Source organism: Tursiops truncatus, chromosome Y (assembly GCF_011762595.2).
Source record: "Tursiops truncatus isolate mTurTru1 chromosome Y, mTurTru1.mat.Y, whole genome shotgun sequence".
NCBI classification, from domain to species: domain Eukaryota; kingdom Metazoa; phylum Chordata; class Mammalia; order Artiodactyla; family Delphinidae; genus Tursiops; species Tursiops truncatus.
Genome location: NC_133428.1, coordinates 5,178,069 through 5,249,559, shown reverse-complemented (window position 1 = coordinate 5,249,559; position 71,491 = coordinate 5,178,069). Strand labels below are relative to the sequence as shown.

The following is a 71,491-nucleotide window of genomic DNA, read 5'->3' as shown; positions in this document are numbered from 1 at the left end:
GGACAGAGGAACGTGTGAGATTTGCAGCTGGGAATGACCCTGAGTTGTTCAGAACACAGGGAGAGCTGCAGTGTGCTCGGGGCAGTGGGCAGACAGGAGGCAGCTGGGAGGACGAGAAGAGATGAGCTGGGGGCCAGGGCGTGCCAGCCCCAGGGGTGAGCGCTGGGAACTTATCCTTAGTCAGCAGGGGGCCACCCAAGATGTGACGGTTGTGTTATTGTTACAAAATCGGGAGACATGTCAGCGGGGAATGGCTGTGAAGATCACGATCACGGTGGGGCTTCAGAGCCGTTCATCTGTGTATGAAAGGGTGTGTGCATATACATACATGTAAGAATATACATGAGCCTATATCATCAGCATATACATATGAGGACATGTATAAGAATGTATGAGGAAATATATACGAGAATATATGCAAGAATATATGAGAAAATACATATGAGAATATGTATAAGAATGTATGAGGAAATATATGAGGATATGTATAAGAATGTATGAGGAAATATATACGAGAATATATGCAAGAATATATGAGAAAATACATATGAGAATATGTATAAGAATGTATGAGGAAATATATGAGGATATGTATAAGAATGTATGAGGAAATATATACGAGAATATATGCAAGAATATATGAGAAAATACATATGAGAATATGTATAAGAATATATGAGGAAATATATATGAGAATATATGCTCTGAATTAGTGCATACTGAACCATGGCTTCTGGGGAAATACAGAGTTAGGGTCTTGTGAGTCTCCAGTTACAATATTTTCATCAGCCGATCCGTAACACACCCTGGTTTTATGTGTTTTTCTTTTTAAAGACACTGTGTAGAGTACATATTTTCATTCATTCATATTGAACTCACAGCCAACAGCACTGAAACTTATGCCTGAAGGAAGCTTTTCTAACACAAGCATTTTTTTCCCTAAGACACATCACGACCTTCTCATGCTTCATGACCACGGGGCAGGTATTTAGTGCTATGCTTGGGGCCCACTTTAAACAGCAAAACTCACCCAAAAAAAAGCACCAAAACATGGGAAAAACAATGCACTCCATAGGCTGCAACAGGGACACTTGTTTTCGGTAAGAGAGATGACACAAGAAGACAGTGTCACCATTTAACCTCAGCTTTGGCCACACAAGCTTTTCACTACGCAGCATGTGGCCACAAACAGCTGTGCAATCAATAGTATTGATCTGGGCATTACAAACGGATTTTAGAGAATAAGTGAACGCACAAATATTGATTTCTTTTTTACTGTAGAGCACAGAGAACAATATTCAATAGCTTGTAATAACCTATAATGGAAAATAATCTGAAAAAAATATATATATCCGAATCACTTTACTATACACTGGGAACTAACACAACCTTGTAAATCAACTATACTTCAATGAAAACAAAAGAAGGATAGCTAGGTCTAAATAGTCAATCAGGGAAATAACTGTATATTCTTTTAAATATAAACTTTTATATTTCTCTTCTTAAAATTTGCAAATGTTCCTGTGAACCTCTGTGGGAATAAATAAGGTAAGTATGTTTATTTCTTAAAAAAAAAAAGAGTCTACCCCAGGAATTCCCTGGCAGTCCAGTGGTTAGGATTCTGCACTCTCACTGCGGTAGACCTGGGTTCAATCCCTGGTTGGGGAAGTAAGATCCCACAAGCTGCATGGTGTGACCAAAAAAAAATAAGTCTCCCCCCTACAAAAAAAAAAAACAAATATGGAATCCATGAATAATGAGGATGGACTGTGTGTGTGTGTGTGTGTGTGCGTGTATGTGTGTGAGTTTTGGAGAGAACTAATAGTGAGTTTCAACTTGGACTCTCCCTCCCAAGGACTGTCTTGCCTAGTTTGGGAGTTTCCAGAAGATGATGCAGAAGAGACAGGTAAAAGTGAGGGAAGAAGGATTGAGAACCTACTTGAATTACCTACTGATCTGTCAAGACCAAATTTAAATAGTCCTCCCAGTGTCCTGTGTTTCCCAAGAAGACTCACGTATAGACTGTTCTCTACACGGTGAAAAGAATCTTGACGTTGGCAGGTGTATTCATGGGACTGGTGAAGGGATTTCTGTGTCTGACTACAGCCCCAGAGTCCTGCAAAGGGCAGGAAGACCAGTTCTACGGGAACAAAGAACTGTCCTCACTCAAAATATCAGATTAAAAGTTGAGCTTCAGGCGAGGTTGGGAGGGTTTGGACTCATAGCTCCCCCTTTTCTGTTTGTCCAAGAGGGTGGGGTTCGGGCGTCTTCTGGGGAATAGTGGTCTTTGCAACAGAGCACTTTTCAGGATGGAAATTCCTCCTTGGAGCTCATAGCCTCCTTCATCCAGGTGACCGAACCCATAGAAGAAGCATTGTCAGGATACCATATAATATAGTTAGGCTTAGGGTTGGGGTATCGTATGGTATCCCCACTCACTAAACTGAGTCTTTTGCCCGAAAGTGAATGGATTGATTGAATAATCAATTAAGGTGCCTTATTTCTAGCATACTAAATATCTGGATAAGGTAAAAACTTAAGATTTTGTTGTTATAATGTTACCGAAAGTCGGGTCTGGCTGGTTGCCACTCCAAAGCCAATAAAAGGCCAGGTTGGGGGAAAGGAAAGGTTGCTTTATTTTGGAGGCCGGCGATCGGGGCGGGGGGGGCAGCGTGGACGCCAGTCCAGAGGCCGATTCCCCCTCTCCTCCCCGACAATCAGGGGGCAAGGGCTTTTATAGGCGGACGGAGGGGGCCCCAGGCAGAAACAGCGCAGTCAGCTCTGACCGTCGTCTTGAAATCGGCCCTGCGGTGGTCTGACCTGCGTCATCTTGACTGTTTTAAGCACAGTTAATCTTCAGTTCCAGGGTTGGTTTGTTTCCACTTCTTGGAGGCCAGTTCTCGGAATTGTGGCAGGTTATATCATGGCTACAGCCTGGTCATCATACAGTTCACTCCTTCCACGTGGTGGGTGTTTCGGTGTCTACAAGACAGCTCACAGGACGTGGCTCAGAAGATGATCTATAGCCCTTGAGGAGGAACTAAAGGTCCTTGACTGACTAAACTGTTACTATTTTGTCCTGTTGGACTGTTTTCCTTTGTCCCTGCATTTTCTCGCTTCTCTGATTAAACCTTTTCTTTGGCTAAAATTTTTTCCACAGACAGAAGGCAGGCCAAGGACATGGGGGGCAAGGACCACAGGGTCCTGCTCTGTTTCAATAAGTATGACAGTTGTACCATCTTATTAGTAAAGAAAGTACACATAAGCTGTCCCTTTCCAAACCGATCTCAGTCTGTGCAGTGTCAATACCATACAGCTGCAACTACCTCATTCTTTTTTATGTGCTTAACATATTTTATTGGTCTTCGCCTTCTTTTTTAACATCTTTATTGGAGTATAACTGCTTTACAATGGTGTGTTAGTTTCTTTTTTTTTTAACATCTTTATTGGAGTATAATTGCTTTACAGTGGTGTGTTAGTTTCTTTTTTTTTAACATCTTTATTGGAGTATAATTGCTTTACAATGGTGTGTTAGTTTCTTTTTTTTTAACATCTTTATTGGAGGATAATTGCTTTACAATGGTGTGTTAGTATCAGCTATACATATACATATGTTCCCATATCCCCTCCCTCTTGCGTCTCCCTCCCACCCTCCCTATCCCACCCCTCCAGGGTGTCACAGAGCACCAAGCTGATCTCCCTGTGCTATTGGCTTTTGTTTTTGTTTTGATACACGCCCTGTCCATTGTCTGTCTCCCCAAGTGGGTGTTGCTGTTCCCAGTTGAGTTTGAATGGGGTGACACCCTACCTTCTTGTATCAGGTCTCCTACTGAAAACAAGTGTCCTATTTGCAGCCTTTTTTGTGCCATGTTTTTCCCAGCGTGCGAACCCGGTGTCATCCTGTTTGTAATTAGAACTTTCCTGTTGAAACTAGACCGTTCGTAAGTTGGACGCTGTCACTTAGAACCTGCTCGAGTAACACAGTCAAACCCCGAGATGAATTATAGGTCCAGTCACAAGCCTGGTGTTCGTGCCCCGCCCTAGTGGGTGAAGATGGGAAGCTGACATTGTCAGCATCTTCCTACAGGCATCCCTGGACAGGTTTGCTTCTTTTTTTAATTAGTTTTTTTTATTGGCGTATCGTTGATTTACAATGTTGTGTTAGTTTCTGCTGTACAACAAAGTGAATCAGTTATATATACACATATATCTATTCTTTTTTTAGTTTCCGTTCCCATATAGGTCATTACAGAGTATTGAGTAGAGCTGCCTGTGCTATTCAGCAGGTCCTTCTTAGTGATCTATTTCATATATAGTAGTGTGTATATGTCAGTCCCCATCTCCCAGTTTATCCCTCCCCCACCCCCTTTCCCCTTTGGTAACGGTAAGTTTGTTTTCTCCATCTGCGACTCTATTTCTGTCTTGCAAATACGTTCATTTGTACCCTTTTTTTAGATCCCACGTAGAAGTGATATCCTATGATATTTGCCTTTGTCTGTCAGACTTACTTCACTCAGTGTGACCATCTCTAGGTCCATCCTTGTTGCTGCAAATGGCATTATTCCATTCTTTTTTATGGCTGAGTAATACTCCATTGTGTACATGTACCACGTCTTTCTCCATTCCTCTGTCGATGGATGCTGACGTTGCTTCCATGTCCTGGTTATTGTGAGTAGTGTTGCTGTGAACACCGGGGTGCACGCATCCTTTTGAATTATGGTTTTCTCCAGATACATGCTTCTTCTTGAGGCTTTCCCCAACATCTCTGGCAATATCTTTAATTCACTGTCCCTTTGGTTTGCTAGAGAAGCCCCGACTTCTGCCCGTTAGCTGGTGTTAGAGCCATGCAAGAAGGATGCTTAACTGAATGTTGACACAGCCCTTCCCAGTGTGCCCTCATCCAGATAATCCCTGAAGGAACGTTCATTCTAAGGTGACCTTCTGTCTTCCCGTGGTGTCTCTTCAGCGGCCCTGAATCACCGCACAATCAAACGTCCCCGCGGTAAAATCAGCCCCTGAACCGACAGCGCCCTGCATGTTGAAGCTTGTCATCCCTGCCATCTGGCTGAAGGGGTTTATATCTCGAGCAGAAGAAGAGGTTACGTGGGATGCAGCAAATAAAGACCACAGAGCAGCTGTGCCTGTGGGGATTTGTGTAGTCGGGGATTCATGGGAGCTCTCCTGGCTACTCAGTGAAAAGGCAACCCCGGGGAAGGTGAGCTGAAGCTGGACAGTTTATAAGAAATGCCTGTGTGGTTCTCTGGACAGCTGGTACATAGGTCAGTTCTACGTACATTTTCCATAGCGAATGACCGTATGTGCAGGCAAGAAGTGGAGCTGCAGTGAGAAGTTGGAATAATATTGTAGGACTGTAAATCCTTCCTAAAAATATACAGAGGGAGAGAAGGAGGGAGAGAGAGGGAAAGAGAGAGAGGGAATTAAGGAAAATTGCAGAATGTGGCCATTCTGTTTCATCGGCAAGGGTTAGAAGCCTTCTCTATGCTTTAAGTCTTGGGAAACCCGGTAGGCATTGATGGTAGATGGCACTAAAATGCAGAGGTATGTACAGACCTTAACTCTCCCGTTTCCATTTCAGACCCTCTGCAGGGACATCACGGTACAGTGGACAGAGCAGAGTGTCTGCACTTGGTGTGACCTCATTTCTGATTCAAGATCTGCAGCTCACGGCTGTGCACGTTGCTCGACAATGGACCATGTCGCCGACGTGGGGAGTGGCAGAGCTTAGGTGTCCCAGCTCTGACTCCAGAGGTCCAGGTTTGACCGTTATGAGTATCACCTGGCCTCCGAAAGCCCCAGTCCCCACCTGGCAAACAGGGAAATAATATCTCTTGTACCAGGCATTCCTGAGAATCTAGAAAAAGGGTGAGCCTGGGGTTGAGCCAGCCTGGGCCCCTCCGGACACCTGAGTTACCTTCCACTGTCTTAATCTGACGACCCTGTTTTCCTGTGAAGTATTGTAGTCGTTTTTTTTTTTTTTTTTTTTTTTTGGCGGTACTAATTTTTTTTTTTTTTTTTTTGTAGTCGTTTTTTTAATGACCTCTGACCAAAAGCACTACATGGTGCGGCACGATCTTTTGTTGTCAATGCCCCTTATAAATTATACAATTTACAAATGAAGAAAAGCTTCACCCCTTTGTTGTCCGAAGAATATATTGATGATTTGTGGTAAAACGTTACAGCATTCACCTAGGTTTCAAACATTTCGTTAATGTCAGCCATGTCCACGGCCATTCAAGCCTCTCATTCGTCAGCTATGCACACGGCAATCTTAGCTTCATGAAGGTAACGATTTGCAGTATTTACAGGTATGATTCTGACGAAGGTTTTTGTCTGAATAATGCCGGTCTATCCCCTAAACACAGCGTTCCCTTCTGTTGCTCGGAACGCACGTCTCCTTTCTCCTGGGTTACTGACGTCTCCCCGTGCTCTGTTGCACGACTTCTGTTTACTTGTTTCTGTATCCCTGGTGTCTGTGGCTTCTGACATTATGCATCGTTTTACTCTTGTAGTAAGATAAGAAAATTATAATGGAGGGTTTTCCAAAACGTATGGCAGTATTCGTTGTTCCGCCTGACCCTTCCTTTGTGATCCCATGGGGACAGTCCCCGAAAAATAAAATAAATCTGCCAGGCCCGCCACTGCCCACGCATGTAAGTCATCCTGTTTCCTGGTCTGTGGCGCGTTTACTGCAGGTTTGGCTTCAGCCTGATTCATCCTGTAGGCATGCGGACCGAGCTTTAATGAGCTCTTGGTAGAAGCCCAAGCTTTCCTAGGTACCACCCTTAGGACGAAAGCCATTCACCAAACCTGGACGGGCCCAGCCTGCTTTATTTATCCTGGCAAATTGGCTGGCAGTTGGCTATTTAGCTGGCACGGAGACCATATCAGGTCACTTCGGCGTTTAGCCTAATGAGAATTCCATTCATTGACCATGGATGGAATTCATGGTCCTTTGTGATTCTTAAACCTGTACCTACTGGGTCTTCTCGCTTTTGCTCGTGTCCCTGGCTGAGCAAAGGAAACTTGTGAGCCGCCCCCCTCCCCGCGTGTTTTCTCGTGCTGGCTTCTGTGGCTGGGGGCAGTGGCGGCAGCAGTCAGCACATGGCTGCCATGTGCTGAGAGGGAAGTCCGAGCTCCAGAGCTGTCTTTGTGCGTCTGCGATTCCTTCTTGCCGACAGGAAAAGAAAGCATGGGGAGGGGGTCTGCGTCTGGGCCTCCTGGTGGAGAGCCGGTCCCACCCGCCAGCCCCATATGCAACCAATCACCCTGGGTCCTCTACGTCCAGGCACACAGCCCTGCAGGCCAGCTGGGACTGTGCTCTGAGTGGATTTTACTGGGCTTTGCAGCAACTTTGCATAGGTTTTCTGGGTTGGGTCTTTATTGCCCCCACTTGGGCCAAGTAACAGAGGCTTTATAGGAGGCTAAGAAACCTTTCACCAATCTCCGACCGGCACGCACTTGGGGGTATGACGCTGCAGCTTTAAATCAAAATGAAAATCTCCAGTTTACCCCCTTGTATGCCTCGGGCCGACGCTCCGCATTCCTACCGTGCCAGCTAGGGTTGGATTTTTGCCCCAATACCTCTATGTTCCTTCTTTTGGTATATATATATTTTTAATTGAATTATACTTGATTTACAATGCTATGTTAACTACCGCTGTACAGCAAAGTGACTCACTTTTGCATATATATATATATATATATATATATATATATATACATACACACACACACACACATTCTTTTTTTTTATATTATTTTCCATTATGGTTTATCATAGGATACTGAATATAGTTCTCTGTGCTGTGCAGTAGGTCCTGTTGTTTATCCATTCTTCTTTTGGTATCTTTAGCTCGGATCCTATCAATGAGCGTCTAACAGTCAAAAACGTTAAACTTCGAAATAATGGGATACATTTTAAAAAATGTAATTATTTCTGAATCTGGTGATATTGAATAGAGTCTAGTTAATTTCTAATTATTGGCCAGATAACTTCAATTCACCATCTGGAAAAAGGCAGCTTCGCCTTTGGACTTACCCCTTCTTGCTGAAGGAGATACATTCCTCTTAGTCACTCATCCAACTATTTTTAGGCGGGGATATTTCCTCTTTGACATGCAAGCAATCACCACATCTTAGAGAATCTTCCTGTCGTATTTCACAACCACCTTTTCTCCTTTGTCTTTTTGGTCGACCCCCTTCAATCAAGCCTTCATTAATTCTTGTCTGTCATGACAATCACCTCCCAACGAATCTTACCAGGAGCCCCATTAATTTTTCCCAATGGGAATCATGCCAATTTACCATGTCCCCATTAACTTTCTTGACGTTTCTTAGTCAAAGAATCTATGGTATGTCGTCAAAAAACAAACAAAACCCCTAGAACTGTTCCATATCGACTGTGCCATTCATCTTATCACGGACAATTCGTCATAACACAGCACAACGGGCATCCTCAGCTTCCTCTTATACCCCACACTCCGTGAACCGCAGCCCTAAGCTAAACCGAGCCATTCACTGTTTCTCAGAGACCCAGGAATCCACATCCTTGTGTCTTCCTCAAGGTCATTTTCTTCCAAGGATGTTTGTCTGCCATCTGTGCTTGATCAAATCGTAACCCTCCTTGACTGAAGCTTCTTCTAAGACCCTTTTCTCATCCAATTGTATACCCTCTTTAAAACTCTTTCAACTACCCCTGTTAATGAGCGTTTAGTTGGTGGTCCATTCTGTCCTTGGGGTCATTGGGTTATCTCACTCATGTTTCTCCACCGAATTGTGAATCGATGATCAATAGTAGGTCTTCACTAAATATGAGAAGACGTAAAGCAATGTCACGGATACATACGTAAGGACATGGAATTATCATCTCTCTCAGAAGTCCATGTGAATCTGACTGCCCGTGGACCTCTACAGCTAAGAATAAAGGTTGGATCTCAAAAGGAAACTCAATTCGTAAACAAGTTGGCACACCGTTTTATCAGCTATTTTAATAGCAAACACAATACAAATGACACTTCTGTCACATAAAGCTAACGTAAACAACACTCGATAGGGCGAAACCTATTGCCACCTTGTACTGCTTATAAACCCAAGACACAGAGTCAGGGGGGAAAGAAACGTTTCCAAGTTCCTAAACACAGACACATGCAGAATTTGGGCAGTAAGTGAGAGAATATGAAGTATTCCAAGTTATGCTTTTATTATTTTGCTTCTTTTCAAACCATGTGGAACTCATTAGATTTCTTTTCCATGCAGCACTCTGCTACACAGAGACAATAATGTAACTGGGAACCAAAAGGACCAAAATTGGTGGTAGGTTGATGTGTGAGAATTAGACCTGGGAAGCTTTGACCTGGAGAATCTTTCAGGAAACATGGTGGGTTCTGAGGGTCTCCTGTAGAGTCCACTATAAATGCTCTGTCCCGTCCTTTGATCTCAGATCTCTCCCATATGAGTGAATCTTTATTATTCAATTCTGAGGCTTGGATTGCATACTGAGGCGGGTTCTGTTTATTGTGGTAAGCTGTTTTTTAAAAAAGTTGTCTCTCTGCGTTTGATGTAGGGAATTCCAGTCAGAAAAGAACTGTTTATATATTTATAAGGTCCAGAGTCCTGGTGAGTAACTCGGTCAAAGCCGAGGCGTCATGTCCTCGGGGAACACTTGGGAGCTCAGTTTTGGCGAGATACCTGCTTTCCAAACTCTGATCGCGTCCTGTTCTTCTTTATGAGATGTATCACGACTGTGTTTATCCATGGATTACTGTGTAGTTATTCATTAAATTTTCGCCTCCCTTTTTGACGTTTTTATTATGCTCTTTTCACCTTGTTTGGCACATAGGATATGCTCAAAAGTATGCAGTTAATGAATGCATGAAGGAGATAAGCTATATAATAAGTGGTGTGTGACGTGGACTGTCTTTCAAACACATGCACTCAGATTTGTAGAGCTTGACAATTTCCATGGTGTAAATACTCCACTAGAGTTGAGGCCAAGCTATCCATGGTTGACCAGATGGCTCTCAGAATTCCTGGCTGTTTGACTTGGCTTCTTAGAGCCAAGGTGAGCCACTGCATACGCAGTTCATCCACCGGGTGTGAGAAAGGTCTTTGGTGCATGGAAACACCCCTTCTCAACAAAAGAACGTGGTTAGTAACTTAGGATCAGAAGGATTCTTCTCGATTTAATTTTTTTATTGAAGTATAGTAGATTTACAATGTTGTGTTAATTTCTGCTGTAGAGCAAGGTGATTCAGGTATACATATTTAAGCATTCTTTTTAAAAATATTCTTTTCCATGATGGTTTATCACAGGATATTGAATATAGTTCCCTGTGCTCCACAGTAGGACCTTGCTGTTTATCCATCCTATAGATACTTTGCATCTGCTAACCCCAAACTCCCAATCCATCCCTCCCTTCCCCCTCCCCCTTGGCAACCACAAGTCTGTTCTCTATGTCTTTGAGTCCGTTTCTCTTTCGTAGATCAGTTCCTTTGTGTCATATTTTAGATTCCACGTACAAGTTATATCATATAATATTTATCTTTCTCTTTCTGACTTACTTCACTCAATACGATAATCTCTAGTTGCATCATGTTGCTGCAAATGACATGATTTCATTCATTTTTATGACTGAGTAATATTCCATTATATATATATATCTCTCACATGTTCTTTATCCATTTATCTGTGGATGGACATTTAGGTGGCTTCCATGTCTTGGCTATTGTAAATAATGCTGCTATGAAAATAGGGGTGCATTTATCTTTTTGAATTAGTGTTTTGTCTGGATATATGCCCAGGAGTGGGAGTGCTGGATTATATGGTAGTTATATTTTTAGTTTTTTGAGGACCCTTTATACTGTTCTCCACCAACTTACATGCCCACCAACAGTGCAGGAGGTTCCATTTTATCCACACCATCTCCGGCATTTGTTATCTGTAGACTTTTTAAGGATGGCCATTCTGACCGGTGTGAGGTGACACCTCATTGTGGTTTTGACTTGCATTTCTCTAATAATTAGTGATGTTGAGCATCTTTTCATGTGCCTATTGGCCATTTGTATCTCTAGAAAGATTCTTCTTAAATAAATACTTGCTTTGTGTTGCCTGATGCAGATTTTCTCAAGTAGAAAAGCCCTTGTTTCTTTTTTAGAGCATCTGTCAGAACCAGAGTTTTGAGCTCTACCTAAGAAATGCTGCTCCAGACACATTGTCCTTCTGTTAACAATCAGAAATGTTGTCAACCGGTGGCTTTAGGACGTAGAGTCAATAGAACAGCACAAGAAACATAAATACGAGATCTAACAATTGGGGAAGAGAATAAGCTATATTTTTTCACAGACAATGCGATCAATTAAGTAGCTCTGCTGAAAATGATGTATGTAAAAAAGACCTCCATGAGAAGATTTAGCAAAAGGATTCAAGACTTCCATGAAAAAAAGATCACAGCGTTTCTGGCAGATATAAAATCAGCTTATTAATAGGAACAATTCATGTCCTTGTGTGGGAAGACTCAATCGCATAAAATACAAATATTGCAAAACTACTTCATATTTTCTAAAAATTCCAACTGAAATATTGATGACTTTTTGTTATGAAATCTTGGAAAATAAAATTTATCTCAAGGCAAAATTGAGCCAGAATGCAGATGGCAATAAGGGAAATACTGGGCTTCCCAGGTGGCGCAGTGGTTGAGAGTCCGCCTGCCGATGCAGGGGACACGGGTTCGTGCCCCGGTCCGGGAAGATCCCACATGCCGCGGAGCGGCTGGGCCCGTGAGCCATGGCCGCTGAGCCTGCGCGTCCGGAGCCTGTGCTCCGCAACGGGAGAGGCCACAACAGTGAGAGGCCCACGTACCGAAAAAAAAAAAAAAAAATATGGGAAATACTAAGAAACTTGTCCTGTCATGTTAAAATATGATATAAAATACCCTCCAATAAGCGAGAGAACCAAAACCCGCAGGGGTATTTAATGTGAGGGAAACTTCTTATTACTGGGAAAATAACACATCAATACATGGCGTTAGAAAAACTGGCTTAATGAGTCAAAAAAGTTAGTTTTTTTCATCTCATACCGTAGAGCCAAGTGAGTTACAAATGTTTTGAGTTTTGATATTTAAAAATGAGAAATATTTTTAAAGTATGTAGGAGAATACCTAATCTCAGAATGAAAGAGGACTTTCTAAACATACAAAAGGATTAAAAAAAATAGAGGGAAAAAAAGAGAGATACAGCTACAAACAATTTCAAAAGGTCTGTACTTCCAATGATTGCAGTTCTCCAAACAACTGAAAAAAAAATGATGAGTGGAAAAAAAAAACATGTGCTATATTTAGAACAAGTATTGATGCCTTGTGTATTTGCTGCACTTAGGGTGCGTTAAGGCCTTGTTATGTAAATTATTCCATTGCTCAAGCAAGAAGGCATAAACAGCTCAAAAACTAATAACTAATTCCTCCATGAAATGGCCAACTTATGTATTTTGACCATTAATTCAAAAGTATGAAAGAAGGAAAACACAGAGCCACCTTTGAGTATAAAATTAGGAATTGTTAAAGCGAGAGCAGTTCTGAGGCATAAAGGGTGGAAAGGTAGCATCCTTACATGCCAGTTCGGTGGCCGTGGGAAGGGGAAAGCCTTTTAAGGTTTTCGACAGCACTTCCAAAACGGTTTGCAAGAGTCTTAAAAATGTTCACACCCTTCACTGTTGCAATGATATGTCTCAGAATTCAGAGATTTATGGGACAGTCTTTGCAGAGACAGCCCAAAATGGAAAACAATGTAGATCTCCACCAAGATAGGATGAGATACTTAACGGCACATCCGCTGAATGGGGTATTAGCCTGACTAATGACATGGGGAGATGCAAATCATATTGTTACGTGGAAAATAAATGGACTTAAAACCATATAGTTAAGCTTATAAATATATATATATATGTATATATTTTCACAAAATCTGAACATGTTCAGAGAGTTTATCCTTGGGTAATGGGATTGTGAATTTTTGTGTATGAATATTTTCCATTTGTTCCTATATTTCTTTTTTTTTTTTTTTTCTTTTTGCAGTACGCGGGCCTCTCACTGTTGTGGCCTCTCCCGTTGTGGAGCACAGGCTCCGGACGCGCAGGCTCAGCGGCCATGGCTCACGGGCCCAGCCGCTGCGCGGCATGTGGGATCTTCCCGGACCGGGGCACGCACCCGCGTCCCCTGCATCGGCAGGCGGACTCGCAACCACTGCGCCACCAGGGAAGCCCTGTTCCTATATTTCTATATTATTTTTAGTTATTTATAAAATGTATACTGTCAAATAAGGGTTTAAATCTCAGTGGAGTACAAGCTTGCTATGTGACAACATTAGAAACTTGGTCTTTTCCTCCCCAAAGGCCCCCAACTCCCAGATCCACCTTCCTTCCGGCCAATTCCTTCTGTCCCTTGAGCAACCTGGCCTCATGGTGGGTGGTCTTGTGTGCACTTTTCTGGTTTCTGCTGGAAAGATGTCAAGAAAGATGATTTTCCTCCATTTTGAAATGTACTCAATGTGGTATTTTCTGCAGGAAAAATCTCAGTGGTTATTTTTTTTTAATTATTAGCTTAAATCCCAGCTTTGACAAAATGTCTCACTTTCCAGAATCAACAATAAGAAAATGAAAAGGCAGTGGATACTAATCCAGTTCTCTGAAAACTGTGTTTTTAGTCTCTTCCTTTAACTATTGATTTAAAATAGACCTCCAGCTCCTGCCATCGTTCAGAAAGAAAATAGAAAGAGAGCTTTTATTCGAATCTATTTTTATAATTATTCAGAGCCAAGGAAGTCCATAAATTCCAATTCTTCACCCAGACCCAGAAAATGTATCACTGAATTGTTTTGACATATTTCATAGATGCTATACAACACAAAATAGTAAAAAGAGACTGCAGGAACCTCCATGGTACACATGAGTTCTCTTAGATGTGCTTGTTGGTGTTTTTTTTGTCATTGTTTTTCAATGCACGTCGCCAGACATTAATGGAAAATAGCCTTGTTTTTTCCTTCCAAAAGCAGCACGTCCACACTTTTTTTTTAATAACAAAACGCTGAATTGGGTTTTTCACTAACAATGCATCATGACTCCCAATCTTTCTAGGACTTTGTAAGAATTAAAATATACTTTACTCGTTCTGTCTCTTAAATGATAAAGGGGTCCTCAGAGTCCAGATGTCTTCACTGCAACATTGTACAAAATTTTAACGTATGCCACGTTTAATAATACAACTGAAATGTTGAGCTGGACTTCAGACAGTCTTTCTCTGCCGCTCGCAGACGGCAAGAATTGGGGCTGGCCACGGAATCCCATGAACTAGAATAAAGACATAATAGTGGAAGTTCCGTTGCTGAAGTCACAGTGTATATGAAAGATTTTGAAAATTGCCACTCTTGTGCCAATTTGAGTTCCACTATCAATCCATCAAGATGATAATAACAATAATACTAACGACTTTTTAAAAAACAATTTCCATGGCACGCCCTTGAGAAATGTTATCTTATTTAAATATCACAGCGTTTTTATGGCTTAATGTGTCACGTGGGACGATGGTACGGCTGAGATAAACCCCAGGCTTGCAGACGCGTAACACAATAAGCACGGTTTTCCACTTTCAAGAGCAAGGATGGTCCTCGAGAGCCATGGTGGCCGTAGGAGGAAAGGTGATGGAGACCAGAGCCCAACAGAACCCACAGGGCAGCCCATGCCAGGTGTTTGTGCCCATGGTGATTCAGGAACTCAGGTCCTTCCTATCTTGTGGTTCCTCCATTCCCTGGTCCCTTGTAACCCCTTTACTCAGTTGGGGGATGGGAAAAGAGCCAGAAGGGCATCTCTGCATCTTCACCTTCTCAGCCTGGAAGGGACACACGTCATTGGTGAGAATTAGTCACGTGACCCCACCTCCGAGCAAGGGATCCTGGGAAATATAGACTCTGCCTGAGATGCTGTACTCCCACCAACATTCTGCCATCCGGCAGCTGGTGCTTGAGGCTTGGGGGACGGGTAACCAAGCACCTCTGCCTCAGGGAACTTGCATTGCTCTTAACATTTTAGCAGTGAAGGAATTGAGATATCTAGGAGCCAGATTTAGATCCAGGCTACAATGTGGTAGGATTGCTTCTGAAAAATATGTCTTCTGGGCACTAAAATGTGAGTGGCATACCAAAAAAATTGGACCAAGATTTTTAAAATTCATTTTTGGGGGTTGAAAATGTCCCCTAAGTTATGTGTTCCCTCCTCTGTGTGACTTTTTGGGTTATCCGACTCTACAGCTGGAATCCCATCTGTTTACTTCTCCATGTGTCACTACAGACACTCCAAAGACAAAGAGAAAAGACATTTAAACTAAGAAATAACTTTTAAGGTGATGTTAGGACGTGAGAAAGGACCTGGATACCATGAAGGATTGTGACATTCTCTTCTATGGATGGAAGAGTTTTTGTGAACAGATGAGAAGCTGTAACTGGGACAAATGGATCCTGTATGATATTTTTATGGTGTGTGGACCAGGCCCAGGCGGGCAGTGGTGAGCAGAGTGTGAGATTTATGTAAATATTTTGTGTAGTAAACAATTCGGCCAGTCATTTAAAATTGATTGTATAGCATGCTTACATGTGAGTCCTTGAACTCCAATACATATTCACATATACAATTTTATATTAATTTGTATACATTTATATATTATATACTATACCTGTCTATCTATATCTATCTATCTGTCACCTATCTATCAATGTATCTATCTGTGTCTATGTATGTACGTACGTATCTGTGTAACTATCTCTATCTATGTATCTATCGTCTATTATCTATCTATCAATGTAACTATCATCTATCTATTTATCGTCTATCTATCTCTATCTATTCTGATTTCCCGTTTGTGTCCTCACTACTTTGCCCTCTATCTCAACTTCCTTCTGACACTTCAGCCATGGGAAACTTTTTACATAATCTAAAAGTGTCCTAGCGAGTTTTCTAAAACAAAAACATATCTTTCCGATGATTTACGCTACCCTACTTGGGGGGGGGCACAACTGTTGGATTTTTAAAAATATGACTTTTGACCTTGGTTCCACCATCCATATGTTATCTCAGTGGTTTTCCCAGTAATCCTATAAAGTGAGTGGCATCAGTGCCACCGGACACATACAGAAGCGGGAGTTGATGTAGACGACACCAAGGTTCCCCCGGCTGTTAAGGGGCAGAACCTCAATTCCAGCCCACTTCTCAGCGACTCAAGCCTTCGTTGCTTCTGCCATAAACTTCTAATCAGCCTCATGGTTGAGCGGAGCCCAGCACAGTACGCAGGTTGGTTCTGATTCGATTCTGGTTCTGCAACATGGCTTTGGATGGACAAGTCACAGCCAATGTCGCATGGTGCAGGATCGAACCATATCATCTCTATGCGCCCTTCCCCAGAAATCACCTCTTCCAAGAGCAGTGGGGAAGCTGCAGTGGAATACAGTGTGTGAACGTGTTCTGGAAACCATAGTTATATATTTTAAACCCTGGAGAAAAGTGGCAAGGATCATGGAAATAGCACCAGGAACTCACCACGCTGCCCATCCTTGGTCTGGTCTTACACGATTAGAAGTGCCGCAAAGTCTCCTGCAGGGCTCGGCATCTTGCAGCGTGAATTCAGTAGCAGGTCACCCCTCACGAGGACTGAAGTCCTGTCCAGATTCTTCAGAATGAGAGCTGCGTCTGCAATTACACACCAAATCTTAAAGAGCGGGTTTGAAAGCCTGGTTTGGGTTTTGTTTTTCGGTGAGGACCTGGGAGCAGTCGAAGAGTGACCGTTGACTGCTAAGCGAGGATGTGTGCTTGTGGACACAGATTCACAAGCACATATGCCAGATGTGAGACGTTGGTCATCTGGGAGGAAAAAAAAACCCCTATCTTTTAGTTAGTATATTATTTACAAATCACAACAGAACCGTATGTGATTGCAATGAATGATCTCAAACCACATACACCCCCATTCTGAGCAAACTATTTTAAAAGACTCAGGATGACGAAATCTCAAAGTACTCGAGTACCTGTCATTGTGACTGAATCCACCAGAAAATTTTTAAGATTTGTGTTTGTTTTCCACGGATGCTATAACCAATTATATCAAACGGGTTGTCTTAAAACAAAAGGGATTCATTCTCTCTCAGTCCTGGAGACCAAAAGTCTAAGATCAAGGAGTCATCAGGGTCGGTTCCTTCCGGAGGCTCCAGGGGAGGGTCCTTCCTGCCTCTTCCAGCTTCTGGGGGCTCCGGGCGTCTCTGGGCTTGTGGCCTCATCCCTCCCGTCTCTGCCTCTGTCTTCACAGGGCTTCTCCTCTGTGTATCTCTCCTCTTCTGTGTCTTATAAGGACCCTGTCACTGGATGTAGGGCCACCCTCATCCAGGAGGACCTCAGCTCAGATCCTTCACTTCATCACGTCTGCAGAGACCCTATTTCCATGTAAGGTCCCTTTCTGACATTTCAGGTAGACATGGATTTTTGGAGAACATTATTCAACCAACTATGATGTCATAGCATTTTCAACCAAAAAGTAAACACTTATTTAAACTCTAGTCCAAATACGCCTATTACTTTTTATCTGTTGCTCGATCCGAGGTCATCTTGCTGGAGGCTAGAACTTTCTTAGAAATGTTTTTGCTGCAGGGAGAGCCGTGCTTCCCTCCTATGCATGTTATCCTGCCCAGACATCCCTCTTTCTTAGCCCAGTAAAAATGGCTTCTCCACAAATAACTAGCCCTTAGACTTCCATATGACGTGGCCTTTGAGTCCCCTGGGACAGGAACACCCCCTAGAACCACCATTAATGCTTCTGAGTGTCTCAGCCTTGTAGCAACCTGACTTGTAGTCTTATGTCTTTTGAGAAGATGGAGAGTGTAGACCACCATATACCTCTTCATGTCATGCTACCTCACCTACATCAGGACAAGGCAAGCCCTTAAGAATGTATGTTGAAGGAAATCCCTGGCGGTCCAGTGGTTAGGACTTCGTGCTTCCACCGCAGGGGGCACAGGTTCCATCCCTGGTTGGGGAACTAAGATCTCGCCAGCCACACAGCGTGGCCAAAAAAAAAAAAAAAAAAAAAAAAGAATGTATGTTGAGTTCACCCACAGAAGTTTACCACCAGTTCTTAACCTTACATGAACCCAGAATGATGGGACAGTGAGACGCTTTACCATGTTTTTCTAGGTGACGTGTATGTAGCAGCCTATGTCTTGGTTTCTGTACCATCCTGGGTCTCCTTTCCTGAGGCAGTCAGTCCAAATGAGTCTGTCCCTAAAAGGCCTTGCTGCATTTACTTCTCTAGCACAGTGGTTTCCAACCAGGAGTGATTCTGCAACTCAGGACATCTGGCAACGTCTGGAGACATTTTTGGTTGTCCAGCTGGGGGAGAGGAGGGTGGAAAGTGATATTGGCACGTAGTGGGTGGAAGCCACGTCCCACAGTGAAGGACGGTCCCCACCATGGAGGGTGACTCAGTCCCAGAAAGAGTGACGAGACTGCCTTTGCATGAGAGACTCAATCTGTTGGTCTCTCTCTCTGTCTCTCTCCACGCACCTATCCATCCATCCATTTGTCATCTACCTTCCCTATCTATATATCTATCATCTATCTAATCTATCATCACCACCATCATCATCTAGCTATTATCTATCTACTATCTACTGATGTATCTATCAGTCACCTATCATCCATCTATGTATCATGTATGTCATGTATCTGTCTACAATCTATCTTCATCATCTAGCTAGCTATTATTATCTACTATATATTTATGTATCAATCATCTCTATCCATCCATCCATACACATATATATCATCTACTTATCTCTATCATCTATCTCATGTATCTATCATCTATTGTCTACCTATCAATCATATCATCTATATTTATGTACATAGCTATCAATCATCTATCCATCCATCCACACACCTATTTATCTACCTCATCTATCTATCATTCATCTGTCTTATCTATCATATCATCTACCTATTTTCTTCCTATCTATCTATCAAATTGTATCTAGATCTACGGTGGTGGTTCTCAACTAAGGGTGATGAGGGGACATTGAAAATATCCGGAGCCATTCTTTGATTGTCAGCCCTGGAGGGGAGGATGCTAGTGGCATCTCGTGGATACAGCCTACAGATGCCACTAAAAACGCTACAGTGCACAGGACAGCCCTCACCCCAGAAAATGATCCAGCCCCAAATGTCTGTAGTCCTACTGTTGAGAAACCCTGTCCTGGATGAAGGGTTTGTCTATGGAGGATGAACTCTTCAAGCAGGATGTGTTTCCTACACATCAGGGTACCCTGATGCCCATCCCGGTACCTGGCACACCCCAAGGGGCTGTGTAGTCACCCTTAAGCAAATAAACGGATTCATGAGTGAGACAGTGTCCGTGCTTCCCACAGTCTTGAAAACCCAAGCTCTCTTTCCCTTCAGTGACTGCCACTCTTTCCAGATTGGCAGCACGGACAAAAGTCACATGCTTGCCCAATATTTATCTTGCATTTGCTTTCTTCCTTCCTCTCGCGGGAAGCCAAAGAGTGCATATTTGAGGAATACTGCTATAGGCACCCGAGATGTCTCCTCCCTAAAGAAAACTGGCTGCAGGACTGCTGTGGCGCTCTTTCTTCAGCCTCCAGTAATCCTGATTCACACTGGAGCCGGTCCCACCTCACCTTCCTGTCAGAGACTCGGCTGGAGCTGCCAGCTTGGACTTAGTTTCCTTGCTGGTGAAATACTCACAGAGAAGAGAATAATTCCAACGTGGTGGATAAAAGCAGTTTTTCAACCAATCTGATCTAAGCGCAGACTCACTTGAAGTGGCTTTTGCCCTTGAAAATATCACTGTCATGACTGCCTGGTTCTTTGGAAAATATTACTTTATTATCCAATGTACATTAGTTTGACCTTAAAAATACAGCAAAGCAGTCGTGGAAGTAACAGATCTATTTTTCGAGGACACAAATTGACAGGAGGAAAGATATTTCTGGGCTCCTCTGGAAGGCTCTGGGATTATTCCGTGCGGTCACAACTTCGCTCTGTCCTCCCTCTCCTGGCGTCTCCCCGGTCCCGCACGGCTCTCTCCGGATACATTTTATTATCAACAGGGAAATCCAGTATCTCAGCATCCCCTACCGGAGGGTCGCTGGGAAAGGTAACATAACAGTGGTTTATGAATTCGAAGGAAGTCGGGAAGGAAACTGGTTTTAATTGCATTTCCGTGTCTGGTCTGATGTATACAAACCTTGTAAAGACCAATAATTTATTATTTTTAATGAGACAGAAAGTATGTCTTTCTCTTTCTACTCTCATCGTCTGATTAGAAAGAAAAAAATATATATATATATAAAACACTATATAAAAAGTGAGTTCCAGGGAGAAAGCGTCCTTTCCTATAAAATGGGAGCTGTACTGTAGGACACTTGTACGTGAGACACAAACAAACAACCCCTCTGGTTGTCAGCCCTTGTCGGGCACACTGCAGTTCTGAAGTGACAGAAGGAGTAACGGAAAGACGGATACTCATTCTAGAACGTTCTATCATGTTAACACGGCAGCGGGTTAACTAGATCATGCATCTTCCGCGGGGGTAGCAAGGCACTGTGAACCTCGACAGCTTCTTTGCAGTGAAGGCTCCTTAGATATCCTACAGACGCCCGTTCAAGCATCAGGATGGTACCAGCAACGCAGAATTTGTAATTTGCGCCCAAGTCCTGTGAAATGGAAGGCAAGAGCATACAGCATCCTGTAAACATGAAAGGAAGTCCCCCAGAGCGGCCGACACCCGCTTCCCGTGTCTGCATTGCTTCCTTTCGTCAACGAGCACAGGTCAAGGTCGACAGTGGGCCTCGAACCCAAGCCGGAGGGGGCCACCGTGTCCCGGGACAAATCCTTTTAGAGCCCTGACTCTCCGGCCCCCGCTGTGAACCCAAAGGAGGCTTCGTTCTAACTTCGGAAGCAGCGGCCGTGGAGTCCAGGGTGTGCTCCCGGGGTTTCAGTAGACGTGGACGTAGGTTGTTTTTGAGTCGCGGCCCAGGAGGTTTTTGGCGGTGCACTTGTAGAAGCCCGCGTCCCTCTGGGTGGCCTGTTGGATGATTAACGACCCCTGTGGGTGAAGAAACCTGTTCCCGTAGAGACGGGGCTGCGTCCCCGCGGTCAGGTGCGATTTGTCCGGCAGCTCCCAGCTTATCTCGGCTTTGGGAATGCCCACGGCCAAGCAGTTCATCTTCACGGTGCTCCCGGGCCGGGTGTAGATGACAGGTGTGGGTTCACTGGTGATCCGGGGAGGATAGGCAATCACGATCACCGGGACGTTCACGACGGAGGGTCCGTACTCCGTGTCCGCCTTGCACACGTAGGTGCCCCTGTCGAAGACGGACGCGTCGCGCACGGTGAGGGTACCGTTTTCCCAAAGGGTGAAGCGTCCTCGGACCTGGGGACCCTCCAACACCATGCCGTTGGGCAGCGTCCAGGAGGAGTGGGTCTGCCGGGCCCCCGGGAGGATGCAGGGCAGCTGCAGGGTCTCCCCGTTGATGATGCTGACCAGGTTGTGGTACTGGTTGCTCGTTTCGGGTTTCAGCCCCACCTTCAGAGACACCAGCCTCTCCGTGTAGCCCGCCGAGTTCCTGGCCACGCAGCGGTACGCCCCGGCGTCCACGGAGGAAAGGCCGCTGATGTGGAGCATCCCGTCGCCCTTGTGGTAGAACCTCTGCAGCTGGTGGCCGCTCTGCAGCTCCGTCCCGTTGGGAAGGACCCACAGCAGGGTGGGCGTCGGGGTCCCGGCTGCCGAGCAGTTGAGACTGATGGTGTGGCCGGCCATGGCGGTGATCTTCTCGCTGACCGGGTCGTGGAAGATGGGCTTCTCCACGGGCTCCAAGACCGTAAGTTGCACGATGAGTCTGGCTTCCCCGCCCTCGTTACGCCCAATGCACGCCAGCTGGACAGAGTCGCTCCTCCTCAGACTCTTGATGTCCAGGGTACCGTTGCGATGGATGGTGATGCGGTTGCCATGGTAAGGGGCCGGCAGGACCACGCCCTCGGGAAAGGCCCACAGCACCCTCGGCGTGGGGACGCCTTCCGCCTTGCAGTCGATGAGTTTGCGACTCCCTCCCGGGGCAACCTCCCGCACCGTGGTGATGGCATTGGGGTGCCCGTTGATCTTGGGCGACTGGACGTTGACGTGAATCCAGACCGTCTTCCTGTCCTCCCCGGCGCTGTTCCTGACCACGCAGGTGTAGTTGCCGCTGTCCGAGCGCTGGGCTTTCTGGATAAGGAGAGTGCCGTCCTGATATATCTGGTACTTGTCGGAGGAGGTGGGGATCTGCCTGCTGGTTGGAGAAAGCCAGGTCACCCTGGGCGTGGGTTCCCCTTTGGCCTCACAAGCCACGGCGACCACGTCCCCATAGGGGACCTGGACCACGGAGTACGTCTTATTCCGGATGACGGCGGGCTCGGTCACCACCTTGACGCGCACCCTCATCTCATCCTTGCCAACCTGATTTTCGGCAAAGCAGGTATAGTCACCTTCCTCTCGCAACCCGACCTCGTTGAAGTAGAGGGTTCCGTTGTTGAAAACGACGTAGCGCTTGGTCCGTCCACCGCTGTCGTCGGACTGCATGAAAGAGTTGACCAGGCTGCCGTCCGGGAGGCCCCAGGAGATCTCGGGGTTGGGGAGCCCGGTGGCCATGCAGTCCACTTTGAGGTCGCTCCCATAGAAGACCCTGTGGTCGTTCTCCTCCTTGTGCTGGATCTTGGCTGCTTTCATGACCACGTTGACCTTAAGCATGACGAAGTCATCGCCCACCTTATTCCGGGCGACGCACAGGTAATCCCCCGCATCTTTGTCCGTGACGGATTTCACCACCAGGGTCCCGTTGGCAAACGCCTTGATCCTGGTGTCAAAGCTGACCGAGAGAAAGAAAACAGAATGAGATGTCAGTCTCCCGAACGCTGTCTCTCCCGGCTTGAGGTCACCGGAACGAAACAAAAACGTGTGGATCTCAGAACTCTGGGCGCACAGGGCTGCCGCTCAAAAACGTTGGATGGATTTTGCAGCCCGGAGGGGACGGCCATCCAAACGCAGAAGTGATTTATTTACCAGTTAAGAACTCCCCGGTGGAGCCTGACCTTTGGCTGGCCTGGCCTCTGATTCGAAGATGTGAAACGCAGTCTAAGACGTCAGCCCGGTTTGTGTGGGCGTGTGTGGATCAAATACTTGCCTGCTGTCAGCGTGGAGCTTGTTGTAATGATAAAAGCAGAGAAAATTCTAGCGTCCTGGACAGAATGAATGTGCATTAACCTTAGGAAGAGGTGACATTTTTCCTAAAAGTTTTAGAGACGATGTTTACTCTTGACAATTTTTATGATGTTGTATCCCATTATGAGGCAAACAGGCAGCAAAGCAGCTACAGTATGGATCGCGTAGTTGTGGTTATACCCAGAGTTTCGAGGCTACGATTGGATTCTTCAGAACTTGGTGCTACTGGTGTACAAGCTTCTTCCCTAGAATCTGTAACGAAAGCGTCATGACCCTCACCAGCTCGTACCCTCCTGCTGACTTTCCGTTTCTCCACGTGGCAGACCTAAACTCACACACTGCTGAGTTAGTATTCGAGAAAGAATTTTCAGTTTAAAAAGGCAACATGGAAAGAAAGACAGAAATATCTTCACTAGGCGTGTGACCTTTTTATAAATATACATCGGTATGTCCTCCAGCAACGCAGAAGTAATGTTTTGAATAACGGGGCGAAGAGATTTGGGAGGTTCCTACTTTAAACGTGTCCAGATTGAAAATCTCAATTACTTATAATTCTGGCATCTGCCGGGAGAGCTTGACTATTATCCCTAAATATTTCCTGCACAGTGTCATTCTAATAGCACGTCTGGAACCGTGTCACTGATTTAAAAAAAGAGAAGTGTCTGCCTATGATGGAATTCAAGCCTGATTATCGTTCATCAAAGCACCTACCAACAAGGACCACGTCACGTGTTTTGTTGGCCACGAGCGAGAGTCCAGTCAACCTGAATCAGTAGGTCGTTCGATAGGCGTGGAGCAGACAGAGGTATTATAGTGAGTCTTGGAGTTAGAATCCAAAAATGTATACAGTAGCACATGTCTGTAAACATTTAGAAACTCCTATAGCAGCAAATCCTAACCTTGGTCATTATCTGAATCAGCAGAGCGACTCTGAAAAAGATGCACGGCTACACATTACAGGAGACTTAGCTTCGAGACAGGAAAGTCCAGTATCCCTGTTTTACAACAGTCCCAGTGTGTAGGCAGGGCAAACAGCCCGTTCTTTTAAAAAACTCACATGGGCTGTTTCATTACACTTTTCTGAGAATGTCATTAGCCAGAAGCTAGGAATAATGAAGCTACAGAGACTGTGGCTTATGGTTTATAGAGAGATACCAGTAGCATGGCCCCAAGTCACACCGGAACTACATTCTTTCCCTTCAGTGTTCAGTCAGCACTGCCTCAGCCTCGCCAGTGTCGATGGAAAACAACCCTCTGCGCGGCAGGACACCGGCTCAGCTGGAAGATACTGCGGGGAAAACCGGGCATGTGGTATTCCGGATCGACGGTGCAGGCTCACTAGGCACCACCCAGCCATCTGAAGTTAAAATACGGCGACTTGGCCCTTCTCCTGCGCTGGAAGGAGACTGGGCAGACCAGACACAGCTGCGCAGAGCCTTGGGCGCTGCTTTGGGTCACGTCCCAGGGAGGAACCCGCGCCGAGGTGGGTTCCTGTCTGAGCTGCCAGGCTGTGTGGGCTGGAGACGCACCACAAGCCAGGGGGTTTCCAACATGACGCCACGGATGTGTCTTTGCTTCCTGTTGCCAATCACTGTCTCTTTCCTCTGCATCTTGAAACACTTATTAAAGAGACAGTGGCTTTTGGGGTCTACCTCAGGGTTTCTCAGCCTCAGCACTACTGATAGCAGGGGCTGGATGACTCTCCGTGGTGAGGCGTCCTGTGCATGGTGGGGTTTCGAGCAGCCTCCTGGGTCTCCACTAATCAAAGAGTATCAACCCTTCCCCACGAGCTGTGACTACTGAAAATGTGTCCAGACATGGATGAGTGCAGGCCTGGTAGACAGAACCGTCTAGTTGAGAACCACTTCCATAGACAGACAGGCGACAGAGGGTTAGAGATAGAGAAAGATCACAGAAGAGATAAATGACAGATGATATACAGAGAATACATGATAGAGACACATGGAAAGATACTATAGAGATAAATAATACATATCACATAGGTGATGACAGATAGATAAAAATAAATGATAGACAGATAGACACAGATGATAGAGAGAGAGGTAAGATGGATGGCTAGGTAGGTAGATAGAGCTAGAGACAGATGAAGATAGATGATAAGATAAATGACAGATGATATATATAGATACATAGAATAGATGACAGGCAGATGCAAAGATACTAGATAAACGATAGATATCAGACAGGTGATGCTAGATATATAAAAACAGATGATTGGTAAATAGGTAGAGGGTTTGAGCTAGATATGGAAAGGTGAGGGATGCCAGATAGATACATAGAATAGAGGATAGACAGGCAGATGGAAAGGTACCAGATAGATAAACGATAGATATCAGATAGGTGACGACAGATAAAAATAAACGATAGATAGATGAATAGATAGATGATAGTTTTCCTTGCTAAGACAGCATTTCTCAGCGTCAGCACTACTGATACTTGGGGCTAGACGACTCTCTGACGTGGGGCTGTGCTGTGCACTGTGGGGTGTTCAGCAGCATCTCTGGTCTGTACACACCACATGCCAGTAGCATCCCCTCCTTGCTCCCCAAGTCTCATCAACCAAAAATGTCTCCAAACATGGCTCAATGTCCCCGGGGGACAAAATCCCGCTTGGTTGAGACCCACTGCTCTAGAGTCATACATCTGCGAATTGAAGACGGGGCGGGGCAAGGTGCTTTTTTTCCTAGCCAAGATGAACTCTTGGAATTGCAGATGTGCTACCTTTGTGCTGCCACTTGCCTTTGATTTCTTTATCTCCTTTCCTTCTATTGCTAACACATTTTGAGATACGATCGGAAGCTCCTATGTGTTTTGTTGAGATTAGAATAAGACAAGAAATTGTTTTATCTAATTATTTAAATACAGTTAAAACTACGAGCATTTATAAAGCAGAAACTAACACACCATTGTAAAGCAATTATACCCCAATAAAGATGTTAAAAAAAACAAAAAAACAAAAAAAAACTACGAGCATGACAACAAAAGCTATTGCTTTATCTTTCTTTGGAGGCGGGGAGTAGAAAAGCAGGGCTAAGGGCTAGGTGTTTGCTCTGCATCTCAACTGATAAAGACAAGATTGGGACTTCCCTGGCGGTCCAGTGGTCAACACTCTGCGCTCCCAGTGCCGGGGGCAAGGGTTCGATCCCCGGGCGGGGAAGGAAGATCCCACATGCCGCCCCCGGGCGGGGCGGGAAACAAAGCAAAAAGACAAGATTGCATCGTGTGAGAAAGAAATGCCCCCGACCCGGCCCACACAGGAAGCAACATCTGCGCGTCAGCACTGCCGACAAGGAGTCATTCCTTCTTCTGCCCGACCCCATGAGGAGGTTTCCCCAGCACCCAGAGGGGAGACAGGCTCAGGAGCCCCGGGACTGCTGGCGAGGCAGGAGCGCCACGTACCTGAAGAGCGCGTCTATCATCCTCTTGGACGGCAGCCTCCAGAGGATGCGCGGCCAGGGGTCTCCGGAAGCGCTGCAGTCCAGCCGGAGGGTCCCCCCGTAGCGGACGTCGGTCCTCTGCGGGGAGGTGCCCGTGATGCGCGCGTTGGCGGCGGCGCGCTGCACGGTGAGCTGCACGGTCCTGCGCGCCGAGCCCACCAGGTTGGCGGCCACGCACTCGTAGCGTCCGCTGTCCTTGGGTGCCAGGTTGCGGATGTAGAGGGTCCCGTTGGGGAAGACGAAGAGGTTGTCGTGGATGAACTGCGAAGGGCGGATCTGCGTCCCGTCCCCCAGCGCCCAGCGCACGCTGGGCAGGGGCGCGGCCTTGGCGGTGCAGTGGATGTGAATGCTGAGGCCAGGGGGCAGCGAGATGTTCTCCAGCTCCTCCTGGTGGATGACGGGTGGGAGGGCCGCCACGTGCAGGCGGATGGCGAGGCTGTCCGCGCCGGCGGCGTTGCTGGCCACGCACTTGTACACGCCCCTGTCTGAGAAGGACGCCTCCTTGATGGACAGGGTCCGGTTTTCGTGCAGCGTGATCCTGCCCTCGACGGGGGAGACGGTCTGCCACACCCTCCTGTCGGGGAAGATCCAGGAGATCTGGGGAGCTGGGGTCCCCTTGGCCAGGCACTCCATGACGATGGTGTCGCCCAGGTAGACGGTGACATCCTTGTAGTGGGCGGCTAGGATCTGGGGCTGCTGCACCGTGACCGACAGCAGGACCACCATCCTGTCTGCTCCGTGCAGGTTTGTGGCCGTGCACAGGTACTGGCCGCGGTCCTGCACCTGTACGTTTCGGATGACGAACGTGCCGTTCTTCAGGACTTCAAACCGCTGTACTCTGGTGTTGGGGGTCATGAGAGCCCCTGGAAACCAAACACAGGCACCGTCAGGTTCAGGGCAAACACGGTCTTGCCAAAGGGACGAAACAAGGATTATGAGTTAATCTGATTCTCCTCTTTATGTCCAGACAGTGAAAGCAAAAAAAGACCCACCCCCAGTGCCTCTGATATTCGTCGTGGATGTTACGCTAATCCCCAGATCAGGGCATACGCCACCTTCAGGCCAAGGCAGCAGGCATGGTTTTCAGAGAGGGTTCTGGAAGCCGCCAGAACCCGTCATGAACCCCAGGGTCTCCCAGGGTGGCCTCTTCATTTACTTTAGGTACTGGAGAGGCAGCCCCACTTCGCTCAGCCTCTGCCTCGCCGCGTGGAGGCTGTCCTCCTGAGGTCCCCAGGTCGGCTGCAGGGATGCCCCAGGTTCTCAGTCACCGCCTGCCTCTGTCCGGCCAGGGTCCCGAGAGCAACACGGGGCTGGTCGTGCTGTGCCCCGTCTGGTTGAGTTGCAGGCTGACGCAGGCTTCCTGACGGTGCCTGACAGCCCCACCTCTGCAGTCAGAGGGCACACAGCCGTCCACACGCCCGTCCTTCTCCCCACTGCCTACACCCCCTGTATTTTATAGCCCATCCCTCAGGACTCTGCCACAGTCGGGGTCTGTAATAATCAAGAGTTTCTGATGTTTTGACGTGTTGGGGCCTTGCTGACCTTCCAGGGATGGCCAATTCCTAGAGATATAGCAGAGGACCCCCCTTCCAAATGCAAACTCACCCATCCAGAGCCTGCCCCCCACTCCCTGCTCTGAGAGGCTCCCATACTCTGGGCCACCATCCACCTGCCCTCATCCCCCCAGGACAGGTACCAGACAACTAGGGCAGCCCGTGCACCCAGGACCTGCTGGAATTATTCACACCAGGCCGTCCTAACCCCGCTCGCCCTGCCTCACCTGTTCCTTCCCGCAAAAATCACAGGAAAGGCTCTCGTCTGGTTTCCCCCTTTCCCTCTGCCTCCCGACCGACCCTGGTGCTTCCCCGTGTAACCCCGCTTGGTGTGCTGTGCCCCTTCCTCTTGGCAACCGTGAGCGACCAAGTGTCTTTTCAGTGGCAGTCATCTCCTGACCTGTTAGCCTCACCTTACCTGAATAATAACAAATCCTATATTGAAAGACTGGGAAAAGCCCCAGCAAACCCTGAGTTTCAATCCTCCCACCCTATCCCACGCTGCTCGGTTCCCGGGTCCATGCGCCCGTCAGTGGGCTATTCATTTTAGTTTTGACAAACTCCTCTGCGTCTTTTCCTAGTCATTTTCTCTAAGCTGGGAGTCCTGCCTTTGCATGGAACCCTGGAACCCTGGACGCTGTTCCCAGCCCTAGTGCTGCGGATTCGTGTCCTCGACCTCCTAAGTTACCTGAAACTTCCCCCGACAAGGCTTTCCGTCGTGCACGGGGTACTGCAGGTGAGTCTTCCCAGCCCACCTGCTCATAGGGAAACAGGTGCTGGTTGACGACAGTATAACCTCCCTGCCTTCGAGGAGATGCAGGTCCTTCTGGTCTGGGTCCAAGCCCTCCTGGATGACAGGTGACTGTGGGCGTGGAAGGCCTCCTGCTGCCCCTCAACCACTTCCCCATTGAGGCATTTTATGATGCAGGGACCCCAAAGCGCTTGTCTATTTCACTGGGTTTCAGGTGGGAGGGAAGGCCCACTAAAACCGCCTGCAGATCACGATGGGCAGGTGGAAGGTGGCCTCCTGTTAGCACTCGATGAGATGATTTGGTTTACTGGGTAGAAAAGGTTCAATACAATAAGAGACATCGTGCAGCTCCAGAAAACAACGCTGGCTGGATGGGAGACTGTCTGGTTTGGGCATGAAATGAGGAAGAACTTTCTGAAAACTGGAGCTAGCTAACAAAGGAGAAGCCAGCAGTAGAAACAGATTCCTGGTCAGGTAGAGGAAGGTGCGTGACTGTCTAGGGAGGGGGCGTGGTCCAGGGATGCTCTAAATGGCATAGGGTACGGTGGACCCTAAGGATGAATGCAAACGGGATCTCCCAGGGGAGGAACACGCCTTCCTTCGAAGGCACAGTCCTTCTAGAATGAAAACCCCGTGGTGTTCCCCATTTGCTATTTCAAGCAAGTTCCTTATTAGAGCATTACGAAAGCGTTTGCTGTCAAATGCGGAGCTGATCAAGATGCTGGTAAGTTCCCCGTGCTCAGTGCTCTCTGCTCACCACTGGGGCACAGCCAACATGTGTGAGATAAGCAGGGAATGTGCAGTTCTCTCTAGTGATAGCAGCACTTGTCATTTCCTGGATTATCTCAATGGCAACCGAAGAAAACCCAACCCTCTGAACAGGATGCGAGCCTGACGGACTCAGCCATGTTGAGAGAGAAGGGAAGAGAAAGGGGAAAAGGGAGGTCCGTTCGTGGAGGCTGTAGGCCCTCCGCTATTACTTTCTTCCGTCTCCTAGAATCTCTTTCGCCATCGGGAAAGCCGACGGTCATTTTATGAAGCACAGTGGTCTTTGGGCGTCCCAGCCTGCTAAGTAGAGACCACTGTATAGAGCCTTGTTACGGACTGAACTGCGTTCCCACCACAATTCATATGTGAACGCCCTGACCCCCCAGGACCTCAGAATGTGGCTGTATTTGGAGTTGGGGGTCTTTAAAGAGGGGATGGAGGTACAATGAAGTCATTAGGGTGGGTCCTGATCCCACAGGACTGGTGTCCTTGTAAGAAGAGGGGATTAGAACACAGACGCACACAGAGGGGCGACCCTATGAGGACACAGGGAGGAGATGGCTGTCTACACACCAAGGAGGGAGGCCTCGGGAGGAACCAGCCTTAGTGACACCTTGATCTTGGATTTCAACCTCCCCACACTGAAAGGAAATACATGTGCTGTTCCAGCCGCACCATCTGTTCCGGCGCTTCGCGACGGCAGCCCGAGCGGACTCATACGATCCTATCTCTAGGTTCAAGTCAAAGCAATGCCTGATGAGCTCACACCAAGCTTCACTGACCTTTCAAGCCAGCGCGAGGACAAGAGGGGTTGGCACAGTTCCCCTCACGCCCCTCTGCACCCCGACATGGCTCGTGGAGGACTTCTGTGCTGGACCTCACTGGGAAGAGGCAAGAGTGGCACGGCCCTGAGCCTCGGTTAGGAATGCCCTACCCAGAGAAGCTCGCACGTGTGTCCATGACTCCATTAAAACCCGACACCCATTTTAATTCCCCACTTCCCGTGCCCGTAAAGGAATACACCTGTCGGCGGATTCTCAGATGTCCTTTGCCATCCCATCTGCCTGTCCCTCTGCCCGGAATCTCTGGTTCTACCTGCACTCACGGACTCCAGTAAGCCCCTCCCCTACACAAGCCCTGGTTAAAATGCAGGTGTTTAAACACCCTACCTGTGGACGGCTTTGTCCAAGTCACAAAAGGCTTGGGTTTCCCCATAGCCTCACACGGGAACATGACATCTGTCTCGGCAGTGACGGACACGGTCTGGGGGGATTTGGTGACAATCTGGGGCTTTTCCCCGAGCGTCCAGAATTTGGATGCAGGTGGCCCTCTGGAAGAGAAGAGCTTTGAGCTGCTCTGATGGAAGCTTCTGGAAGGCTGGGCAGAAGATGTCATGAAAGGGATGGAGCTCCGGGTGGAGTAGACCAGAGGGATGTTTCTTAAGTTTGTGGAGGGTGGTGTCACGGTCCGGGGAAGGTGCAGTACAGGAGGTGCTGGGGGACCAAAGTCCACATGGGTGACGCTCTGAGAATGTATCCTGTTGTAGGGACCCGGGTTGACTTTTCTCCCTCTCGTCCCTGGGGCAGGAGAGGTGGGGACCCGAGGCTTCGGAGTAACTGTCAACTGTGGAAAAGAGAGGGTCCTGTTGAAAAAGAAAGGGACTCTTCCATCGGGATAATACGGGACTCTCGAATCTGGAAGCTTGCCAGCTGGGTCTCTTGAATCAGGGATGCTGTTGTCTCCAAACAATGTGGGGCTGCCGTTGAATGGGTCAGTTCCCCGGTCAGTCGACTTACTAGGAATGCTAGGATTGGACCTCGGCAACGGAACCACAGGAGTCGTTGAACTTGGTAATACCGGAGCCGTAAAGTGCCTATTCTCCGGCGGATCCCTGGACGGATATGCAGTGGTTTCCGGTCTGCTGGTCAGGTGGGGCTGGCGAGTGACCACGTATCTAAAGGAGCTTGCTGTGGCCGTGTGTGGCCGCCTCACGGTTCCTCTCTGGGGGACCGCTGTGGCAGCGACTCTGGCTGGTTGGTGGAAACCTTGGACCCTCCCAGCCTCGTGGTGAGTATCTGGACGCCCGGGAAGGCCGTTTTTGGTCGTACCGTCCAAGGCTTCCTTTCGCAACTCCTGCTTTGGAGTGAAGGTAAATTTGTCCTGGTGGGAAGAGGGAGTGGATAATTCGTTTGGCTTCGATCCATGCTGAGTTCCTTCGTTATTCACTGAAGGTGTTCCGGTGGCTGGGGTCCCCCCAGCATAATGGAAGAAAATGTTTTCTTTGGAAGCGTCTGACGTTGGCAGTGTTTCTGACGTAAGAGGTGTGGGCTTTGCGGTGGTTTCAGCCAGAGACACACGAGTCGTGGGTGGGAGTGGGGTTGCTGGTTCCCCCACCAGGGCACGTGTGGAGACTTCATTCCGGTGTCTGATTTCAGAGCGGAGAGTGGCTGGAGTGGTTTCACGATGACTCTGACCACTGATGGTGGTTTCCACCTGACCTGAAGATGCCTCTACTTTTAGGATGGCGAGAGTAGTTGAAGGGACCACTTCTTCCTGTTGCGAGAGCACAGAGACTGCGGCAGAAGGTGAAAACTCAGAAGGAAAACCTAGGTCCTCCGACTCTTTTAAAAAGGGTGAGTCTGTAAGAGCTTCTGAAGAGCTGGTAACAGGTGGGTCTGTCTGTAGCCGCCCAGGCTGGGCTGCCCTTGGAGGAGTCCACCTTGCACTTCCTGGAAAGCCAGAAGGAGGGGATGCCTCCTTAAACACTCCCACACTGGAGACCTCGGCCCCAGAAGGTGAGGCCACATGAGTGACTGACTCGCCAGGGACCAGACCGTTGGTTTTAGAGTCCTTGATGTTTGTGACATCGTAATTCTTAATTTCCTTTCCGTCCGATACAGGCTCGTCTGTGACTGGAATTGTCTCTCGGAATTTATCATGAGATAAATGTGCTTCGGTGGCGGCTGTCCTGTCATCTTCCACTCTGGTTATCTCACGTGGGTCTCCAGTTGTGAGAGAAACGGTGGTGGGTGAAAGTACAACTTCTGAACTGGGGGTAACAGTGTTTGTACGTTTATTTTCTGGGGAAGGGCTGGGCTTGGACACAGACGCTATAGAGCTCATGGTAGAGGTGAGGTATCGATGTTTCTTTGGCCTCTTCCCATGTTTCCTGCGTGGGGCGCCCCTGGATACGGGTTCTGCATGCTTCTCCACGTCCATCAGTCTTGGGGTACCAACGGTGCTGTCAACCCAAGATGCAGGAACCAGCAAGCTTTCCGCTTGGCTTGAAGTCTTCACTTCGGGTGCCTGAGTCAGTGGTGCCAAGAACGTGGCCGCTGGGGCGAACGTCGTGGGCGGGGTTTGTTTATGCCGGTGCCGGAATCGGTGGGGGCGCAATCGCCTCCTCCCGCTGGGTCTCCTTCGGGAAGGATGAGTGGTCAGCGCTGACGGGGACGTGGCCTTTGGGGTTGGCCTCATCATGGCTACCGTGCTGGTGTCCCTGTCGAGCAGAACGCCAAGCGTGGTTCTCTTGGGGTGCTTCACGGCAGTGATGCTCGTCACGGCTTCCAGGGCTGAGTCCGGCAGCGTGCTGGATTCGATGCCTTGCCTCTTACTCTCAGGAATTCCGGAGCGTTTGGGGTCTCTCTCTCGCAGACCTCCTTCCTGCAGTGTCTGAGAATTCTCCTCTGTGCCCTTGGGAATCCGTGGGTGGCCCTGAGTGCTTAAACCACTTTTCACAAGCTCGGGGCTCTCTGTTTGCTCTTGCAGAGCTGTTTGTGCTGGGACTTCGGGGTCCCCTAAAATGGGATCTTCAAATGGCTCAGAGGTCCTGGTGTCAGCAACCCATGAGGCAGGCACTGGAGTAACGTGTGCGGAGGTGTGTCCTTTCGTCGTACTTTCACCTGGTTGTGAATTTGTCTCCAGATCTCGGTGAAAGTATGGCAGGGTCTCGGACTCCGCCAGGGAGATGGCATCCAGTGGCGACTCATACTCACTGGCCGGAGCCCCTGGCATGGACCCAGCGTCTAGTGTAGACCAGCCCTCTGTGGCCATGTTTCTGTCAGTGGGCTCTTCGCGGACCACATCCAGGGTCTGTAGAGTAGAAGATTCGTAAGGCACAGGTAGCGGTGTCGTGGCTGTAGCCCAATTCGAGTCAACTGCAGTGGGAGCTGCAGGCTTGGTCTTCTCAGAAAACTCCTCATCAATCAATTCTTCCAGGTGTGCGCTTGTCACTTTGGGGTCAGCAAGAATCACTCCGTCGTGGCCAGACTGGACCAGAGCCATCCTGGTGGAAGAAACAGTGCCGGAAACCTGCTCTTCCTTGCCAAATAAAGAGACATCTCCTGAGGACTCTTCTGCACTGGTTGTGGTCTGCACAGGTGATACTGAGCGGGGAGCAGCTGCAGGCAAAAGGGGTGTCACTTCTAGACTCTCCGATGGAGGAGTGCTGGTTCTAACGACCTGGGGTACTTCTGTTCCCTTAGGGAGATTTCTCCCACGCACTCTGGCGAGAATATCTGCCCACTGCTCTGGACTGATCTGTTTGTTTGCCACGTTTATCCTTCGTCTGGACTCAAACACTCTGCGACCTTCTGCGATGTTTGCGTCTGGTTCCTTTTCGGAAGTCTTCCAGTGTTTCAGTTTTCTGCGCCCTTTCTTGGTTTTCTGACCTCCAGCGATGGCATCGTCCTTTGCTTTGATGAACATCTCTTGGTCCTTTGGATGGAGAACTCTCCTCATGGTGTTACCTTCATCTCCTAGGCCAGATCCCCCTTCATCCTCCACGACATCTCCTCTTCCTCTGGAAAGGGTCTTCCCACCTGGGCGTCTGCCTCTTTTCGATGACCTGGCAGATCCCTTCTTACTCACCGTGATCCCCACCGTAAAATGATCTGCCCCTTGCTGGTTGACAGCCACGCATCTGTAGTAACCACTGTCGCTTCCTTGGACCTTTGGGATGTAAAGAGTTCCATCGGCCAACATGTATGTGTGCGACGTGTTAGCCATGGCGTTAATTATCCTTCTGTTTGGAAGGATCCAGCTGATCTCGGCTTCAGGTATGGCCAGAGCATTGCAAGGCAGCGTCACCGGCTCCCCCGGGCTCTTCTGAATGGTCACGGTATGTCCGTCAGGGGGCTGAGTGACAGGTGGTTGCACAAGGACCCTATAGACCATTCGATCCATTTCATCCCTCACCTGCGCGATGCACTGGTACAAACCAGCGTCTGACTGCTCCGTGGATTTGATCTTCAGCCAGCCGCTGGTGAGGATGGAGAATCTCCCGTCCTCGTCTTCCATGGGTGCCTTCAGGACAGAGCCATCTGGGAGCACCCAGGAGATGGACGGGCTCTCAGAAGCCTTCACGTTGCAGCTCAGCTGGCATGGACTCCCTTCCAAGACGGTCTGGGCTCTCTGCACCGCTCTGCTAGGCTCAATCATTACCCAGCTTCTGCTCCGAGACGGCCTCGCGTCTTTGGCGGACACGGTGACAGCATGTTGAGAGGAATAGGACAGCAGCACTGTTTGGGCCGTGCTCTGACGCCGGTTGAGCTGGAGGTGTATGGACGGCTGCGTAACCCACTCTGGCTCTGCCAGGATGTGGGCTCTGACGCCCGTGTAGTAGAGGGTCTCGTCGTCGGCGTCTTGCCTGTACTGGTAGCCGAGTCTGGGGTCTTTGCTGAGCGTGAGCTCCCGGTGTAGCGTCACAGGGACCTCGCTGTAATAGGCAATCAGCTTCCAGAGTTTCTCATAGTTTTCTCGCGTCATCGGACACTCGAAATCCAAGGCGACCGTGGCGTTTATCTCTATCTCTTGAGGGTCTGTCTGGTTCAAGTGTAGCTGGTACACGTCCACGGGCTTCTTGATGTCACAGACCAAGTTCACTGTGTTCCCGTGTTCGTCGCTCATATTCAGAGAGACGTTCCATACAGGATACTGGAAGCCCTGCAGGGAGGACGGGCTGTCGCCGTCCTGCTCTTGACTCTGATTTTCCTCGCTACTCCCGCTCCCGTTCTGTCTCAGAGGGGACTCGATAGAAGGCTTCTCACAGGCGATGTCCTGCAGCCTCTGAAGCTCTTGTTTGTGCAGCTTCCTGGGACTGAAGCACGTGGAGCACAGCTGACCCCCTTCGTAGGTTTTGTCCTTCTTGCATTTCAGAATCCCTGAAACACGCAATCACACACAAACATGCTGTAAGTCAGTGACGCAAAGAACGGCCAGAGGGTTAACGCCTTTGCATCTTTATCACCCGGATGCACTTCCACCACGACTTAGGACCTCACCCACCTCGCTCTGTGACGTCACCCCTGACTTGAAGTCAGTTTAGCACAGTGCGTGGTACCTCACCGGGGTTTTGGAACTTCCGGACGGTGAGTGATGAGTACTTTTCTAAAAGGTATTTTTAAGTTAAAAAAGAATGGCTATTCATACGTATTAGACAAGTAACCTTTTATGAGGGCCCAGGAGAATCTACGTGAAGTCACTGCAACCCGTGAATATATTTCCAGGTTATAGGATCGACAGCTGGCATGGATCGTATCGTGTCTACCTTTTATAATTATGTTTTCTCTTGCTAGAATTATTCATTTCAGGCAGTGTTTACTTTTTGGATTCACATTCTACTCTTGGCTTCCCGCACATTAAGTCCTCCAGAATTTTCTCCTTCTCTGGCCAACACTGACTCTTTCACTGTTTCCTCCTTCTCTGCCCAACTCGTTACGGATGATGTGTTCCTTGAGTCGGTCTCGGCCCTTTCCCTGCTTGTGTCGAGGTCTCAGATGGCCTCGCCCACGTGCATAGTTTCAGTTACCGTTCACTCGCCAGTGATGAGTTCCAGCTGTGCTTCTCCCGCCCAGACTCATTCTTATGAGTCCCACACCCAACGTCCTACTTGACACGTCTATTAAAGGGCACAAAGGTTCCTCGAACTGACACCTATAGAACCACATTATGTTTCCCCCCTGCTAGACGTCTCGGGGCTTTTCTGTAGTCGTAACTGGGGAGACTAGAAAACTAGGATGCTTTCTGACAGTCTTCGTAGCACGTGTCCACTTCTTTCCATCCACGCTGGGAATAAAACAGCCAAACTGCCGTCACCCGGGGTATTACAAACCTTCCAACCAACGTCACTATGTCTACTTTTGCTTCTCTGAATGCAGTTTTCTATTCGAGTTTCAAAATAAACATCTTGAGATGCAAATAGGATGGTTTGACATACCCCCCCCAAACACACATACACACAAATACAAGACATACCACACAGACACACATATGGACACACTCAAACATATGCAGACATAATGCATACATATGGGCACACAAAGGCACAGGCGTGTATCTCCAGAATGGCTGCGACGGCTCTCTACCCCCCCGAAGCTTCATGATTCCACCACCAGCGTGTAGTGTTCCTGCTGGGACATGACGGTTTTCAGCCTGTCCTGGACCCAGAGGGGTTTGGGCACTGAAATACGAACAGAGGTGACGTGTGTCTTTTCTGATTAAGAAAATTAAGAGGTCAGTATACCTGTCCTTCCTCATCCTTTGCCTGATTTAGCAAATCTGGCATCAAATGTAAAGTGGAGCCATCCATGAAAGAACCTGAATCTCAGCATCTCCACGTGGAGGAAAGACACCTGGCCGCTGCACGCGCCTAAAGGAAACTGCGGCCCATGAAACCAAAACGACAGGGAGGCACCAACTCACACCAGTCAGAACGGCCATCGTTAAAAAGCCTACCAACAATAAACGCTGGAGAGGGTGTGCAGAAAAGGGAACCTCCTGCCCTGCTGGTGGGAATGTAAATTGATACAGCCACTGTGGAGAACAGGATGGAGGTTCCTTAAAAAACTAAAAAGAGAGCTACTATATGACCCAGCAATCCCGTTTCTGGGCATATATCTGGAGAAAACCATAATTCAAAAAGACACATGCACCCCAGTGTTCACTGCAGCACTATTTACAACAGCCAAGACATGGAAACAACCCAAAGGCCCATCAACAGATGAATGGATAAAGAAGATGTGACACATATATACAATGGAATATTACTCGGCCATGAAAAAGAATGAAATAATGCCATTTGCAGCAACATGGAGGGATCTAGAGATGATCATACTGAGTGAAGCAAGTCAGAAGGAGAAAGACAAATATCACATGATATCGCTTGTATATGGAGTCTAAAAAAATGATACAAAAGAACTTATTTATAAAACAGAAACAGACTCACAGACATAGAGAACAAACTTACGGTTACCAAAGGGGAAAGGGGGGAGAGGGTACATTAGCAGTTTGGGATTAACACATGCACAGGACCATATATAAAATAGATAAACAGCAAGGACCTACTGTATAGCACAGGGAACTCTACTCAGTAAATAACCTACAACGGAAAAGAATCTGAAAAAGAATATATATACATACATGTTATATATATATATATATATATATATATATATATATATATGTGAAAACAAAATTGTGACATGTATAAATGAAAACAAAATTGTGACCTAAGGTGTGTGGGCTGGAAGTTCCTCGATGGCCACAGGCTGAGAGGCTAAGCTGAAATTAAGGGTAGCAAGACCTCTCAGAGGAGGAGAGCTTTCAGTGAAAATCTGAACGCTGAAAAGAAGCCAGACCCTTGAACATCTAACAGAAGAGTTTTCTTGGTAGATGATGACCAGGTCCAATGACGCTGAGCTACAAATCAGTTCAGACGGTGCCTGGAACAGAAAGCAGCGCAGTGTGGCTAGAGCAGAGTGAGTACAGGGAACAGCGGGACCAGCCCATCGCAGGAGGGTAGGCACTGCGCTAGCCTGCACTCTAGAGCCCACGCGCCACAACTACTGAGCCCGCGAGCCACAACTACTGAGCCTGCGCTCTAGAGCCCACGCGCCACAACTACTGAGCCCGCGAGCCACAACTACTGAGCCTGTGCTCTAGAGCCCACGCGCCACAACTACTGAAGCCTGCACGGCTAGGGTCCGTGCTCCGCAACAAGAGAAGCCACCGCAATGAGAAGCCCGCGCACCGCAACGAAGAGTAGCCCCCACTCATCACAACTAGAGAAAAGCCCACGCGCAGCAACAAAGACCCAACACAGCCAAACATAAATAAATAAATAAAATAAGAAGGTAAGAAATGTTTTTAAAAAACGAAAAGAAAAAGACCTACTCAGAGCACTCCATTTGCCTCCTCAGAGACAGGAGAAAGGAGTTAGACCCAGGCTGGTGGCTGTGAGGTTGGAGATGAGCCACGAGACTCAGGTAGGATAAGCTCAACGGGCTCTGAGGATGGGTTCCAACGTGGGGCTTGGGGAAGGGGGTGTAAAAGAAAAAGGAAAAAAAATCTTTCTTATTTTGATGCAAAATCTACTTTCTTGCAACTTCTACCTATCAATCCTGGGTTTTTCCCCCCCCTCTGGTTCAGTACAGAACACCTGTATCCCCCATCACAGAAGAATAATCACATAGCCAGCCCAGCGTTCTCTTTTCCGAGCATCCCTGAACACTTCCTGTAGGACGAGGATGCATGGAAAATCCAACCTCTAGCTGTAACCCAAGGTCGAAAAGAATCCTCCAAACATGCCTGCTATGCCAACCAGAGCCAACTGTCGATCACTCATTAAATGATAATCGCTCTACGTTTCGATAAAGGATCCATGCGTTTGAATTATGCCACGGAGCTGTCTTGACATTTCAGTGATATCATCTCCTGCCTCACTGGTTTGAGGACGTGATTTCACCCGACCTAAGACGAAGCAATGGCGCAGAACGTAATCTGTCCAGAGAGGTGAAGGTTGGGCAGCTAAGGGTCACGCAGCCGCTCTCCTGTCCTTACCTCTCGACTTTGCATCCCATTCCAGAAACCACTTCATCTCACAACCACAGGACCACGGATTCCCGTGCAGGTAAAGGTTCTCCAGAAGCGGCATGCTCTGAAGCACGCCGGGGGGAAGGGTTGTCATCATGTTCTCGGCTAAGTAGAGGTGTCTCACGGTGGAGAGTCTGAAATAATCCAGAAACGTGAACGTGGAGAACGTGGCGGGGTGCAGCTGGTGAAGCATGTTTCCCTCTAAGTGAAGTAGCCTTAGGGACGTCAAGCCGCTGAACGCTTGTGGGTGGATAAACTCGATCTTGTTGTGGTCCATGTGTAGCCTTATGAGGTTCCAGAGCCCCCGCAGGGTCTCTCCTGTGATCACTCGAAGCTTATTGTAGCTGAACTTGAAAACCTACAAAGACAGGGAGGACGGGAAATCCTGTCTAAGATTAAATAAAAAACCTGAAAACCAACCAACCCACAACCAGGAAGAGAAACCAGAACAAAGGGCAGGAACGTAATGACATTAAGCTCGTCTCTTAGGTTAAAAAAAAAAAAGGCCACTTAAATCATTGTTAGGGAACATTCTATAGCTTCCCCTCTTCACGACGGGTCCTAGAGGCTGCTAGTCGCGCTGTTCATAAATGCCCGGGGTTTACCTGGAGAGAAATGAGGTCTCTCAAAGCCCCGTCGGGGATGCTGGGAATGTCATTGCCGTGAATCATAAGCAGCTCCAACTTGGTCAGTCCCGCAAACGAGGTTTCCGACAAAGCCTGGATGCTATTGAACCTGGAAAATAAGTCACTGGAATGAGGAGCAGTGAAGTTAAAGCCCAGCTGGGAGGAGTTCCCAGCCCACCCAGGGGCGACTGAGCAAAATGTTGATTCTAGGGTTGTACTCGTGCCACTTGCAAAGCATAATCCTCTCTCTCCGTGTCCTTGTCTATTTCTAAGGTTGCAAAGAAACCCACACATTTTTATTAGCCTTCGTGCAGTGAAGGCGTGATCGCTGGAGTTCTGACTGGGAGCACACTTACGTGGTCACAGGCTATTTGGGGAGATACATAAGAGTTAGACCTTTAAACGCAGCTGGTCGAAAGGGCCCCTCATTGGAAATCATAACAAAGACATGTGGCCAGCACGCATGGAAACCAAAAAACCAAAAAACCAAAAGACAGCTTTGGAAGTGGCTTTGCATATAGTAAGACAAGGACGTTCTCTGAAATAAAGGACCAAATGAAACAGACACCCTTATTTCGCAAAGACAAGCTCCCATTTCTGATGGGTGATGGAAGTTATCTGTAAACATTCTGGTGCGTTTGGGGTGTTGTTTTTGCAGAGAGATTGGTAAAGACGCTTCCTCGACCGGTCTGGAAATCCCTCGCTGCTCCGTGGTTAGTGACACCAGGGAATCCCCAAAGTGAATCCCTGGAGAACCAATTATAAGATGAACAGAGAATCCTGTACCTTGCTGTGTCGTAGGGCAGGAACCTGGGGTCAGGGCTTCTGTGGAAATCCAACACATCTATCCTGACATGGTTTCTGTACTTCCCCTTATCACCTCAACAAAAGGAAATGCGTCTGTAGAGGAGGCCGGTAACAGCTCAGAGCTAACTCGGCAGGTGATGGCCAGGTCCAGTTTCCTCCTGAGACACATACGTGCCCCACACCTCGGTGATCACAGCCTCTAGGGAGGTGAGGTCCACCCCAGAGCTCAACATCCTGCAATGCACTGGCCAGCCCCCATGACAAGGAACCGTGGTAAGTGGGCCCCAAACGTCATGTGCTGAAGTGGAGAGTCCCTGCCTTAACCCAGGTTGGGACAGGATGGGGGGTTGGTGCGCTGCCTCATTTGTTCATCATTACTTGGACGCTACCAAGAAACCTGCCCGAGACGGTGAACACCCAAGAGGGGATGAGTATCAGCGCGTAAACTCTTTTCCATTCCTTGTTGCCTGACGCTCGTCTGGAAACAGTTTGTGGGAGAATATTGTCAGGGGAAGTTGGTGAGGCTGGCAGGGACCAGGTAATCTCAGAATTGGGAGGATGTAGAGAGGAAAGAGCTTCCTTTGTTCCAAGTCCACCGGGAAGTCACTAGAGGGTTTTCAGGAAGGCTGTGGCATGAAGAAAGTCACGTGGTAAAACAACAAAGGTCCACTCTGTGCAGAATGGGTCAGAGACAGACAAGAGGGGAAGGAGGAGACCACGTGCATCCCGGGGAGGGACGCCGGTGTCCGCGGGCAGGGTGGCCGCCGTGGAGATCAACGTACGTGGGAAGTTTCCAGACGTGCTTAGAGCAAGAGGCCACAGGCATGGCTGAGGGATGGAACTGCAGATAAGGAAGAGCTTGCGGGGGAAACACTTGCAAGTTGTATTTGCCACGGGATGTTGAAGAGGCTTGTCAGACGCCACAGTGAGGGTGGGACCCAGGAGGCAAGTGAAGACCTGAGACGTGCACATGCAGGAAGCATTCCCGAATGGACGCATGCACTAAGGGCTTGGGGGGAGGTGACGCCACCTGCGAAGACCCCAGAGGTAAAGAAGAGTAGAGAGGCCAGAGGGAAGAGGCAGGTCTGGACTCGGAGGCAGGCGGTGGTGCAAGTCAAAGGCTCCACCTCTCAGGTGGGTCAGAAAGAGTCTGATGTTCCGCAGCACATTTTCGTTCAAGGCTGTGCTATTCCTCTCCTGGAATTTTTTTGTCTCCCCAGAGCCTCACTTCCAACTTGACGTCCAGCTACAACGGTGGGTGCCGCGGCGGGCAGACGATAAAGGGGAGGAAGATGTTTGCGTGCAGGGGGTCACCTTGTTTGGATTCCCTCCCCACCTGAGTAAATCCCCTCAAAGTCCTGGATGGGGGGCATGTCAGCTCAGGAATCCTCCTTCCTGCATCCCTCTTCCTGGTGCTTCCTTTTAAGAGAGTGACAGATGCAGGAGCTGCGGGTGTCAAGGTTACAAATGCGGGGTGGGGGGGCCGGGGGGGGGACATTTCCAGGACAGACAAAAGACAAGGGAATCACGTGAATGGCAAATGCAGGAAACATTGTATTCTCTCTGCACACCCAAGGGGTGTGGGTGAATTCTCTCCGCATCTGTCTAAAAGCCGGCAGAGAGACGGGGAAACTCACGTGGCAGTCAGGAAAATAATTTGACCGGCAGACTGAAATGACCTGGTGTACAGTCCCATCCTTTAACTGGTCAGCTACCCATCCTTCTCTCCAAAGCATCTTCCTCATCTGTTGACGGGCAATAACTGACTACATAACCAGCTAAATGGAATGATTTTTATATCAGAAACATAGAACCGTTTTGCAATATATACACATCTCAAATCATCATGTTCTACACCCGAAACTCATATAAGGGTGTCAATGATGTCGCCAATAAAAAAGAAAAAAACAAATATATGTAAAATTGCTTCACGGATATCCGTTAGGATCCCAAAGCAGAATTTAAAATGAAAAAGAGCTGATGGGCATGGGAGAAATTTCAGCAAGATGTCATCAGAACGCATCTTTCAATCAAAGGGGGGAAAATCTTTAAAGGTCTATAAATCAGACATTTAACTGCATGATATGTTCTTACTCAGAAATATTTGGAAAGTGATTTCTGAAAAAGCTTTGGGGCTGTCCAAACAGGAAACAGCAGATCTTTCTTTCAGTGCTGAGTGAGAACCCTAAAAACATCTGTGTGGGAATGAAAATTTTTCATTACTGCTCTGCCAATAATCCCTCATTCCTTGAGAGTTTTAAACCCTTTCCAGACCGTGAACAGACAACTCAGACCCTGAGTTCTATCTGTATTAGACGTTGCTATTGTTTTTTTGTTTTTTGTTTTTTGTTTCCCCCAACAAAAGGCACAATGCCAGCCTCCTTATCTGCTTCGAGACTGGTTTCCAGAAATAGTGCTGTGATATTATAAGAGTGATTTTTAAAATGTGGCACATTGAATAATGTTACAAATTAAGCCAGATGGAAGTAATATATGTGGGTGCAGTGAAGCTATTCCTTTTTTTCCCCTTTATCTTTAATATCACACAAAACCATCTCAAGATCTTATTGGAGATGGTAGGAAAAAGCATAATTTTGATATCTGTCTTTCATTCTAGTGGCAAAGCCTGTAGGACACTGTAATTCACTGTCTTCAGCATTAATTGTTTAAAATGAAACCACCAAGAACTATGTTCTCATTGAGACGTGACATAGGTTCCACGCTTACAAAACACGTCAATTTAAAGATGGGCGGAAGAGAACCCTCCTGGAAACTGTGAATGAGATGCAAACAGCTCCACAAAAAAACAGTTTATAGGTCTTGCAAGTCTCAAGCTATCACACAGCTAACTTTTGGGAGAGGATGCATGCGGTGTCTTCCCCAACCCCCCAGCCAGCCTGACAGCCCAGATCCTCAACACACAACGGGTGAGGCATTCGGGGCTCCTACACAGGAAACACAGCAGAAGACAGTCCCCCTGCACCTTCGATCCCACACTGTCTAGGGGGCTCCCCTAAGGCCTAACAGTAGCCCCGATTCTGTGCCCTGACAAGGGGTCAGCCTTGAGGGATTAGGTGGTTAACCCGCAAGAGGGACACTATGCTGAAAATGGCTCATGAAAGGGGCGACCCCTAAAGACAGAGCTCTTTTGCACCCCAGGAGGTGTAAGAAAGAAGAGAAATCATAGATAAGCTCTATTTTCCTTTCCACAAACTAGCACAGCCCATCCTGGCCTGACTCAAAGCAGCCCCAGTTCCCCTTCTGAATGAATTGTAAGATTGTGAAAAGGAAACTGGTTTTAAAATTGTAAAATGATTTAAAGATGGCAACAAGGAAACTGTTACTGTTCTCTCTGCTGGCAAAGCCAAATTGTTTTCCCCATGGAACCATCATCACTGTGTTAGATTTTTCAGAGTGTCAAATCGTAAAGTTTGCCAAACTTTTTTGGAGAAGGCTATTTAATGGTCTACTGCTACGGATTCAGTGTTTTCTCTTATTGTCTTAACTTCCCGTTCTTTTATTCTACTACTGGACTTTATAATCGATAAATGCAAGAACGGTTGAAGCTCTGTACTCAGAGATGTCTAGGCAGGTTTACAATTTTTTGTTTCATCTTATGAAAATGTCCCCACAGCGGCTATTCATCAAACCCTAAATAATTTCGTTGTTTTATGGGTGGTAGAAAGTAGCGAATAGGTTTTGTTGAAGCAGTCCAAATGATTGTTTACTATTGAAGTTGTACATTGTTTAATATGAAAATTGCACATGAGTACCTGTAATTCATAGCAATGTACACTAATGTACAGAAAGCATATATGGGTACAAAAGGAAACTAAAAATACAAAAATTCTACCCTGAAATGCTGCATTAAAATATCTGTTTAAAAGATACTAATATTGGGCTTCCCTAGTGGCGCCGTGGTTGAGAGTCTGCCTGCCGATGCAGGGGACACGGGTTCATGCCCCGGTCCGGGAAGGTCCCACATGCCGCGCAGCGGCTGGGCCCGTGAGCCATGGCCGCTGAGCCTGCGCGTCCGGAGCCTGTGCTCCGCAATGGGAGAGGCCACGGCGGTGAGAGGCCCGCGTACCGAAAAAAAAAAAAAAAAAAGATACTAATATTTTAAATAGGCAAAATCTGAAAGAACTCTTATTTCCTCAATGTCACAACTGCGTCACGCAGATAACCTACAAAGTGTCACAGATGCCTCACTTATTCCTCTTATTATTATGTAATAGTTCCTGAAGTCCATTTAGAATACTATTAGTATATTTATGTGTGTGTCATATGCTTTCATATCTGCATTAAAGAACTGTTATCAACGGAGACTTAGCAAGGAACTGAAGCTGTCCGAGACGGTTCGTTATTCAGCCTTGTGATAGAAGCTTCCGGTGACGGATCAATTCAGGTAACAGCCCCCAAAGGACCACATTTAGTATAGTTACAAATGCCCCCTCGATTCAGCCCATATAGGAGCACATAACGCAAGACACAGTGACACATAAAGGAGCATGTATTCGCAGTTACGTAAACGCACACACACATAACGAAAAACCAAATCAACACGCATGCGAGGAGGCTGCGATGGCTCAGAAAGAACGTGGTACAAACCCCAGATTGATTCTTTCCACATGTTTAGAAATCCCAGCGGGCACGGAAGCCAAGGAGCGGAACGTGCAGTGGACCTCGCTGGGAACATAGCAGGCGCAAGGATACGGACAGGCCAGCGCGGCGCGCGGATGTCCCCACAGCAGAATCAGCACCACGGAGAGTGCTCGCCACTGCGCCCGCGTTGGCATCTTGTCGGGGTGGGTCATCCCAGGACACCTGTCGTGGAACCACAAAACCAGATGTCAGGTAGCGCTTCCGTATTTCCAGCGGATCTTACTTGAATGTGCACCATGGGGGTAAGCTTCGCAAGACATCACACAGTACATGTCAGCGACACAAAACATGTGCATCAAGAAACAGAAAATTTATTTTTTAAAATCTTCCGCCATTCACTTTAATCGTTGCTATAGAATATAACCTTCCCTCCTGACTTTGGGATGACTTGGAGATCTCCCTATGCTGTGTAGGAGGGTACGGAATACACATGCCCACATACACGCCCATAAATGTACTTACATACATATGTGCGTGTATAAAGGTATACATACACAGACATATATATTTGTATAAATGTGTATATATGTGTGTGCTTATAGATACAGAGAGAGGAGAGATACATTCATGTTTCTATAATAAAATGAATAATAAAAGTAAATGTTATGCGTCCGCCTCCAACGTTATTGCCGAGCCGTTGCTTATTGTATATATCGGAATAAAAAGCTTCTCAGGAAGGCCGTTATTATCAGAAGGGTTTCCTTCTTTTAATGCCATTCCTTAAAGTTTTAATTATATCTTCTTCAAGTGCTTACAGAGGCATTCACTAAAGCGAAATATGTTCCATTATATGTGGTTTTGTTTATGACCCTTCATTGTTTTTTCCTTGGAAGAGCCCAAATGTTGAGATGGTGCAGCACCAGAGTTACCGGAGAGGAAATTTGGGGCAAACCTCTGAAAAATCTGCCACTAGAGAAAGAGGAAAGGAATTATTTCCTGATGAAGAATCTTGAGGCAAACAAAAAAGATCAGTAAGACAAAAGAAAAAAAAAAAGGGAGAAGGAGAAAGAGAGAAGGAAGGAAGGAAGCAAGGAAGGGAGGGAAGGAAAGAAACGGTCAGATAAATGTTAGGTTGTGGGCTTCCCTGGTGGCGCAGTGGTTGAGAGTCCGCCTGCCGATGCAGGGGACGTGGGTTCGTGCCCCGGTCCGGGAAGATCCCACATGCCACGGAGCGGCTGGGCCCGTGAGCCATGGCTGCGGAGCCTGGGCTCCGCCACGGGAGAGGCCACAAGAGTGAGAGGCCCGCGTACCGGAAAAAAAAAAAAATTAGGTTGCATCAGCTACCTCATTTAGAATGTCCGTGATTATTTTTTCATGCATCGGTCATGCCTTCCTTCATCGACTCATATTTCTGTCAACTCTTGCATGAAGTTTATTTGCAGAGAAGTAACACACATGGAGAGTAAAGGGCACGGAAGAGAAACGCGCCTGTCGGTTCGTCCCTGCTCTGGGCAAGCCCTCACTTCTGATCATAAACTCTCCCTCCGCTGACACGCGGTAGGGACACCCCGAGGCCGCAGCCCTTCCATCCGTTACAGGGCCTCCAAAGAGATGCTCTCTAAAATCCGGACGCGTCTCGCCTTTCAGCTGCCCCTCCAGAGCTGTCGGTGCAGGCGGCCGCGCAACAGGCAAGCGCAGCTTCCTCCGCTGCCGCTTTGCGGAGAGCAGCCGGCTGGCTCTGCTGAGCCCAAGTCTCCCCCGCTCCCGCCTGCGCGCTTGACTTCCGCCCTGGCTTTCTGCCGACGGCCTCCCGATGCCCCCTCCCCAGCCGCGCTCCGCATCCTGCCTTCCAGCCGGCTCCCCCCGGAAGACCGCAGGAACGCTCCCCCGGGAACCCTGGTCCCGAGGTCTCGAGGGAAAGCGCCCTGAGCCTGCAGGACCTCCCGGCACGCCCGGAGAACCCCGGGAGGCTGGCCACGGGACACCAGGCGATAGACAACCTGGAGGGGCCGGGCGCGCGGCCCTGCGCCCCTGGCCGGCTTCCAGCGCCCGCGCTCACGCGGCGGGCAGGCGGCGCGGTGAACGCCGAGCCTTCCCCGAGCGCGGCTCGGGTGGCCCCGCGGGTCTCTGAGGCCTGGCACCCGGGCAGCGAAGGACGTCTCTCCCAGACGGTGACTTCCTCAGCTCCCGCGCTGCTCAGCCCCCGGCTGAGGGGGGCTTCGCGTCTCCCCCTTTCCAGGGGAAGACGAAGGGGGAGAAGGACGAGAGTCTCAGCCCCCGGAGCGAGGCGGCCCTGCAGCGGCGGTGTCCCCCGCCAACGCAAGAGCGCAATCGCTTACGCTGGGGGATCCCCTTGGTGACGCCCTGGAAACCGGGGAGGGATGAATGAGAGGTCGCGAGGGGGAGGGAGGAGAGAAGAAAGGCTCGGGGGTTCCTTAGACCTACTCAGCGCATCTTCCCGGAGGATTCCGTCAGCCTCTCGCCTGGACGGAAGCCGGCCCCTCGGCCCCTCCACTGTAGTGCCAGGAAACAGTTCAACACGTCTGCTTGCCCTCGCCCCCCGCGGCACAGGTCCGTCCCGCACTCTCGTCACCCGCCCCTGGCAGACAGAGCCGGCTCCCCGCCGCGCGCCCCGGCCGCCCTCGGTCCTCACCTGTCCTTCGGAAGCCGCGGCACACGGGAGCGCTGCGCCCAGAGCATCCGCGGGGCCGGCGCGCGCGCGTCACCGCCGGGGGTCCGCCGGGGCCATGCCCTTCCCGGGGCCGGGGGCGAGGCGGCGCGGCTTCCCAGCGCGGCGCGGCGAGCCGGCGCCCTTTTATGCGCGTCGCCCAGAGACTTCCCCGAGTGCACGCCTCGGCCCACCCCCGCCCTGCCCCACCCCGGGGAGACGGGGCGCGGGCCCCGGCGCAGGGACCCTGGCCGCGCCGCTCTGCGCTCAGCCCTCCTCTCGGCTCTTCATGGCGCCGCGTCCCGAGTGGGCACGCCTCGTCCACGCCGCCGGGACGACCGGCAGGGGCCAAGCGCACACGGCTTTGGGAAGGAGGGCTGCGGGTCCAAGACGAACTCTGGGGACCCGCGGGAGGGGCAGAGGCCCGGAGCGCGGTGCGAACTGCTGCTCGAAGTCCGCACCCGGAGCGCCCTTCCCAGCAGAGTTGGAGAGGGTCTCCTTCTTTCCGCAGAGGAGAGAGGGAACAGGGTTTGCACTCTTCCGGGCGGGTCGGAGTGTTCTCTGGCCGCGCCTCCGAACCCCGGGGTTGGCAAGAGCCGGCTGCGCCCGCCGGCATCCCACCGCCCCCCCGACCCGGAGGGGCAGGCGCGGCTGCCACGTGAGCCCCGCGGCCACGCCCTCCCGCCTCTGCTGTGGCTCCTGGCCGCCAGCCTCCCTCCCCCTGCCAGGATCTTCCTGCCAAAAAGGTGGAATGCTCTCGTCCCGTTTGGAGAGCCCGAGGGGGGCTGGGCCGCTGCCGGCATTCTGGGGAGCCCGGTGGTACTTGCTGGGGCAAGTGACAACCGCTTGTGGACAGGGCGAAATAACAGAGGTTGGCGAGGACCCTGCGTCCCCAACGCAGAAGGGAAAGGGAGAGGAGGAGGTATCCTGGTTCCCAGGAGGAATCAGATCTGGGCAAGGGGACCAAGGGGTCAGGTGAGGACTTTCATCAGCAGAGCCCCCCTGGGCAGAGCTAGGAAGAGCACCCACTGTGAAGAGAAAGAAACAGGGGTGTCCCAGGGCCGGCATCCAGGAGGGGAACATGCCAGGTGTCCTGAGTGAGCCTGCGGCATGCCTGGTACCTGTCCAAGAGCTGCCAGGAGGTGTCCAGAAATGAACCTTCAGATGAGCTGCTTCTGATGCACCCAGTATGGACTGGCCTGGTTTCTCCTGAAAAGTGTGTAGGAGGGACTTCCCTGGTGGCACCGTGGATAAGACTCTGTGGTCCCAGGGCAAGGGGCCTGGGTTAGATTCCACACGCATGCCGCAACTAAGACCCACTGCAACCAGAAACAACAAAAAAGTGTCTAGGAATTCCTCACTGCCCCTTGCCCAAGGTGGCGGGCATCCACCAGGTAGATCAGGGGCCAGTTCATAAGTGGGTCCATTCACTGCGTCCATTAGCAATAATGTGTGTTGACATATTTCCAGGGACTGGTTTTAGGGATCCTCTTTCTTGACATGCCCCAAACCCTTTAATTACATTTATTAAAAACCTGTCCCCAGAACATCTCCTTAGCTTTCTTGCGTGGCTTTGCCATCCACCTACTCAGCTAAACTGGAAACCCAAGTCACGGTCCCCATGTGCCTCTCCTCTAGGACCTTGAAGCCAACTGGTGGCCAAGTCTAGTGGATTGCGACTCCTGAGAATTGCTGAGCCCAACGGCCTTGCCCACTCGGTACGGTAGTCTGGTGCTCAAGTCTTAGCTTCTGCCTGCCTCTTCCTTCATCCATTGTTTCTTTGTCCCACCACCAACCTGGAGGGCTGCCCCATCCTCAAAACAAGTTCTGAAGTTGTCCACGGTGACACATGACATGGCAGGGTCTTGCCAGCCTGTCCAGGGACCTTGTATCTGCTGATGTCCCGGCTTTGAAGAAATGGTAGCAGACCCCTCCCTTCTTCTCTTCCTCCTTCTTGTGACGTCCATGCACGTTCTCATCTTGAGGTACGTATTTCAGTCCATCGTGTGTCCCTTCCCTACCGCTGTTTGATGATCTCTTCTTCAGCCTCCATCTCATAGCACTTTCCAACATTCCTGCCCATCCATGTGGCCCTTTGCTTGTCTTATGGCCAGTTACTTGCCCTTGTCTAATTATATGGTTACGTTTCGAAACCCGGAAACTAGCACAGAGCTTAGCACACCCTAGGAGCTCAAACAAATGCATGAATAAGTGAGTGAGGGAATGAATGAGGTTCAATTCTACTAAGAAATGTGTAGATTTAAAAAGTCACAATGCATAACGGATATGACAACTCCATGAATACAGCCTTACGGATTTTCCATGATTCCATAATTTTTTAAAAAAAATCAATAGTTTGGTGTATTTATTCCTTTTGTTTCGACATTTATTCTGCTCCCTCGGTGGTTAGCTCCGGAAACCATGTTTGATTTACTGTTGGATCCCCAGAAATGCCAAGAAAATTCCTTGAATACGGAGGGTTTTAAATACATATCGGTTGAATTAAATGTACCTGTTTCCCCACAATTCCACAAGGTGGAGGCTGCGGAGGGTAGAGGGGACAAGGGCCAGGTCGGTAAGTTAGGACAGCGCGGAACGTGCTTTCTGAGGCAAGGAGTGATTTGACCTCCAAAGCGACAAGAGGTTGGAGTCCATCAGAGTCACCAAACGCCATGTGATTTGGGGGATGGCAGCTCCTTGCACGGTGCGCCCCACGATTTTATCAGCAATTGCTTCTCCATCTTTCTCATTCTAGCGGCATCTGTCTTCTTGAAGGATTCTGTCTGCATCACCGTAAGAGCCCTCCCATCCACTCTTCTCATTGGACCCCCTTAACAGCAGAGCCATTGGTAAAGAGTACAGACAGCTGGGCTTACGCCCTCCTTTCCTCCTTCCCACTCTTTCTTGGCTGGGCAGAAACCTTCCCTAAAATCAGCTTCCCCAAACGTAACATAAAAACAATGATGCCCATCTTTCAGGGCTGCTGTGACCACAGGATGCAATCCTGTAGACAAAGACCTGAACACAGGACCTGTGTCGTACCCGTGGTTAATACACAGGATCTGTGGAACCTACACTCCTTTATGTTTTACTCCTTTCTTATATCTTTCATCCTCTTACCTGATTTCTCCCCAAGACAGGATCTCTGGGGATACAGTGGCTGTTTCTTGCTTGACCAGGCGCTCTGAATCTTGAATGGGAGAGTTTCATGTTCTAGGGGGGGCTGTGCATGACCACGGGATTATATGGTTTTTTGCTTAACAGGGATTGTAAAAGTAAATCCTGCGTCAGCGGCTGCTACCCAGCCTCCATAATCAGATGAAGGACTGACCCTACATATTATAGGATGACTGGAGAGAAAGGAAAAAAAAAAAGTCTGCACAGGAAACGTCTCCTCGCATAACTGGGAAATCCCAGGGGTAGACTAATAGCTAGTGGGGATGTATCTTTATCTGAGCAGAAAGAGGCTTTCAGGAATGTTGCATGTGAAACTTGCCCCGGGTCTGTCTAGGGTAAGCCTTAAATGAGAATACAAGCTACTGGCAACCTCTCTGAAAACGAGGGGATATTTTTGTTTCACCTCGTTCCTTCATACCACAGTCAGTGGAAGTCTCCCATTCTGCTACATTTACTAAAATGCTTCCAGATTTTTCTCAACAGCGAATTTTTAGAACAAAAAAATAAGAAGTACACCTCAGAGGAACTCCCCAGATCTCCCAAGCACAGTTGAATTATATCTGCAAAATGGGCTGGAGCAAATTCTGCTCAGCGGGGAGGGTAGAAATCTACAGAAAAAGCATCAGATACAGACGTGATCTCAGTCCGACCCACCATGGGGGACGCGCTGAAGGGGACTGCTCGGCAAACTGGAAGCTATTTCTCCATCCCTCCCCCTTATCTGAGCCGGAAGCATCTAGAACAAGTCACAGACACAGGCTCTTCCACTCTGGGTCTCCAGATTCTGCTTGGTAGGAAACCAAGTGCAGGGGGATAAGATAATGGAATTTCAGCTCTCTCCTCCATGCCACGGGATCCCATGCAGACTGGGGTCAGCAGCCCACGCCACGGCACCCGTTCAAAGACCTCAGCTCTGGGGCTTCCCTGGTGGCGCAGTGGTTGAGAGTCCGCCTGCCGATGCAGGGGACGCGGGTTCGTGCCCCGGTCCGGGAAGATCCCACATGCCGCGGAGCGGCTGGGCCCGTGAGCCATGGCCGCTGAGCCTGCGCGTCTGGAGCCTGTGCTCTGCAACGGGAGAGGCCACAGCGGTGGGAGGCCCGCGTACCGCAAAAAAAAAAAAAAAAGAAAAAGAAAAAGAAGAAGAGAAAAAAAGACCTCAGCTCTGGATGGCAACGTGTCAGAAACCAAGATCGGGCTTCCGTTTCGAAATAAAAGTTACCAGTGGTCTCTACCTCAAGGTGAAACTATTCATTCCGGAGAGATGTCCTGTGATGGCGACTATCCAACCTTCTACGCAGTGTCAAGACTTGTGGTTTTCGGTGTGTGTTTTTTTTTTTTTTTTTGGACCAAGCATTTTGACCTGCATTTATGCTGATTTTACATCCTGCCTCTAGGAATACAAATCAAGTAGCTTCTCTGGGATTTCATACGGCAGGTGCACGAAAGGCTGGAATGAAAGGTCACTAAAAGCTACTTCTGGGACTTCCCTGGCGTTCCAGTGGTTAAGACTCCGCGCTTCCACTGCAGGGGGCGAGGGTTTGATCCCTGGCCCTTTCGTGGGTCTCATAAGGCTAGATCCCAGGGTATTTCTCTCACCTGTGGATGCATTCAAGACACCAGGTAAGGTCCCTCGTGCTTTGGGAACATGCCTCTTTCATGAATTAGGACGGGCAGCCTCACTTACGGACAACAGATGACTTATGCAGAGAATTTAAGTCATTCTGAAAACAGACAAGCAGGAAGACATTCTTGTGTCTGGTGACCGTCAGTCCTCCCTGCACATCGCGGAAGAGAAACACGGATTTGCCGAACTGTCAGTGGCGTGGGCACGGACAACACACAGGCACGCGTTGTAAGCAGAAGAGCTTAGACAGGCACCCAAACCCAAACTGAGTTCAAAGAAGTTACAACAGTCTTTGGGACATGGTCTTTAAAGATGCAAAGAGAATTTACTTAGGAATAAAGTGGAAGGAACACATGACTCAAAACGATTAGAAAGCGTGAAGCAGAAAATGATGTTCTGTTCGTGGTTTACCAAAGAAGAACACGGCAAAGAAAATACTTAGAAACAGAAACTGCGTGGTATCGTTAGGACTCCTAATTAGCCTTCAAACTTGGATCGTACCTATATGAGTTTTCAGTGGCTGCTGTAATGAACTACCATAAAATTTGTGGTTTAAAACAACAGAAATCTGACTGTGCTCCGCTCTGAAGACCAGACGTCTGAGGTCAAGGTGTCCCAGGACCGCGCTCCCTCCAGAGGCTCCAGGGGAGGGTCCTTCCCGCCTCTTCCAGCTCCTGGGGGCTCCAGGCGTCCCTGGGCTTGTGGCCGCGTCCCTCCCATCTCTGCCTCTGTCTTCACAGGGCTTCTCCTCTGTGTCTGGGCCTCTCCTCTTCTGTGTCTTAGAAGGACCCTGTCATTGGATGTAGGGCCACCCTCCTCCAGGAGGACCTCATCTCAGACCCTTCCCTGCACCACATCTGCAGAGCGAGACCCTCTTTCCAAATAAGGTCCCGTTCTGAGGTCACAGTTGGACATGAATTTTGAGGGGATACTGTTTGCCTTACGGCACTACCTGTTTGCCCTGTAAAAGGGTAAAATGTGTCACATTGACATCGACCGTGGAAGCAGTAAATCAGCCCCTAACAACCTTAAAATGTCATGTTTTTAAAGTAATGATAGAAATATCGCGATAGAGGAACTAGAACCCTATCATAGTGCCTACCTGAAAATGTAGGTCCCTGGTGTGGGGTACACTGATATAGGATGGTTTTTTTTTTCTTGTTCCAGCATCTAGAACCTCCAGACCCAGCAGAAACACAGTCGTTCCCGGCATTGCTCTTCTCTGAGTCCTAAACTGGGTTCAAGTGGGATCGGCCAGGTTCACGTCATCCTACAATGCTGGGCCATGATTGGCTGGCACCACGGTGAGCAATCGCTGATGGACCTTCTGCACCAATCAAAATGCCTGGCTCCCGGATACAAATGATTGGTGCACAGGTGAGCACATGACCCAGGCCAGGCCAGTCACGATCCATGCTCAGAATTTCTCAAACAGAGATGGAGACGCAGTTCCTGGTGATGCCCAGTGGGCACGTGTGAAGACCCAGAGCCGCCATATTTCTTGTCCCGGTGAGGAAGGCTGTTTAAGAAAGTGAGGTCAACATTTTGGAGAACCAGAAAGGGGAGATGCAGCAGAGAGCACTTGCCTTTTTTTTTTTTCTTTTCTTTTCTTTCTTTTTTGGCCTCGCTGTGCAGCTTGGCGGGGGGTGGGGGGCGTCTAACTTTCCCGACCAGGGACTGAACCCGCAGCCTCAGCAGTGAGAACGCAGAGTACTCATCACTGGACCACCAGGGAATTCCCACCTTTGCTTCCTTCTCAAGGTTCATGTGGGTTCCAGTAACCTCCCTGTCTTGCCTGAGTTGGTTCAGCTGAGCTGATAGCTTTTCCTGTTATGGATCAAAGCAGAAATGCCCAATAGATCGTGTTCCACTCCATCTGCCCCATAAAGACAGATGTTCTGCCCTCAGATGCGTTGGTTTATTGTGGGGAACTACAGATTAACTATCACAAAAGACGCTGCCTCAGGACCTTTGCACTGACTGTGTCTGCTCCCTGGAGTGCTCATTCCCCAGATTCCCCCATGCCTTCCTCTGGACCTTCTCCTGGTCTTTGCTCAGGGGGGTCCCTTTCGGCAAGTCCTCCTCTGACCACTCCCCCTATACTTTTCACTCGTCTTTCCAGCTTTATTCTTCCACAGGTTGGAGCTGAGAAGAGACAGATGGACCTGAGGAGAGGCAGATCGAAGTGGGTGGCAGCTTTGAGTTTCAAGGTCATTGTGATCTCCACGGACTGCATAGTTTCCCTTTGATTCAGGCAACTTTCCATCACCTTTCAGCACACACTTAGCCAACAGGCACCTTTATTGCTTTCCTAACTTGAGTTGGGTTTTTGTTACTTGCCATGAAAACAGTTCTCAGTGATATAACAATCACCGTTGAAACGTTAACCCAGTTTTGTTTTTTTTTAAAATTGCACCACTTAGAACAAATGATAATGTAAGATTCATCACTTTCTGAACCAACAAAACCTGTATGGTTGAAAGAAAAATGTATGTTTGCTTTGTTTTCATTACGATGCTATGTTTTATTATTATTAGAACACATAGTCATTTATGCGTGAGTTTCATTTTTTTCCTGAAAAGGGTTTTCAGGATTTCCTGAAAATAATTCCTAAGGTAACGGTTTACAACCGGTCCTTCCCCATTTGTTTCTCAGGCATAATCGTTATGAATATAAGCGTATGCATTAATATTTATCTTTCATGTTTTACAGTGTTTTTAATGGCATACACCCATATATACATGCTTGACTGTATATAAAAATTCTGAAGAAGTTAAATCGTTAATTGTTACTTCTGACATTTAAGACCGAAAAACAAGGGGGGTAGACAAAAAACGTTTAGGGTTTGTATTCTTTTTTTTTTTTGCAATATGAGTTTTTAGTTTTATACCCAAAGGGGCCTTTGTTTGGTTTAGAAATGTCTCCTGATTTTTATAACAATACAGTGGAATGTTTTATTGTCTTGGAATTTAAATGTGAAGCTATTAAGGACTATGATGCGAGCCCAGTCAAAGATGTTAGCCCAGTCAAAGCCCAGTCCAGTAAAAGATCCAGGACATATAATGCTTTTAATTTGGGGGATTCCTTCTTCTTTTAACTTAGAATAATCTTTTAAGAAGGAATATTTCTTGCTCAAATGAAATGTGTCCAAAGTTTAGTCATTCTTTGACTTCCACTTTTATTTTATCAAGGTAAAAGTCACACCATACAAAATGTACCATTTGAACCACTTTAAAGGGCACAATTCAGTGGCTTTAGAGCGTCCACCGTCTTGTGCAACTGTCACCACTACCTGCTTCCAAAACATTTACGTCATCCCCAGAGGAGACCCATTAAGGGGTCACTCTTCATTTTCCACACCTCCTCCCACCCCCAGCCCCTGGCGACCGCTCATCTGCTTTCTGTGTCCCTAGATTTACCTCGTTGGGACATTTCCTATAAGTGGGATCATAGGGTATGTGGTCTTTTGTGTGTGGCTTCTTTCACTCAGCAAAATGTCTTCAAGGTTCATCTATGTTATAGCCTGTACTCATACTTCATTCATTTTTAGGGTTGAATACCATTCCACTGTATGGCTGGACCACGTTTTGTTTATCCACTCATGCACGGGTGGATAGGTAGAATGCACTGAAATGCTTTTTAGAAAAGAGCCAAAGATGTAGGACTCTGCTGTAGACCTAGTGAAACAGGCATGGTTCTGCAGGTCAGCAAATGACCACGGGTGACTGTGACACGCAGAGACTCCGATTCACACCTTGCATCCACAGTTCTTGTATTTTTTGCAGGGAAAGGCAAGCTTTGCTCCTAATGTCTCTCCTCTCCACAGGGATGGAATGCATGAGAAATCTCTCTGGATCCCACGTGCAGCATCATTCCATAGAATCACTGACGACAAAATCATTTTTAAGATTCTCATAGTTGTGTTGGATTTTGCTGACTTGTACTTAGCGGCTGACTTGACTCAATTACAGGCATTTGACTCCGAATTTCCTGCCTAGGGGCAAGGGTTATGTCAACTTACAATTTGCATAGATAAAACGATATTTAGGAAGAACTGGCAAAGTGTGTCTGGCATGAAGACTTTTCTCTATAGCGTAGGTGGAATTCTGCCCATTTTAGGCGTTTCTAAATCAGAGAACAGAGAATGAGAGCACACAGATATCCCTTTGCTTGCTAGTAGTTTAAGTTAGATGTAACTCGTTCAAGGAAAAGTATACTTTATGGCTGTGGATGCCTTGACCACCAAGGTTCACACCGATGAGCCATGGTCAGGACTTTAAGGTCTCAGTAGAATGAAGATAGAATCCGTCCTGAGGTGGACACGTACTCACATAACCCCGATTCAACTCAGAGCTCTGAGGCGGAGGGATAAATTGGCAGACTGGGATTGACATATACACACTACTGTATGTAAAATAGACAACCAATAAGGACCTGCTGTAGAGCCCAGGGAACTCTACTCAACACTCCGTAATGACCTATATGGGAAAAGAACCTAAAAAAGAGTGGATATATGTATATGTATAACGGATTCACTTTGCTGTACACCTGAAACTAATACAGCACTGTAAATCAACTACACTCCAATAAAAATTTTTTAAAATAAAATAAAATACATCAAAATGATAAAGCAACAAACAAACAAACAACCTCAGAGCTCTGAGACCGGATTCTGGACCCAAAGGGATGCCACGCTGCGCTCCCGTACGCGTTGGCAAGAGGAGAAAAGGATCCCAGACGTATCTTGTCATTGAACAAGTCCAAACACCAGACTCTGAAATCCCAGGTACTTGGTGAAGTCTTGGCCCCACGAGGATGACACAGGAATACACAGGAAGCTTCTCCTTCCAGCCTCTATCAGAAGACCTTCGAGGGCAGGAGTCCCCGTCAAGCAGAGGTCGTGGACGAGCAGATGACTCCGTATTTTGCACTTTCCTAACATGTGAAATACTCATTCCTGGAAAGGACTCAGAGAAGCTCTCCAATGAAGCACCCGTTTAGAGTCATCACCTGTGGCTGTTCTCCCAACGTCACTGGTCTACCCCCAGAATCAAGTAGTCAAGTTATAACGAAAGCCTCATAGAAACAATGTTACCCCAGCAAGTGTGGGTTTTGTCAGACTTTGTCTATTACTACTTCTTAATGTAGTCTGTTTTTTTTCTGAATGGAGTAAGATAATCTATTCATCATTTCTATCTCTCATCTACCTACCTGCCTATATCTATTATACCTAAGATAAATGAATGCAACGAATTTCCATTAATTTGACCAAAAAAATAGCCTTATCCAAAGGTTTGCTCGAAATTTTTGAGTCTGATGATTTCTTCTTAAATAAAATAACAATAAACTGCATTCCACATTAAAAAAAAAATGAGATCCTGCTTTCAATTCTTTTGACTATATACCCAGAAGTGGGATTGTTGGATCATACGGTGGTTTTATGTTTCATTTTTTGTGAAACTCCCATAGTGTGTTCTCTCCCAACTGTACCATTTTACACCCCCACCGACAATGCTGATTGTTTAACATCTTCACCAACACTTGTCGTTTTCTGTTTGTGTGCTTGTATTTTTTTTGTTTGTTTGTTTTTATAGTAGCCACCCTAATGAGTGTGAGCCGATACCTCATTATAGTTTTGATTTGCATTTCCGTGATGGTTAGCTATGTTGAGCATCTTTTCATGTGCCTGTTGGCCATCTGTATATCTTCTTCGGAGAAATGTCTATTCAAGTCCTTGGCTTGTTTTTTAATTGGGTATTTTGAGTCAAAATCACCAATGTGGCGTCCCCTGCCATTGCTTTGTTGCTGTTGTTGAGTTTTAGAAGTCTGATATGTACGGTGGATGTGCGTCCCTTATCAAGTATTTAATTTGCAAATGTTTTCTCCCACTGGGAGGGTTGCCTTTTTATCTGTTGATATTGCCTTTTGATGCACAAAATTTCTTAATTCTCATGAGGTCCACTCTGTCTATGTTTCCTTTTGTTGCCTGTGCCTTTGGTACGCTGTCCAAGAAATCATTGCTAAATCTAGCGTTGTAAAGCTTTGCCCTAGACTTGCTTCTCCCCATATAATTCAATGACACCAACTTATCAACCCTGGTGATGATTTACCACCTGGATACTCTTCTAACCTAAGGATCACACTGTCAGGAGGACAACATCAATCTAATGATCCTAGTTTTCCAGTTTCCCAAGTTTCCCCTCAAACCTTCTTTCTTTAAAAGTGCTTACTGAGCCACTCACTACTGCAAATTCGATTCGATAATTGAACCGTTAAATGCGACATGAATTTAAGAACATCCTTTGAGTTTCCTCCTTCAGCCCGTCCTGGAAAAAAGTGCTAAGCGCATGTGAATTGGAATCTTGAAATAGGAGGTCTGCCTTCTACATGGACCACCCACCTTCTCCCCATGCGTCATGCAAGGTATCTGAGAGAAGCTACTTTTGTTCACTTAGCCAAATATCCTGTATCCTTAAGTGACACACACCGTGCAGTGATATTATATAACAGTGTTTCCAAGAGAGACAAAACATTTCATGACTGTTAAGGAAGGAAAAAGCAACTAATATGTTCATACAGAAAGTTCAACCCTGGGGCCAACACACCTATTAAACACCTGGAAAATTATATATATATATATATATATATATATATATATATATATATACACACATATATATATACTGTATATTTTTTGAAGGAATAGATACAATTTACATACTTTCCACGTATGGAAATGATAGTCTGTGTGTATAATCTAGGGAGCTAAGTTAATTGCAAAGGAATACACTGCTGCAATACCAAGTATCACCTTGACTGGGGCGGGAAATGGGTACAGATCCAGAGAAAGTCAGATGACCTAGATCCTTCTTTAATTTTAGTGGTTAGGAAACCTATAAAGAGAGGGACATAATAGCCCATGGGCTTAACTCAGGATGGCTATTTCAGAAAAAAGTGAGAGCACAGATCAGTGTACTTCAAAAGGAAAAACTTCAAGGAGGGCAGTTTCCTATTTGTTTAGATAGTCCCCATCTGATTTTATCACCCCATTAATGGCTAAAGTAATTCCACACCACCCTCGCCAAGCTCCTGAATGAGTTGACTGCCTCCAGTGGTGGGGGCTTGGTTCTTTGAGGGGCATGCCAAAATCTATCACATGCAGCCCCCAATCCATCTCTTTGTAACTTTCATGGGTCACAGGTATGCCCCAAGTGGACATCTAAGATGTCTGTCTGTGGTACTTCACCTCCATGGCAGCCCTTTGAAAGTCAAAAAAAAAAAATCCCTGTGCTTCCCGTGTTTTATTTCCTTTAGAATACATACATGTCCGTGCACGTCCTGGTGAAAAGCCCTTGTACCAGGCTTTGCTTTTCTATATTCTTTCAAAATAAGAGTACTCTTCGCTCATGGGTATCCAGGTGGGGCTAGGTAGGGACGCGAGGGCTGTATGTACACTTCAGCTGATGGAGCTTAGTGTCATAGTATTGGGTTGGCCAAAAAGTTCATTCGGGTTTTTCTGTAACATCTTATGGAAAAACCCAAACTTTTTGGCCAACCCAAAATACATCATCTGATCTGGGAAGGTGTTTCTTATGACCAATTCTCATTGAATCCGTTGTAGATTTTTGTAAAAGCTTTCACAGGCATTTAGAAATCTTGAAACTGAGCAGGGCCCTGGGGGGCTCTTGGGCACAAAAGCCTTTCTGTGTCCCCCCTGTTTCTTGATTACAGGAAGTAGGCTTCATTCAGCCTTCCCTGAGTTCCAAAGGGCAGGTTCAGACAGATGTTAATCAGGGAAGGGAGGGGATGCAGAGATAAGGGAGGAGCAGTGAAGAAACAACAGTGCAGCCTTGGGGCAGGTCCTGGTTCCCCCTCCAGGGATACACAGAACAATATCTTTGAGCCGTCTTGCAGATACTGAAACCTCCACCAGGCAAGAGAAGTTAACTGCATGCTGCCCACCGGCACGCACACCTCGGACGCTTGGAACCAGAAGGTTGATGATGCCGACTCCCACCTACCTCCCCACCAACCAATGAGAAGAAGGTCCACGGGCTGACCACGCCCCCTTTGAACCATGACTGTAAAACTCCTTCCTAACCCCCTCCAGGTCAGGACACAAAGTTTTGAGGGTATGAGCCCACTGTGGCCCCCTTTGCCTGGCAAAGCAAGAAAGCTATTCTCTTCTACTTCACCCCAAAGCTGTGTCTCCGAGAATTAATTCAGTGTCCGGGTAACAGAGGCTGGATTCAGCTTCAGTCTCTGCGCATCGGGTGTGGAGATAACAAGTGCCGCTGTGCAGAGTGGGAGCAGGTGTCTTCTCCAGGTGGGCCCTACGTCATCACAGGGGTCCTTGGAAAAGGGAGGCCAGAGACTCAAAGCTTGAAAAGGACATGTGATCTGAGAAACAGGTTGGATTGATGTGACGACGGGGCCGTGAGCCAAGGACTTCAGACAGAGTTTTTTTTTTTTTGGCCGCGCGGCATGTGGGATCTCAGTTCCCCGACCAGATATCGACCCTGTGTCCTCTGCCTTGGAAGCGCGGTCTTAACAGCCGGACCAGCAGGGAAGTCCCTGGACAGATTTACAAGCTGGAAAGATAAGAAACAGGTTCTGTCTCGGTGCCTGCGAAAGGAACCAAGCCTGCCCACACTTTGATTTCAGAACTTTGTGTCCAGAGCGCGAAGAGAATACATCTGTGTTGTTCTGAGCTGCTAAGCGGTGGCGGTATTGTTACAGCAGCCCCAGGAGACAATAGACTTAGATCCTGTCGGTCAAGCTGCAGCACGAGATAGATCCCTTCAGCCCCTTTAAACCTACTGGAAGCCTCTTTCTCCAAATGCTGAATGGTTTATTAAGATACCGTCTCTTGGGACTTCCCTGGTGGCGCAGTGGTTGAGAGTCCTCCTGCCGACGCAGGGGACACGGGTTCGTGCCCCGGTCCGGGAAGATCCCACATGCCGCGGAGCGGCTGGGTCCGTGAGCCATGGCCGCTGAGCCTGCGCGTCCGGAGCCTGTGCTCCGCAACGGGAGAGGCTGCAACAGTGAGAGGCCCGCGTACCGCAAAAACAAACAAACAAAAAAAAAAAGAAAAAAAAATAAGATGCCGTCTCTTCAGAGTGGCTCTCCTGCTTCCCTTTGTTCCAGAATAAGCTTCCCCCCTCCCTGTGGACTGATGGACTTTTGGAAACAGTCGTGAATACTTGGATTTGGTATTTATTGCATCGTCTCTAACCGCTCCCCCTGGAACATGAGGTCAACGGGATTGTCAGCATTCTCACTGCATTTTTCTAAGAACGTGCCTGGAACCATCAGTCTATATTGGAGGGAGAAATGGGCGTGCCCAGGTTTAGGGGGTGGAGTGCTAAATGAGTACAAAGTATCGTCTCAGGAAGGAGGGAAAACAAATTAGGTTTAATCACGGACTGAGAGAGCCATGGGGTTTCTTACGAAGGGAGCAGAAGCACATCTATTGGAAACCAGAATCAGAGGACACCCACATACCAGATGTGTGCAGGGGACACGGGTTCCAGCCCTGGTCCGAGAAGATCCCACGTGCCGTGGAGCAACTAAGCCCGTGCGCCACAACTACTGAGCCTGCGCTCTAGAGCCCGCAAGCCACAACTACTGAGCCCACGAGCCACAACTTCTGAAGCCTGCACGCCTAGAGCCCGTGCTCTGCAACAAGACAAGCCACTGCAATGAGAAGCCCACGCACTGCAGGAAAGTAGCCCCTGCTCGCCACAACTAGAGAAAGCCCGCGCGCAGCAACGAAGACCCAACGCAGCCAATAAATAAATTAATTAACTTAAAAAAATCAAGGTGGTCATATTTTCCTTCTACAGGGTAAAAAGAACTCAAGTTTTAACCTGAGTTAGAGTGTGTGTGCGTGTGTGTGCATGTGTGTGTGTTTACCCCTTAAGGACTTGAGTCATTATACTATCAATTTATATTTCTGAAATTGTTTTATTTCACAGTGTTTTATACTCAGCGCCCTAGAGGAAAAAATGTAATTTTCTCTGATTTGAAGCCAATCCCATTTTTTGGCTGTGGTCCAGACATAAGGGGGACTGACAGGATTTTAATTGTCTGTGGGAACGCACGTAAATTGAAATTTATAAAGAGAAACAGTGTGTAGGCAGTGTTTGCCTATTAGCTCCCAAAGGGACAGTAAATATTTTTTTTCCATGTAATTCCATCCCAAGGAATGCCTTGTTTAATTCCCAGAAGCCACCTAGAAAATCAGGGTGTACCCAAAGAGATGCCAGCAAGAGTTCTGACCCTAAACAGAGGAAGCCAGTGTCTGCACCCGATGACCTACACCGTTCAAGGACAGAGAAGTAATACTGTATGAAGGAAGAGCTACCGTATGACCCAGCAATCCCACTACAGGGCATGTATCTGGAGAAAAGCATGGTTTGAAAGAATACGTGCACCCCAAAGTTCACAGCAGCTCTATTTACAATAGCCAGGACATGGAAGCAACCTAAATGTCCACCGACAGATGGATGGATGAAGAAGATGTGGTGCCTATACACAATGGAATACGACTCAGCCATGAAAAGAATCAAATAATGCCATCTGCAGCAACATGGATGGACCTAGAGATGATCAATACTAAGTGAAGTAAGTCAGACAGAGAAAGACGAATACCATGTGATATCACTTCTATGTGGAATCTAAAATACGACACAAACGAACCCATCTACGAAACAGAAACAGACTCACAGGCACGGAGAACAGAGCAGTGATTGCCAAGGGGGAGGAGGGTGGGGTAGGGAAGGATTGGGAGATTGGGATTGACATATACACACTATTATATTTAAAACAGATACCTAATAAGGACCTACTGTAGAGCACAGGGAACTCTACTCAGTATTCTCTAATAACCTAAATGGGAACAGAATCTGAAAAAGAATAGATACATGTATATGGATAACCAGATCTTCTTGCTGTGCACCTGAACACTAACACAACATTGTAAATCAACTATACTCCAATACAAAATAAAAATGTTAAAAATTATCCATTGTTAATCTGAAACTCACCTTTCACTGGAATCCTCTAAACCTGGCAACCCTACCACTGGCCATTTGGAGTTTGAGAAATAAAAGATAAGTGGCTTGATATTAGACCAAATATTGGACCCTTTGGCATCAAGAGAGTAGTAATAATTATTATTACTATTCTATTGCATCAGTATTATTTACAGAATACTATACATAACTTTTATAGAGGAATTATTCTATAAAAATTATTATTCTATTGATTGCTTAAAATATATAATGTAATATATTAATAATCATAATAATAATTATTATTTTATTGTTGTCTTTCGGCGGAAGAATTTCTCCGTTTGCCTCAAATCCCGCTGCGTTAGGAATCGTCCTAATGCCCACCCAAAGTCAAACCTGCTTGCCGACTCTCGTTTGCCATTTCTTCTCACATCTCCGGGTCAGGATACTAAGAGGCAGAGACAAATCATGAAGCCCACAGGAAACAGAGGCTTCTCTTTGAAAGTAGAAATGCGGACTGAATGTATTTTTTTGTTTGCTTGTTTTTAACTTTTAATTAATTTACTTATTTTAACTAACCCGAATGTGCTTTAAAAATTCATCTCCATATGTGATACTAACGTATTCATCCTGTCCTTCTTTGATCATTTTCAGCCACCTGCCTTCTGGGTGTCTTTAAAGGATGTCCTTTGCGTTTGCAAATGGTTACAGGACTAGCATTTGGAAATAAAAGTGAAATCAGTTCAAAACACTGGAACTTCTTCGTTTTGACCCTGGAGTCAGAGGTAACCTTTGATGATCTATAAACCCTTGGAAACTTTAATTCAACTACATGCAAAAGGGGAAAAACTGGCATTTTTAGACATTTTTATCTGAACAGTTGTTAAACAGACCTCAGCACAGAAAAGAAAAAATCTGCCATGACTTTACTATACGAGACTATGTCACAAATGCAAAACATAACACATCTTCACTAAATAATGCATATGGCGAATATTCAGTACAAGCAAAAGACAGATTAATAGAACAGACCATGATCTACAGCATGTCAGTGTCTAAAGAAAAAACTTTTAAACTTAATAAAGAGAAGCAACTGAATCTCCTCTTATGATTTTGGCAAAGACCTTGAAAATTGCAGCTTTTTAGAGCAAATGCACATTTTCACGTCACTAAGCAGGTAGATGTAAAGAAAGGAAAAGTGGTGGTCAAAAAAAAAAATAATATGATCAGAGGAATGTTAAATTCAATAAAGCAGATGGCAAGGGGCCATCCGTTAAGTCGCTCCACATCTTGGAACACAAATACAAAAAGGAAGCCAACTTCCAAATTAAAAAGTAAAGCCATGGCTGAAAGAACGGTTCCTTTCTTCAAGTTTTTCTTTATTCTTTGTAAGTTGTGCCTACCTTCCCGGTTACCGGTCGTCTGGGACTTTGTGGTTGCAAACTGTTAACATATAATTTGTTTCTAAGAGTCCACATGGTGCCCTGGAATTGGAGTCGATGTTCTTGGGGGGGTTTAGCTTTGGTTTAGGGAAAAAAATGATGAGTCATCAAAAGATTCTTTCTCAATATTGTTTACTTTGAAAGAGACTGAAGGCTCCTTTCTGGCTCTTAATTTATCCTGATTTAAATTAAAGGGTTGTGAGGGCAAGCATCTATTAAAGCAATCTAAAAATAAAAATGCAGATGTAATATCTATAAAGTATGTGAAGAGGGTGCTGGGGGAATGTGTTTCATGGGTGGACGGCCTGTTAAGAGCTTCTTAAAATACAATCAGTGCTCCCTAAGTTTAGGAGATACGGTATCATGCGTAACGCTCTGCAAGAAGAAAACCCCATAATGGACGGGTCTGAGAGATCTTCCTAGACCTGCGCTTCTAAAGTTTTAATGTGCTTTTGAATCACCCGGGGATCTTGTTACAATGCAGATTCTGGTTCGGTACATCTGGAGTAGGCGTCCCAAATTCTGCATTTCAGACTCTCCCAGGTGATGCTGATGCTGTGGGTCCATGGACCCCACTCTTGAGTAGCAGATCCATTAGAGCAGAATCTCTTGGACCAGAACCTAGCCCTGGACCAGGTCACGTTAATATGTGGTCAGGATCGAAAAACCCAGATTGACCCCGACTCCTTGGTTTTCCAGAAGAGGAAACGTAAGACCTAGTGTTCTTAGGACATGGCCACGTTCCCATGACAACAAGGAGGAATCGTGGCAACCGCAGCCCCCTTCCCTGATTCCCAGGTGTTGGCCTCTATCCTGTACCACCTTAGCATCCCTGATCTGAGGAACTCTGATGGATGAGAACACAAAGTGTGCACTCACGTCTCAAAGGCTACAGCTAAGAGATGGGAGGAAAAAATTCAGTCACAAACATTTCCTTTCCTTCTTTGGTGGTGTTTCCACTTGCCAGTTAGGACGTGGTCCATCCCCATCCTTGATGACAGTAGTTGGACGAGACAGGATAGGGAGACAGGTGGTAACAGGGACCATGAAGGAGGGGAAAAGCGAGACATACAGATGGTGGCAACAGAAGCCTTCGGTCAGGGCTTCCCTGGGCTCACGCCTACGTAAGAGACACCTCTGCAGAGTCGTAGTTTCCACGGGGATGGTGCACCCATTCCCGGTCCACCCATCTGCATTCCCTGACATACCCACTTGCATCACCTGAAACACATTATTACTACGAGTGCTAGATATTTTTTTTCAAAAGAAATTTCCTGAAGAGCTGCTAGAACCAACCATGCCTGAAGTCCAGCTGTCACCAACCGCACCATGAGATCGGCCTGAACACGTCTTGCTGGTGAGGGTGATTTCAAGAGGCAGACAGTTTCTCACAGCTCAGAGTTACGGAAATGTGAAACAAAGAGGAGTAAAGAGCAGGGGATACAGAGCTTCAGCCGGTCTTATCCGTTTGCAGCTAAACGGAGCAGGGGAAAAGGCAGGGCCGTCCACAAGTCTGTACTTCTTGAAAGAGATGATTTCTTTTTCACAGCTACGAGGGCTTCAGGGGAATGTAAGAAACAGATTTGCACAGATTCTCTTGTTGGGAGAGTTCACATTGAGAAATATCCTTCGGCACCTCATAGAAACCACCAGGGAAGCACACCTGCAGATTCAAAATCAAGGAGGGTGGTTAGGCATGGTTCCTCCTACGGCCTCACTCCTGGTTTACGTCGGAACAAAAATGCAAGTCTTGTCCGTATCTTCTGCCCCATCCTAAGCTGTTCTTACTTGAATCCCCATTTTTTTCCTTCAGTTACAGTCTTCTGCTTGGAGGTAGATGAAATAGAAAAAGCAAAGAAAAAAAAAGAATTTCTAGCAAAAAGTTTCTGTTTCACAGACACACAAAATCCACATGTATTTGTGTGTTGAAAGAATTCCAAGATCCTGATGTGAAAAGAAAAAAAAAAACCCACATATAATGATTATGCTGAGCTCTGCAATGCTCTGTGTGTAGACTAGTGGTTAAGAACTCGGAGACAGAAGCCAAACCCTGAGTTCAGATTCCAGCTCCCACTTGGATACTAAGCGCCTGACTCACAAACATAACGTCTGTGAGGCCATTAGCCCCGGACCAAGCACACACAGAGGCCATTCAGTTGACAGTACCGTGATGATTCTATAACGCTTTCAGAAGTCGGTTCATCGCGGTCTTACAATTAGCTCTTTCTTTTGCTTCTTCCTCTTCCAGACATGCTATGGACTGACAAGATGCTGAGATAATATAAGATTTGTGTGCTGAGGAGATGGGCCATTAGGATGCGAAAACAACCCTGGAGAATTACAGAATAACACATGCAAAAAAAAAAAAAAAATGACCAGCAATAGGAAGAGTAGAAAATCATGATTTATTAGAATCCATGACTCTGGCCAAACATGATCTCAGCGAGCAACCCTTTAGGTAAGTTATGCGTGGGAGGTTCTTCATCACATATATCCAGTGTATCTATTGGGTTCCCAGAAGGCAAACTCGTGTCATGGACGCCATTCCTCTTAGACAACAGAGCTGTCCCCGGGCTTTGTGGTCGAAGAGCTCTGGTCGACAGGGCCAGCCTACTCTGTGTGCAGGAGGAGAGTGGAACTCAGTGTCTAGGCATGAAGACCATCTTCTGACTAGACCCAAGCATGGCGTCTTTGTAGGAATGCCAGGTGCAAACGTAAGGCACCAGATGCCGTCTGCCATAGCTCATCTCCAGGAGACACAGGAAAAATAACTTAGAATGGCTTCTCTTGAAGCCAGGAACATCATTCCATTGCAGGGATATTTCATATGCCTCCTCAGTCTTTGAGGTGTGTGTGTGTGTGTGTGTGTGTGTGTGTGTGTGTGTGTATTGCATCCTACTTGCCTGCTCTGCTGTTCTAGCCCTATTAAACACTTCACCATCTACTGGTGTTGGGTGAATTGGACAAAAATGCAAACCTACTCAGGGCTTGACCCCGTTTTGATTTTGTACTTTATTACGATGCTCTAAAAATACCAATGCATCCGCGTGCAGTTTTCCTTGTGTTTCAAAACATGTTGGTGACTTATGAATTTCCTCAACCCTGATCAAGGGAGTGAACTTTCCTGTTGAAACTCTCTGAGTGACTCTTGCATCCTTGACCGGACTGGACATTTGCTATGACTAAGAATTGCTTTGATCACTATTTCTCACACATTACTCATGAATGGCAGCCTTTATTGTTAATGGGAAGAGAGATGAGCAAAAGATATGAATCCCTAAAAGTTGAAACTCATTGCCACAAATACGCTGTGTGAAACTCTCAAAACTCTGTGACCCATACTGTTTTAAAATAAGCCTTGAAATGATTTAAAGATAATGAATCTAAGTTGAAATGGAAAAAAAAAACCAACCATGAACCAAATACCTTGAGGTTAGCAGCCATGGTTCTCATCAGCGTTGTAAACGCCTGGGGAGGGAGAAACTATACAGCTCAGGTATGCAGACTACCTGGACAGGTATGGCCAGTGCACAGGTGCATTGATGTCCTGTGGATGCCATAGCATAGTGCCATGGATGGGGTGGGTTAAACAACAGACATTTACTGTCTCCTGTCCTGGAGGCTGGAAATTGAAAATCAAGGTGTCTGCAGGGCTGGTCCCTCCTGAGGCCTCTCTCCTGGGTGTGTAGACGGCCGTCTTCTCCCTGTGGCCTCACAGGGTCATCCCTCTGTGTGTGTCTGTGTCCTGATCTCCTCTTCTTATAAGGACAGCAGTCCTATGGGATCAGGACGCCCCTAATGACCTCATTTTACTTTCATCCCCTCTTTAAAGACCCCAGGTCCAAATCCAACCACATTCTGAAGTCCTGGGGGCCTGGACTTCAACATATGAATTGGGGGCAGGGGGGAAGATACAATTCAGCCCACAACAGAACTGCTGGGTCATATAGTATTTCTTTGATTAACATTTTAAAAAATTTATTTATTTTATTTATTACTCGTGGCTGTGTTGGGTCTTTGTTGCTGCGCGCGGGCTTTCTCTAGTTGCGGCGAACGGGAGCTACTCTGTTGCGGTGCGCGGGCTTCATTGCGGTGGCTTCTCTTGTTGCAGAGCACGGGCTCTAGGTGCGCGGGCTTCAGTGGTTGTGGCACGCGGGCTCAGTAGTTGTGGTGCACGGGCTTAGCTACCTCCACGGCATGTGGGATCTTCCCGGACCAGGGCTCGAACCCGTGTTCCCTTCATTGGCAGGCGGATTCTTAACCACTGCGCCACCGGGGAAGCCCTTTGATGAACATTTTGAAGAACCTGCACCGTTCACTTTTGTACTTCCATGTAGCCTTAACCATGAACCAGAAACTGTGCATGACAGTATCCTTATAATAAAAGGAGCTTAGGACACACACAGAGGGATGACCAAGTGAGGACACAGGGATGAGAGGGCCGTCTACACACCAAGCAGAGAGGCCTCAGGAGGGACCAGCCCTGCCCACACCTGGATCCCAGATTCCGGCCTCCAGGACTGGAGACAATCTATGTCTGTTGTTTAAGCTCCCCAGTCGAAGGTGCTTCTTTACGGCAGCTCTAGGGCACAAATACACACATGGAATTTGGGGTTCAGAGTCGTGTCCTAGAGCAGGAGGATCAGTTGGTCATAGAGTTAAGCTCCCCACACAATGCCTATCCCTCTATCTGGGTTCGTCACTCAATCTTCATTACCCTTTACTGACCTGCAGAAACATACATACACATCTCGTGGTAAAAGCCTGTCCAACATTTGTCGGCGTCACATGAAGCCAGCTGTGGGGGTCTGGGAGAATTTGAGGACTGACTTTCAGGCTTGCTAAAAAGCTTCTCCTGATCAACAGAGCCCCTTCACCTGCCTGTCACATCTTGAAACGTCCCCGGGGAAGAATCCTCTCTGTTGGCAGGGTTTCACAGTCTTGTCTTTAAAGGAAATGTGCCCAGGAAGAGACTAAGGGATAAAGGAGAAGTAGTTGTTGGTTAGCTGGAAGCAGAGTCATTTTCTGAGAGTGGAGAAGAGAGGATGCGCAAAGAGGATGGGAAGGGCGAGCTAGGAGGTGGAAAGGATGGATAGAGAGGGCAGACAGGGACCAAGGATGCTACAGGGCGGAGGACACATGAGTGGGTAGGACAGGGAAAGCAGGGAGGAACCCCATGAGACTCTGACTATAGCGTTTCTGTTGCTGCTGCCGGACTTCTCGAGTTTCCTCAGCCCATCCCAGGAGCTTCTGATTTGCTCCCTTCCGTGCTTTATCCACTGCGTGGGAGACCCGTTTCCTCCCCCAGAAACATGCTCCCTCTGGCAGCCACCAGATTCCCACCCGAAACGTTCCCTGTGGCCTCTGAGAGACCACAATGTAAAAATTGCATCCGCTCTGAGTTCTTTCAGGGAAGAAGAATCTACCTCCTTCTTGGGATTTCCCTGGCTGGTGACGAATGCAGACGCCTCATCCTCCCAAGCCCCCCTTGCACCCCCAGACCCGCCAGCCATGGCATCTGTCTCTTTTCCTCCCCAGGAATACTGGCTGCTGACCACACAAGAGGACGGCCTGAACCATCTGGACAAGAGGTCCTTCAAAGTGGTCCAGCCTCGTCACCAGGCTCGTGGTGGAAATCGCCTGTGCAGCTCAGCGCCTGTGCAAAGAATTGCTGACCCAAGCAGCTTCCTCTGGGGAAACAGAACTGCTTCCCACTGAACGGATTTTGGGGGGCAGCAAGGACCTTCCTCCTGACATCTTCTGGAACGTACGATACTTTACTGAAATTGTGAACACATTTCCAGGAATG

General features: G+C 47.6%; 1 protein-coding gene and 2 long non-coding RNA genes across 4 annotated transcripts; 1 reads left to right on the top strand and 2 right to left on the bottom strand.

Moving 5' to 3' along the window:
• Nucleotides 1-13,766: 13,766 nt before the first annotated feature.
• On the bottom strand, nt 13,767-18,199 carry LOC141277699 (uncharacterized). Its single transcript, XR_012329448.1, has 2 exons — nt 17,083-18,199; nt 13,767-16,747 (listed from the first exon to the last, which is right to left on the bottom strand). It is a non-coding gene; the product is annotated as an uncharacterized lncRNA (long non-coding RNA).
• Nucleotides 18,200-19,926: 1,727 nt separating this feature from the next.
• Nucleotides 19,927-48,973, bottom strand: LOC117307507 (matrix-remodeling-associated protein 5-like). Of its 2 annotated transcripts, none has more exons than XM_033850208.2 (7): nt 48,410-48,973; nt 45,763-45,978; nt 40,327-40,456; nt 39,689-40,079; nt 31,021-36,012; nt 26,742-27,642; nt 19,927-22,968 (listed from the first exon to the last, which is right to left on the bottom strand). In XM_033850208.2, exons 1-7 carry the CDS (start codon nt 48,454-48,456, stop codon nt 21,060-21,062), a joined length of 8,586 nt encoding a protein of 2,861 aa, XP_033706099.1. In that variant the 5' UTR covers nt 48,457-48,973; the 3' UTR covers nt 19,927-21,059. The 2 variants fall into 2 exon arrangements, with proteins under 2 accessions (XP_033706099.1, XP_073655842.1); XM_073799741.1 differs by lacking the exon at nt 48,410-48,973 and adding an exon at nt 47,101-47,124.
• Nucleotides 48,974-49,304: 331 nt separating this feature from the next.
• On the top strand, nt 49,305-58,577 carry LOC141277696 (uncharacterized). The gene is made up of 3 exons (XR_012329437.1): nt 49,305-50,409; nt 54,393-54,529; nt 57,052-58,577. It is a non-coding gene; the product is annotated as an uncharacterized lncRNA (long non-coding RNA).
• Nucleotides 58,578-71,491: the final 12,914 nt, after the last annotated feature.

Excerpts from the sequence above, each read along its gene's own strand:
- LOC117307507 (XM_033850208.2), bottom strand. The coding sequence starts at position 48,456 with ATGCTCTGGGCGCAGCGCTCCCGTGTGCCGCGGCTTCCGAAGGACAG. Across the intron at positions 40,080-40,326 it reads GAGACCTCATTTCTCTCCAG|GTTTTCAAGTTCAGCTACAA; the intron begins GTAAACCCCGGG and ends CTGTCTTTGTAG. Across the intron at positions 22,969-26,741 it reads ATGATAGACGCGCTCTTCAG|CTTTGACACCAGGATCAAGG; the intron begins GTACGTGGCGCT and ends TCTCTCGGTCAG.